Consider the following 60,948-nt stretch of genomic DNA (forward strand, 5'->3'; position numbering starts at 1 on the left):
AGAGTTTGCTGGCGTCAGCCGATTCCACCGGCATGGTCATCATCTGGAGGCGGGAGCAGAAATGATTTGACCAACATGCTTCCACGGCGGTGCACATACAAAAGAACATTTCATGTGTCATTCCATAATCCGTCCAATCGCAAGTCTGTAGATTTGTTTTTCCCTCGAATGTAAACAGGCTACATTTTAATGGTTATCAGTTGCATTGCAATGAGGTTGAAATCCATCCATATCAACGTCTGTACTGTATGTTAGGGATGTTTTGGGATTTCTACGGGGGTGGGGCTGAGAAATGCTCACTTAACGCGGTGGTTCTCAAAGTGGGGTCCAGGGACCGACATGGGTCCTTGACAGGGTTCCAGGGGGGGCCCCATCTACATTTAGGAACCAAATGGACCCTTACGGGTCTGTTACTCTGAGAGTGTACTCTCTGAGTTATGGGCACCTAATTTATACAAAACTGGGGGTCCTTGAAATGAAAACGTTTGAGAACCACTGACGTTTGAGAACCACTGACTTCACTTTAACCACTTGAACCCTGGTGTCCCTTTTCTGCATGTCATAATACAGTAGGTCCCTCAGCAAGACGGTGAGGTTCAACTCACAAGTAACAAGGCAGCTGCAGCCAATAAGCAGTTCCAGAGATTCTAGGTGTGAGATGACTTTGCTTTGCATTTTTTTAGGTTGCTTTTCAGCGACTTGTTTTATTGTCAAAACGTGTTGCAACGCGGTATGTTGTGAGCTTAGAAATCGGCTAGAGGGGGGGGGGAAAGGAGAAAAAATAAGTACATTGTCCTGGGGGACTTTGGTCAGTGAAGTTCATAGGGTTTAAGTGGTTAAACTGTCTGCTAATTTGCTTTGCAACATGCAGGAATATAGTGCTACTAGCATGCATGAGCGTCATCTTTTATGGACATCACTGAAATCATTCGAAGAAGAGAATGAAAAACGCTGCTCAAACGCATTCCATCACAAGACACTGACGGACCTCTGACGTACATCTATTAACTATTTATGTAACTGTTTATTAAGCAGTGTAGTCGTAATAGACCGTCTTCTGTCCTTTTTATTCCTGCAGTTGTCTTTTAGGCAACCAGGTGTGTTTCATGTTTGCTGTAACATGCATGGCATTGAATTCCAGAACCAGTACTGGCATATCAGACTGGATGTCAATCAAAATAGAAAAAAGAAACAAAGTGTGTATGAATGTGGGATTGTTTTAGTGTGTTTAACTGTGTGTGTGTGAGTGTTATTCTAGTCATGTTGGTTGCACATTAATATATTTAACAAATGCACACACTGAATAAACTACTGTACCTTTATCTGCAGTCTTGTTCACTGAATGTTTTGGAATATACAGTAATAATATATACGATTTATATAGCGCTTTTCTTGTAGGTACCCAAAGTCGCTTTACATAACGGAAGTAAAAACAAATTTATTGGAAAAACTAGTTAAAAGGTTAAAAACTAGAATTCAAAAAGGACAAACAAGAAGGGTGTGAGTGGGGGGGGTTATATGATATCGGTATATCAAATCAAACTTTATTTGTATAGCACATTTCTAGCGACCGAGGTCGAACCAAAGTGCTTCACCTTACAGATGCATGCATAAAGTGAGTGGCAAAGTGAGTTAATGTCGTTTAATGCAATCAGATAGGACTTTCTGTTTGGATGTATGTGCTGTCGAGGCCAGAAAGTAGTTTTTGCCACTCAGTAGGCGTTCCCGCATTACTTCCAGGTATGATAATGATGTCACGTGCATACCCTCTATTGTCATTAAAATGTAATTAGTGAAAACTCTGAAGGTTATAATTAGTGTGGTTGCCCGAATGGGCAACCAGACTCTTGTAACTGTGACACTTTATTATTTCACTGGAGTAGTCTTTATTTTGACGCTTTATACCTCCCACACTGTACGCTGTACGCACTTGAGCCATATGTCAAATTGACCGGAAAAATCGGGAATCGTGTGCTTGTATTTTGTTAAGAGAAATGTTGTATAGTTTAATTGATATGAATTTATTAGTGAATTAAATTTCCCCATTGACATGAATGGGAAAAGGCAAAAATTCACATTCAAGTATTTGTTCCTCGGAGACTGTAATCACTATAGTTACAAAACCTTTAGGGATAATTCCACATGATCCCTAAAATTATTTAACCTTAAAATTTTATCGGTCGGCCTCATGGTGGCGCTATAACAGCCCACTTTACCTTTTGGCTTATAACTCTTGAACCATAGGTCGTAAAATAAAAAATATTTTTTCCCTGGATTCCTTGGGTCATGACGCATCTCCCCATATAGGCCACGCCCATTTCCGCCATGATAGATTTTCCGCCATTTTGAATTTTGTCCAAAACACACTTTTTGCTTTTCCTCCTACAGATTTTGTCCAAATCTCACAGAAATCGGCACACGTGATCTCTGGACCCATCCAATTAAAACTGAACTGCAGAATTTTGAAAGTGCGTATCGTTCGGCCGTAATCGTCTTCCGAAGTTAGTAGGAGGGGCCTATATCACAAAAAATGCCATAAATCACGAACGGAATGTCCAATCCATCCCACATTTCAATCACATGTCAAAGCAATTCCATTTTCATCCATAGGGGGCGCCGCAAATGCGAGAAATGTAACCGTTTGTCGCAAAAACATGAATTTCGGGGGTTAAATCCCCTCCGAATTACTTACGCATGATCTAAGGCGTGACTTGAAATTGTAATTGGCTGGCAATACTAGTGGGAGGGGCATATGTAAGCCACTGCGGCAACCACACTCTGCAATTTTTTTAAATTTGTGATGCCTTTGACAGATGTTTGTAGAAGTCGTTCAGTTATTGTTACATCATTTTGTAATTAACCTCTTAAGTCCTACATAATATATACACTTAGTCGCACAACAATGTTCAATTGTAAAAATGGCTGATCTACAAACTCACAACACAGCATTGTGAGGCTGTTTTTGAACATTTGTAAAGGATAATTTCACATGTTTCAAGTGATTAAAGGATGGATGGCTTTGCTGGCATTTAATGTGAATCACCACCAGCCCAGGTGAAATGTATGCATAGTTCTTGTGAGGCTGGAATCTATTTTACAGTATGGCTCTAGATGCGGAACATAGAAATGTTATGTCAGATTTTCACATTCAGAACCGTGTTAATCAGACCAGTGTGTGTCCATGTGGAAACCTCGTATGAATCTGATCTCAGGTCAGAATGGGTTAATCAGACCAGTGTGTGTCCATGTGGAAACCTCGTATGAATCTGATCTCAGGTCAGAATGGGTTAAATACTACTGAAGTTTCACTTGTAAGTTTGGGTAAGAAACTGTTTTTTTTTTTGCAGAGACTTTTTGTCTAATCACGTGGTCTGGTTCTTTATTTTCTTTACTTTATACGATAAAGCGTCCAGTACAGGAGTTATGTACAATTTGTCAATTTGCAGGTATTTAGAACAAAATTATAGACTCAAAATCTATACATGCTGCAAGTGCTCCGTCTTCCAATAAATAAGGTTTATCAAGTAGAAATACATGTTTGGTTATGGTGACATACATTTTGTGCGTTGTACATTTACATGACATTGGCAGTTATAAATAAAATTGATATAAATTAACATGTTTTGAGTAGCCTACTGAGTTATTTCACCGAGCTGGTCAGTTCAGGTGAAGAAGTTTAAATGGTTTAATGTTTGAAATTATGTTAATTAATTTATTATTAGCCAAATTTGTTTGATACATATCAAGTAGTGTCTAATGGGGGTCTAATGGGGGCTCAACAAATGTGGATTTGGGAACAACTGCAGACTGCAGTACAGTATTATTAACAGATCCCTGATTGATCTAAAACGAATCCACAAATCACCAACAACACAGCAATAAGGCATTAAAACGTTTCCTTTGGAAAGTCAGAAAGTGACGTGCAAAATAAAAAATAAAATCTGCCAATTTATACACACTATGTTACACGTATACCGACGGTAGGATACCGTGTCTTTTAGGGGCGTTTCTGTGGTCAAGATAGGGCTTTTTTTTGGTACTGTAGCCTACCTGTCAGTTCTGCTGCTGGAGTCGGGTCTTCATGTAGGCTATAGCCTATGTGGTCTTCAATGTATAGCCTATGTGGCGTGAACACTAAATCCAGGCTAAAATCGCGAGATAGTCAGCAAGTCATTAATTACAGAAGTATTTCACATTCGCTGTAATAAAGGAACTAAAAGGTGAACTAAAAGGTGATCATGAAGCAGAGGGAAACACAAAAGTCAGTTGGCAGCGCCACAGCCCAGCGACACCCACGTTGTGGCCAGAAATGTCACTCCGTTTGTAAGCTAAAGGATCCCACATAATGTAGGTTTGTAATAATGTTGTTTTTTGATGAATTGAACAATGTGGACTTTTGATGAATTGAACAATGTGGACCCTCTAAAACAAGTGTAATGCTTAATTGGGTCGTCCACTCACAGTTAACAGTCTTTGTATTGAGTTTGTGCTTGAAATGTACTGTAATTCTACAAACTATTAATAAAATATTTAAATCAATCAATCAAACCAGAGCTAGACTACACCATGATATATTGGGCGCGTTCGGAAATGCGCCCTGAACGCACTGGTGTGCTCTCTTGTCGTTCGTTTATTCAGTGCACTCAGTGCGTTGTCGTTCGAAAATCCAGTGCGCAGCGCACCGGGTGTGCCGAGTGCACGCACTGAGCAACCCTACCCTGAGGGTAGGGTTGCTCAGTGTGAATGGTGTGTTGTAACTGGTCGTTCGTAAATAAGGCACACTGAACGCACTCTGTGACGTCACCGCCCACCACACTCAACAAACTGACCACATTCCCGGTGCGCATAGCCGAACGCGCCCATTATTAGGAGTACAATAACTTTGCATTGTGAATAAAAAGGTATAGCCACAGTGGTGTTGCAGTGTAATGTAATTCTGAAGGTTTAATCACAGGGCTGTCTGCTATGTACTATGATTAAACGTGCATTCTGGTATTGTGAATCAATGATTGAGAAAAACATCAGAGGGGTTTGAACCCGTGAAGTTATATAAAGTTTAATTCAAAGTCGGGTGTCTAAACCGCTAGACCACTGAGGACGCTGCCAGGAAGGGGACTCATGTCTGTATTGACTATTTATAAGCCGTGACGTAACCCGCTTCCGGGTCTTACTCAAGAAAGCTCCACGTCCTCGCGGGCGTGGCCTCACGTCATACCCGGAAGGAAGTGCCGCCCCCCCTCAAATCAAGAAAGCTCCACGTCCTCGCGGGCGTGGCCTCACGTCATACCCGGAAGGAAGTGCCGCCCCCCCCTCAAATCAAGAAAGCTCCACGTCCTCGCGGGCGTGGCCTCACGTCATACCCGGAAGGAAGTGCCGCCCCCCCTCAAATCAAGAAAGCTCCACGTCCTCGCGGGCGTGGCCTCACGTCATACCCGGAAGGAAGTGCCGCCCCCCCTCAAATACGGAAGAGACGCGTGGAGGGGGTTTTGCTCAGTGTTGTTTTGCCACGTCACCATGTCGGTCGTCGTCGTGTCCGCAGCAAGCAGGTACGTTCAATGTTATTTAATACTTAACGTTGTTGTTGTTCAAACATCTGTGATCACTTTATATGTTAACTTGTTGTGATGTTTATATATTATGTTCGTGCCACTCTGTAAAACCGTGTTCCAGTAGCCCAATGGTTACTCTCGGCGCCTAGTAGACAACAGGGCCCGGGTTCGAGTCCCCATCGAGGACTGAGAGTTAGCTTCATTCTTACCAAACTAGCACAATTGTTTTAGCTTTTCTCGTCGAGGTCCATTATTCATTCAGTATTTGAGCCTAAAAATGGTGGTCCCGTGGCTCAGATACGGAATGAATAAAGGACCTCGACTTGATGCAAACAAACAGTGTTGTGTTTGTTAAGAAGAAAATAAACTCGGTCATCAACTGGGAAGTGAACCCGGGCCCGGATATTCACATACCATCGGCTTAACCATTCGGCTACTGGATCATGGTTTTATAAAGTAGTAGTAGTAACATATATGAACACAACACAGTAGGAACAAAGCATTCTGGGATGCACGCTAGTTCGTTAGCTAGCTAGCGTGCTGCCGTCGTGAACGTGCACAATGATAGTCAACGGACCAGCGCGTTCATGTGTTTGGGGCCAGGCTGCAATACCTTCATTCGGCCACTATGTCCATTTCGCCTCAGGGTTTCCTCTGGGTGCCTTCTCTATTCATAATATACTCTATGCTCACAATGGTGGTCCGTGGCTGAATAAATAATCGACTAGATGTGAACAGAGTAGTGTTTAGATGGTTCTGTTATGACTGCATGCTGTAGTGTTTAGTAGCCGCAATTTGCAACTCTAGATTTTTTTACAATGGGTTGAATCTAGAGTTGCAATCCCCTCCATCCATTTCCTATTCATTATTTTCGGTTTCTGATCTGCTGGTCTTAAATGACGTTAAACTCACCAACATTGCAGCTGTAGTCCAAGCTTGAATTATCCTCTTTCAATCTGCCGAGCTTGTTTTTCATAAAAATCCCCCGTAGACATGTTATGAGTTACTTTCTGTCCAAAATATTCCAAGAGTTCACAATCCGAGCCGCCATATTGTATTTTTGCAACGTGCCGTAAAACAAGATGTGAGGGGGAGTGCTTGTTTAATAGAAGGCTGTGCGTGATGGGGCGTCACACTGCGTCTGCCTCTTCTTTGGGTGTCTTACCTGCGCAGGTAAGATTCTATTAAACAAGCGCTCCCCCTCACATCTTGTTTTACGGCACGTTGCAAAAATACAATATGGCGGCTCGGATTGTGAACTCTTGGAATATTTTGGACAGAAAGTAACTCATAAGTTGTCTACGGTGGATTTTTATGAAAAACAAGCTCGGCAGATTGAAAGAGGATAATTCAAGCTTGGACTACAGCTGCAATGTTGGTGAGTTTAACGTCATTTAAGACCAGCAGATCAGAAACCGAAAATAATGAATAGGAAATGGATGGAGGGGATTGCAACTCTAGATTCAACCCATTGTAAAAAAATCTAGAGTTGCAAATTGCGGCTATAGTGTTTAGATGGTTCTGTTATGACTGAATGTTGTAGTATTTAGATGGTTCTGTTATGACTTCCCCTCTGCATGTTGTAGTGTTTAGATGGTTCTGTTATGACTTCTCCTCTGCATGCTGTAGTGTTTAGATGGTTCTGTTATGACTGCATGTCGTAGTATTACTATTTAGATGGTTCTGTTATGACTTCCCCTCTGCATGTTGTAGTATTTAGATGGTTCTGTTATGACTTCTCCTCTGCATGCTGTAGTATTTAGATGGTTCTGTTATGACTTCTCCTCTGCATGCTGTAGTATTTAGATGGTTCTGTTATGACTGCATGCTGTAGTGTTTAGATGGTTCTGTTATGACTGAATGTTGTAGTATTTAGATGGTTCTGTTATGACTTCCCCTCTGCATGTTGTAGTGTTTAGATGGTTCTGTTATGACTTCTCCTCTGCATGCTGTAGTGTTTAGATGGTTCTGTTATGACTGCATGTCGTAGTATTTAGATGGTTCTGTTATGACTTCCCCTCTGCATGTTGTAGTGTTTAGATGGTTCTGTTATGACTTCTCCTCTGCATGCTGTAGTATTTAGATGGTTCTGTTATGACTTCTCCTCTGCATGCTGTAGTATTTAGATGGTTCTGTTATGACTTCCCCTCTGCATGCTGTAGTGTTTAGATGGTTCTGTTATGACTTCTCCTCTGCATGCTGTAGTATTTAGATGGTTCTGTTATGACTTCTCTGCATGTTGTAGTATTTAGATGGTTCTGTTATGACTTCTCCTCTGCATGCTGTAGTGTTTAGATGGTTCTGTTATGACTTCTCCTCTGCATGCTGTAGTGTTTAGATGGTTCTGCTATGACTTCTCCTCTGCATGTTGTAGTGTTTAGATGGTTCTGTTATGACTTCTCCTCTGCATGCTGTAGTGTTTAGATGGTTCTGTTATGACTTCTCCTCTGCATGCTGTAGTGTTTAGATGGTTCTGTTATGACTTCTCCTCTGCATGTTGTAGTGTTTAGATGGTTCTGTTATGACTTCTCCTCTGCATGTTGTAGTGTTTAGATGGTTCTGTTATGACTTCTCCTCTGCATGCTGTAGTGTTTAGATGGTTCTGTTATGACTTCTCCTCTGCATGTTGTAGTGTTTAGAATGGGGGTGGGCAACTTTGACGATAGAGACTATATTTCCACAGTCCACTATATTTCCACTCTCACTCCAGAGGGCCACGTTGCATATTACTGTTGTAGCAAAAATAGCCGATGTACAAGCTCAAAACGCGTCGCAGTGCAACGCGTTTGGGGCTTATTGATCAGCTATTTTTTCCCCAAGACGGTGGATTGTGGCCCATGCCTTCCTGCTGTTATTTGTCATGTTGGTGTTCTCTATATCTTTTCGTCCTGGGCATGACGTTAAACTGTTCCGTTCGAGAGGACCGGCGACCCTCGAATGTAAACAGCCACGAAAGGAAACTATGTGTGTGTGAGGTGTTCTCTATCATTTCATTCCAGTACTACTACTTTGGGTAGTGGCTGGACGTTTGTGTAGATATTGAAAAGGAGGGGGCGAGCAGGCTACCTTGTGGTAGGCCGTTCTTTTGGGCTTTCCATTTACTCCTCTGGTCATTTAACTGGACATAGAAGCGCCTGTTGTTGAGGAGGCTTTTCCTGACCATTGTGCGGTGTTGGACAGTGTCGTAGGCAGCAAAGAGATCTCTGAATGCTGCTCCAGTTATTTGTTTTCCCTCAAACCCATCCTCAATGTGTTGGTTGAGGTTGAGCTCTGTCCAGCACAGGAGCGGCCAGGACGGAAACCACCTTGGTCTTTAGTCAGCTTGGTGTCTATGAGTGGCAAGAGGCGTTGGAGTAGCAGCCTCTCTTCTAGGTGATGCAGAGGAGGGAAATGGGTCGGTAGCTCTTTGTGGATAATGGGTCTTTGCCAGGTTTAAGGATTGCAACCACTTTGGCCTTTTCCCAGACAGAAGGGATGGTTTTCTGTGCTATGCATGTGTTCAGCATCCCCACAAGCCAGGTCTTTGCGTTGGGTCCCAGGTGCTGTAACATTTCTGCCAGTAGGTCATCAATCCCTGCTGCTTTTCCGGGTTTCAACTTTCCCATTGCAGTTTCAAGTTCTTCTAGGTCGAAGGGTTTGGTTTGAGGGCTGGCTGATTGTGGTTGGTCTGATACCACTGTGCGATGGTATTCTCCTGTGGGTCGGTGGCGGTCTTGGTCACAACTGGTGGCCAACAGTTGTAACCAACACCGCCACCGACTCACATAGAATACCATCGCACAGTGGTATCAGACCAACCACAATCAGCCAGCCCTCAAACCAAACCCTTCGACTTAGAAGAACGTGAAACTGCAATGGGAAAGTTGAAACCCGGAAAAGCAGCAGGGATTGATGGCATACTGGCAGAAATGATACAGCACCTGGGACCTAACGCAAGGACCTGGCTTGTGGGGATGCTGAACACATGCATAGCACAGAAAACCATCCCTTCTGTTTGGAAAAAGGCCGAAGTGGTTGCAATCCCTAAACCTGGCAAAGACCCATTATCCCCGAAGAGCTACCGACCCATTTCCCTCCTGCATCACCTACAAGCTCTATGAGAGGCACTAACATTTCTGAACAGACTATATTTACATCAATATGTCTGGGTCCCCACCTACTCACTCAGGGTTGACGTGTCACACCTGCAGTGATGGGAGGGGTACCAAAATGTGGTGTTTTGATTGGTTGATGGGGGCACTCCCTTAGTATAAAAGTGTATGTTTTGTGTACACATGACCTGATGAAGATCAAATAGATCGAAACGTTGTCAGTATTTCAATACAGAACGTTTTTTTTATACCTGTGAAGTGCGGGCTCCATCCAATACCTACACCAGTTGTGATGCAACAGAGTTTGCTGTGACCGTTGTGAATTATGGGTGGTGTGGTTTTTGCCAAGACGGTGGATTGTGGCTCATGCCTTCCTGCTGTTATTTGTCATGTTGGTGTTCTCTATATCTTTTCGTCCTGGGCATGACGTTAAACTGTTCCGTTCGAGAGTACCAGCGACCCTCGAATGTAAACGGCCACGAAAGGAAATTATGTGTGTGTGAGGTGTTCTCTATGGGTTGGGTTTCAGGTGGTTGTATTGTAGTAGCTTGACATTTCTTGGAGGGCACTTTCAAGGACAGACTCAATCTTCTGGAAGTCTGCTTGTTGGGTCGTAATGCAGAGGTTGTCGGCGTAGATGAAATGCTGGCATTAGGCATTGGGTAGTGGCTGGTCGTTTGTGTAGATATTGAAAAGGAGGGGGGCGAGCACACTACCTTGTGGGAGGCCGTTCTTTTGGGCTTTCCATTTACTCCTCTGGTCATTTAACTAGACATAGAAGCGCCTGTTGTTGAGGAGGCTTTTCCTGACCATTGTGCGGTGTTGGACAGTGTCGTAGGCAGCAGAGAGATCTCTGAATGCTGCTCCAGTTATTTGTTTCCCCTCAAACCCATCCTCAATGTGTTGGGTGAGGTTGAGCTCTGTCCAGCACAGGAGCGGCTGCGACGGAAACCAGCTTGGTCTTTAGTCAGCTTGGTATCTATGAGTGGCAACGAGGCGTTGGAGTAGCAGCTTCTCATATAGCCTTGTAGGTGATGCAGAGGGAAATGGGTCGGTAGCTCTTTGTGGATAATGGGTCTTTGCCAGGTTTAAGGATTGCAACCACTTTGGCCTTTTCCCAGACAGAAGGGATGGTTTTCTGTGCTATGCATGTGTTCAGCATCCCCACAAGCCAGGTCTTTGTGTTGGGTCCCAGGTGCTGTAACATTTCTGCCAGTAGGTCATCAATCTCTGCTGCTTTTCCGGGTTTCAACTTTCCCATTGCAGTTTCAAGTTCTTCTAGGTCGAAGGGTTTGGTTTGAGGGCTGGCTGATTGTGCTTGGTCTGATACCACTGTGCAATGGTATTCTCCTGTGGGTCGGTGGCGGTCTTGGTCACAACTGGTGGCCAACAGTTGTAACCAACACCGCCACCGACTCACATAGAATACCATCGCACAGTGGTATCAGACCAACCACAATCAGCCAGCCCTCAAACCAAACCCTTCGACTTAGAAGAACGTGAAACTGCAATGGGAAAGTTGAAACCCGGAAAAGCAGCAGGGATTGATGGCATACTGGCAGAAATGATACAGCACCTGGGACCTAACGCAAGGACCTGGCTTGTGGGGATGCTGAACACATGCATAGCACAGAAAACCATCCCTTCTGTTTGGAAAAAGGCCGAAGTGGTTGCAATCCCTAAACCTGGCAAAGACCCATTATCCCCGAAGAGCTACCGACCCATTTCCCTCCTGCATCACCTACAAGCTCTATGAGAGGCACTAACATTTCTGAACAGACTATATTTACATCAATATGTCTGGGTCCCCACCTACTCACTCAGGGTTGACGTGTCACACCTGCAGTGATGGGAGGGGCACCAAAATGTGGTGTTTTGATTGGTTGATGGGGGCACTCCCTTAGTATAAAAGTGTATGTTTTGTGTACACATGACCTGATGAAGATCAAATAGATCGAAACGTTGTCAGTATTTCAATACAGAACGTTTTTTTTATACCTGTGAAGTGCGGGCTCCATCCAATACCTACACCAGTTGTGATGCAACAGAGTTTGCTGTGACCGTTGTGAATTATGGGTGGTGTGGTTTTTGCCAAGACGGTGGATTGGGGCTCATGCCTTCCTGCTGTTATTTGTCATGTTGGTGTTCTCTATATCTTTTCGTCCTGGGCATGACGTTAAACTGTTCCGTTCGAGAGTACCAGCGACCCTCGAATGTAAACAGCCACGAAAGGAAATTATGTGTGTGTGAGGTGTTCTCTATGGGTTGGGTTTCAGGTGGTTGTATTGTAGTAGCTTGACATTTCTTGGAGGGCACTTTCAAGGACAGACTCAATCTTCTGGAAGTCTGCTTGTTGGGTCGTAATGCAGAGGTTGTCAGCGTAGATGAAATGCTGGCATTAGGCATTGGGTAGTGGCTGGTCGTTTGTGTAGATATTGAAAAGGAGGGGGGCGAGCACGCTACCTTGTGGGAGGCCGTTCTTTTGGGCTTTCCATTTACTCCTCTGGTCATTTAACTGGACATAGAAGCGCCTGTTGTTGAGGAGGCTTTTCCTGACCATTGTGCGGTGTTGGACAGTGTCGTAGGCAGCAGAGAGATCTCTGAATGCTGCTCCATTTATTTGTTTCCCCTCAAACCCATCCTCAATGTGTTGGGTGAGTTTGAGCTCTGTCCAGCACAGGAGCGGCTGGGACGGAAACCAGCTTGGTCTTTAGTCAGCTTGGTATCTATGAGTGGCAACGAGGCGTTGGAGTAGCAGCTTCTCATATAGCCTTGTAGGTGATGCAGAGGGAAATGGGTCGGTAGCTCTTTGTGGATAATGGGTCTTTGCCAGGTTTAAGGATTGCAACCACTTTGGCCTTTTCCCAGACAGAAGGGATGGTTTTCTGTGCTATGCATGTGTTCAGCATCCCCACAAGCCAGGTCTTTGTGTTGGGTCCCAGGTGCTGTAACATTTCTGCCAGTAGGTCATCAATCTCTGCTGCTTTTCCGGGTTTCAACTTTCCCATTGCAGTTTCAAGTTCTTCTAGGTCGAAGGGTTTGGTTTGAGGGCTGGCTGATTGTGCTTGGTCTGATACCACTGTGCAATGGTATTCTCCTGTGGGTCGGTGGCGGTCTTGGTCACAACTGGTGGCCAACAGTTGTAACCAACACCGCCACCGACTCACATAGAATACCATCGCACAGTGGTATCAGACCAACCACAATCAGCCAGCCCTCAAACCAAACCCTTCGACTTAGAAGAACGTGAAACTGCAATGGGAAAGTTGAAACCCGGAAAAGCAGCAGGGATTGATGGCATACTGGCAGAAATGATACAGCACCTGGGACCTAACGCAAGGACCTGGCTTGTGGGGATGCTGAACACATGCATAGCACAGAAAACCATCCCTTCTGTTTGGAAAAAGGCAGAAGTGGTTGCAATCCCTAAACCTGGCAAAGACCCATTATCCCCGAAGAGCTACTGACCCATTTCCCTCCTGCATCACCTACAAGCTCTATGAGAGGCACTAACATTTCTGAACAGACTATATTTACATCAATATGTCTGGGTCCCCACCTACTCACTCAGGGTTGACGTGTCACACCTGCAGTGATGGGAGGGGCACCAAAATGTGGTGTTTTGATTGGTTGATGGGGGCACTCCCTTAGTATAAAAGTGTATGTTTTGTGTACACATGACCTGATGAAGATCAAATAGATCGAAACGTTGTCAGTATTTCAATACAGAACGTTTTTTTTATACCTGTGATGTGCGGGCTCCATCCAATACCTACACCAGTTGTGTTGCAACATAGTTTGCTGTGACTGTTGTGAATTATGGGTGGTGTGGTCTTTGCCAAGACGGTGGATTGTGGCTCATGCCTTCCTGCTGTTATTTGTCATGTTGGTGTTCTCTATATCTTTTCGTCCTGGGCATGACGTTAAACTGTTCCGTTCGAGAGGACCGGCGACCCTCAAATGTAAACAGGAGTAGCAGCCTCTCTTGTAGGTGATGCAGAGGAGGGAAATGGGTCGGTAGCTCTTTGGGGATGATGGGTCTTTGCCAGGTTTGGGGATTGCAACCACTTTGGCCTTTCTCCAGACAGAAGGGATGGTTTTCTGTGCCATGCATGTATTCAGCATCCCTACGAGCCAGGTGTTTGCGTTAGGTTCCAGGTGCTGTATAATTTCTGCCAGTATGTCATCAATCCCTGCTGCTTTTCCGGGTTTCAACTTTCCCATTGCGGTTTCGAGTTCTTCTAGGTCGAAGGGTTTGGTTTGAGGGCTGGCTGATTGTGGTTGGTCTGATGCCACTGTGCAATGGTAATCTCCTGTGTGTCGGCGGCGGTGTTGGTTACGACTGTTGGCCACCAGTTGTGATGCAACAGAGTTCGCTGTGACCGTTGTGAATTATGGGTGGCTCCCTGAGGTCCTTGATCCCCATGGGGTCCAACAGTGGCCATTGAAGCGTGCACACACACATGCACACATGGACCTTTAAATGAACAACAACACAAAAACTAAGGCGCTGGTGTCGGACTTCTGGTTTACCGGAACGGGGTTCAACTGCCTGCAGTGCCCTGCTCAATGTGTTGTATTTCATTCATTGGTCCATGGTCTCAGGTCATTGAGCGGCGCGCTATAGTGCGCGATTCTTCATCTCCATCCAATAACTACACCAGTTGTGACGCAATAGAGTTTGCTGTGACCGTTGTGAATTATGGGTGGTGTGGTCTTTGCCAAGACGGTGGATTGTGGCCCATGCCTTCCTGCTGTTATTTGTCATGTTGGTGTTCTCTATATCTTTTCGTCCTGGGCATGACGTTAAACTGTTCCGTTCGAGAGGACCGGCGACCCTCGAATGTAAACAGCCACAAAAGGAAACTATGTGTGTGTGAGGTGTTCTCTATCATTTAATTCCAGACTTTCCTTCGTTCATTCCCAACTTCACTGTCTATCTCCTGTGTTCTCCATTCATCTTGAGCGATACACAGTCGTCTGATGTGCGGGGGGAGGTGCCGGCTAGCGCATAAAGGCACGGGACAGGTGTTGTCTTGACGCATCCCGTGTTGATGCGACAGGTGTCATTTAGGGCTGTGTCGACCAATTTGGTGTGACGTGATCGGCTCCAGCTTGAGCAGGCATACTCTGCTGTAGAGAAAGACAGGGCCATGGCAGTTGCACAGATTTCACTAGTTTTCACAGGATGTTATTGTGGGTGTTGACCGTGGCTTTTGTGTTCTCCAGGTGTTTTTTGAAGAAGAGTGTCCTGTCCAGTGTAACTCCAAGATACATGGGGTGGGTATGGTTGGAGAGTTTGTGACCATCCCAAGTGACGCTCAGTTCTTTTTTCGCGTCTCGGTTCCTCAGGTGGAAGCTGCATAGTTGGGTTTGTGTGTCTTTCTTTTTCTGTCTTTCTTTCTTAGGACGGAGATCAAGGTAGACGCCGTTGGAAGGCTCAACACAAGCCGGTGCCCCTAGAGATCCATCCCAAAGCTTCCCTCAGGGAGCCCAGCATGCCAGCTAGCCAGCAAGCCTGCCCAGTCAGCGAACGCAGCCAGTCAGCTCCGCCAGTCAGCCAGTGTAGATAGTCAGGCTGCCAAGCCAGAGCATATCAGCCCTTGCAGTCAGCCACTGCAGCCATGCCAGCCTTGCTCAGTCAGCTCAGCCAGGCCTCTCTCGAGGCCTGGCTCTCTGTCTGCCTGGCCCGGTCTGCCCCGCCCTGCCTTGCAGCAACAGAACCAGCCTTTCTGGCAAGCCAGCCAGCTCAGAATGCGAGCTGAGCAAGCCAGTGCAGCAACAAGCCCAGACTAGGTTACTGCAGCCTTACTGTGCAGCCACAGCCACTCAGCGGAGATCAGCAGGAGCTGGCCAGGCTCCAACCCTTGCAGCGCAGCCTTAGGCCGGATAGTCCCCCTGCCTGCACTTTGTTGCCTTCCTGGCCTGTCTGCCTGCCTAGGCGCCTCGGTCTTCCTGTCTGTCTGCCTTGGCCTGCCTGTCTGAAACTGGTTAAGACTAACTGCGTGCTTGCCAGCTGCGCTGGCTTGCTGAGCTCGTATTCTGAGCTGGCTGGCTTGCTAGCAAGGCTGGTTCTGTTGCTGCAGGGCAGGGCAGACCGGGCCAGGCAGACAGAGAGCCAGGCCTCGAGAGAGGCCTGGCTGAGCTGACTGAGCAAGGCTGGTATGGCTGCAATGGCGGACTGCAAGGGCTGATATGCTCTGGCTTGTCAGCCTGACTTTCTACACTGGCTGACTGGCGGAGCTGGCTGGCTGCGTTGGCTGACTGGGCGGGCTTGCTGGCTAGCTGGCTTGCTGGACTCCCTGAGGGAAGCTTTGGGATGGATCTCTAGGGGCATCGGCTTGTGTTGAGCCTTCCAACGGCGTCTACCTTGATCTTCATCCTAAGAAAGACAGACAGAAAAAGAAAGACACACACAAAGTCAACTATGCAGCTTCCACATGAGGAAGGCAGGCAGGAAGGCAGGCAGGCACGCAGGCAGGCACAAGCTGCCTGCGTGCTTGCTTCGCCCTCCAGTTGCTGCTCCAGTTATTTGTTTTCCCTCAAACCCATCCTCAATGTGTTGGGTGAGGTTGAGCTCTGTCCAGCACAGGACGGGACGGAAACCACCTTGGTCTTTAGTCAGCTTGGTGTCTATGAGTGGTATGAGGCGTTGGAGTAGCAGCCTCTCTTGTAGGTGATGCAGAGGAGGGAAATGGGTCGGTAGCTCTTTGAGGATGATGGGTCTTTGCCAGGTTTGGGGATTGCAACCACTTTGACCTTTCTCCAGACAGAAGGGATGGTTTTCTGTGCCATGCATGTGTTCAGCATCCCCACGAGCCAGGTCTTTGCGTTAGGTTCCAGGTGCTGTATAATTTTTGCCAGTATGTCATCAATCCCTGCTGCTTTTCCGGGTTTCGAGTTCTTCTAGGTCGAATGGTTTGGTTTGAGGGCTGGCTGATTGTGGTTGGTCTGATACCACTGTGCGATGGTATTCTCCTGTGGGTCGGCGGCGGTGTTGGTTACGACTGTTGGCCACCAGTTGTGATGCAACAGAGTTTGCTGTGACCGTTGTGAATTATGGGTGGCTCCCTGAGGTCCTTGATCGCCATTGGGTCCAACAGTGGTCATTGAAGCGTGCACACACACATGCACCTACACACGCACAGGCGCACATGCGTATGCACACCTGGACCTTTAAATGAACAACAACACAAAAACTAAGGCACTGGTGTCGGACTTCTGGTTTACCGGAACGGGGTTCAACTCCCTGCAGTGCCCTGCTCAATGTGTTGTATTTCATTCATTGGTCCATGGTCTCAGGTCATTGAGCGGCGCGCTATAGTGCGCGATTCTTCATCATTGTTGAGGATTTTTTAAAGGTGAAAATCAAGGAAAAGCAAAAGGCTATAGTCCATGGTCACGGACCGCATACTGGTCAAGGTCATTTATACTGGTGAAGATCATTTACTAGTCTTATAAAGGTCATTTATACTGGTCAAGGTCATTTACTAGTCTCATGAAGGTCATGTATACTGGTCACAGTCATATACTGGTCACGGTCATTTCTACAAGTGAAGGTCATTTATACTGGTCAAGGTCATTTGTACTTGTCAAGGTCATTTATACTGGTCAAGGTCATTTACTAGTCTTATTGAAGGTAATTTATACTGCTCAAGGTCATTGATATTGGTCAAGGTCATTAAGTGGCACGCTATAGTGCACAATTCTTCATCATTGTTGAGGATTTGAAAAAAGGTTAAATCGCAGAAAAGCAAAAGGCTAAAGTCCATGGTCACGGAGGGCATACTATAGTATGTTGTTTTTCTTTTTTTGGTGGTGTGCGGGCTCCATCCAATAACTACACCTGTTGTGATGCAATAGAGTTTGCTGTGACCGTTGTGAATTATGGGTGGTGTGGTCTTTGCCAAGACGGTGGATTGTGGCCCATGCCTTCCTGCTGTTATTTGTCATGTTGGTGTTCTCTATATCTTTTCGTCCTGGGCATGACGTTAAACTGTTCCGTTCGAGAGGACCGGCAACCCTCGAATGTAAACAGCCACGAAAGGAAACTATGTGTGTGTGAGGTGTTCTCTATCATTTAATTCCAGACTTTCCTTCGTTCATTCCCAACTTCACTGTCTATCTCCTGTGTTCTCCATTCATCTTGAGCGATACACAGTTGTCTGATGTGCGGGGGGAGGTGCCGGCTAGTGCATAAAGGCACGGGACAGGTGTTGTCTTGACGCATCCCGTGTTGATGCGACAGGTGTCATTTAGGGCTGTGTCGACCAATTTGGTGTGACGTGATCGGCTCCAGCTTGAGCAGGCATACTCTGCTGTAGAGAAAGACAGGGCCATGGCAGTTGCACGGATTGTTTGTGGGTCTGCGCCCCTCTTGGAGTTCACTAGTTTTCACAGGATGTTATTGTGGGTGTTGACCGTGGCTTTTGTGTTCTCCAGGTGTTTTTTGAAGAAGAGGGTCCTGTCCAGTGTAACTCCAAGATACATGGGGTGGGTATGGTTGGAGAGTTTGTGACCATCCCAAGTGACGCTCAGTTCTTTTTTCGCGTCTCGGTTCCTCAGGTGGAAGCTGCATAGTTGGGTTTGTGCGTGTCTTTCTTTTTCTGTCTTTCTTTCTTAGGACGGACATCAAGGTAGACGCCGTTGGAAGGCTCAACACAAGCCGATGCCCCTAGAGATCCATCCCAAAGCTTCCCTCAGGGAGCTCAGCAAGCCAGCTAGCCAGCCCAGTCAGCGAACGCAGCCAGTCAGCTCCGCCAGTCAGCCAGTGTAGAAAGTCAGGCTGCCAAGCCAGAGCATATCAGCCCTTGCAGTCAGCCACTGCAGCCATACTAGCCTTGCTCAGTCAGCTCAGCCAGGCCTCTCTCGAGGCCTGGCTCTCTGTCTGCCTGGCCCAGTCTGCTCCGCCCTGCCTTGCAGCAACAGAACCAGCCTTTCTGGCAAGCCAGCCAGCTCAGAATGCGAGCTGAGCAAGCCAGAGGTTGGGTGAGGTTGAGCTCTGTCCAGCACAGGAGCGGCCGGGACGGAAACCAGCTTGGTCTTTAGTCAGCTTGGTGTCTATGAGTGGCATGAGGCGTTGGAGTAGCAGCCTCTCTTGTAGGTGATGCAGAGGAGGGAAATGGGTCGGTAGCTCTTTGGGGATGATGGGTCTTTGCCAGGTTTGGGGATTGCAACCACTTTGGCCTTTCTCCAGACAGAAGGGATGGTTTTCTGTGCCATGCATGTGTTCAGCATCCCCACGAGCCAGGTCTTTGCGTTAGGTCCCAGGTGCTCAACTTTCCCATTGCAGTTTCGAGTTCTTCTAGGTCGAAGGGTTTGGTTTGAGGGCTGGCTGATTGTGGTTGGTCTGATACCACTGTGCGATGGTATTCTCCTGTGGGTCGGCGGCGGTGTTGGTTATGACTGTTGGCCACCAGTTGTGACGCAACAGAGTTCGCTGTGATCGTTGTGAATTATGGGTGGCTCCCTGAGGTCCTTGATCCCCATGGGGTCCAACAGTGGTCATTGAAGCGTGCACACACGCACGCACACACACATGCACCTACACACGCACGGGCGCACATGTGCATGCACACGCTAACCAAATGTAACTCTGAGAGTGTAACACATGTAACCAAATGGACCCTTACAGCTCTAACTCTGAGAGTATATATGGTGGCCGACGGGCACGTACAGGTCTAGTGTAACCAAATGGACCATTTGGTCCATGTCTGTAAGTCTGAGAGTGTAACACATGTAACCAAATGGACCCTTACAGGTCTGTCATTCTGAGAGTGTAACACATGTAACCAAATTGACCCTTACAGGTCCAACACTGGTTATCGAAGCATGTACACACGCACGCACGTGTAACCAAATGGATCCTTACAGATCCAACACTGTTTTTTGTTAATCATCGAATGAAATGTGGGAGGTCGGCAAAAGAGAAAGTTTAAAAAATCAAAGCAAAGGTAATTCGAAAATGTTATTTTTGTGCTTTTGTGTTTCTCTTCTTTATACATTACTTTACTGTTTGAAATGTAAAATTTACATTTCAACGAAAGGACCTGTAAAGGACAACACAAAACCTAAGGCACTGGTGTCGTACTTCTGGTTTACCGGAACGGGGTTCAACTCCCTGCAGTGCCCTGCTCAATGTGTTGTATTTACATGGTTCATTGAACGGGGTTCAACTCCCTGCAGTGCCCTGCTCAATGTGTTGTATTTACATGGTTCATTGAACGGGGTTCAACTCCCTGCAGTGCCCTGCTCAATGTGTTGTATTTACATGGTTCATTGAACGGGGTTCAACTCCCTGCAGTGCCCTGCTCAATGTGTTGTATTTACATGGTTCATTGGTCCATGGTCTCAGAGGTCATTGAGCGGCGCGCTATAGTGCGCGATTCTTCATCATTGTTGAGGATTTTAAAAAAGGTGAAAATCGCGGAAAAGTGAAGGGCTATAGTCTATGGTGTCGGACTGCATACTGGTCAAGGTAATTTATACTGGTCAAGGTAATTTACACTGATCAAGTTCATTTATACTGGTCAAGGTCATTTATACTGATCAAGGTCATTTATACTGGTGAAGGTCATTTATACTGATCAAGGTCATTTATACTGGTGAAGGTCATTTATACATGTCAAGGTCATTAATCCATGGTCTCGGAGGTCATACAATAGTATGTCGTTTTTTTTCGATTTCGGAGGATTTGAAAAAAAAAAGGTGAAAATCGCGGAAAAGAGAAAGGCTATAGTCCATGGTCACGGACCGCATACTGGTCAAGGTCATTTATACTGGTCAAGGTCATTTATACTGGTCAAGGTCATATATACTGGTGAAGGTCATATATACTGGTGAAGGTCATTTACTAATCTTATGAAGGTCATTTATACTGCTCAAGGTCAGTGATTGATTGATTGATTGTCGAATTACAGTACATTTCAAGCACAAACTCAATAATAAAAAGTTCCAGCATGTGTCTCCACAGTAAGCTGAATAACAAAGTGTGAATGTAGTTTCTAGGTGAAAGTGATTTTTAAATTTCCCCATTGACATGAATGGGAAAAGGCAAAAATTCACATTCAAGTATTTGTTCCTCGGAGACTGTAATCACTATAGTTACAAAACTTTTAGGGATAATTCAACATTATCCCTAAAATTATTTAACCCTAAAATTTTATCGGTCGGCCTCATGGTGGCGCTATAACAGCCCACTTTACCTTTTGGCTTATAACTCTTGAACCGTAGGTCGTAAAATAAAAAATATTTTTTCCCTGGATTCCTTGGGTCATGACGCATCTCCCCATATAGGCCACGCCCATTTCCGCCATGATAGATTTTCCGCCATTTTGAATTTTGTCCAAAACACACTTTTTGCTTTTCCTCCTACAGATTTTGTCCAAATCTCACAGAAATCGGCACACGTGATCTCTGGACCCATCCAATTAAAACTGAACTGCAGAATTTTGAAAGTGCGTATCGTTCGGCCGTAATCGTCTTCCGAAGTTAGTAGGAGGGGCCTATATCACAAAAAATGCCATAAATCACGAACGGAATGTCCAATCCATCCCACATTTCAATCACATGTCCGGGGTGGTTCAATCAACCAAGTTCTAAAAGCAATTCCATTTTCATCCATAGGGGGCGCCGCAAATGCGAGAAATGTAACCGTTTGTCGCAAAAACATGAATTTCGGGGGTTAAATCCCCTCCGAATTACTTACGCATGATCTAAGGCGTGACTTGAAATTGTAATTGGCTGGCAATACTAGTGGGAGGGGCATATGTAAGCCACTGCGGCAACCACACTCTGCAATTTTTTTAAATTGCGAATTTTCTAGTGTTAATACTGTTATACTGAATTGCAACTCTCGTCCTTTTTGACCGCTCCGATCACCCGTAGCACGGTACAGCAGCGAGCAATCTGCGGCTGCGCACACGAACAGACAACTCAGGAAGGAGGAAGTCCGAGCAGAACGCTTCAGTCACTTTCAGTGAACAGAGTTGTGTTTTATTTGCCTTTAACTGTGTGGTCGAAAAACGTTGAAGAAAGCTTTGTTAACTATACATTAACGAGAATATCTGTATGATAGTCTAATGAAACTGCTGCTGGGAGAGGAAATGAACCAAACTGAAGATATTATCCTCGAGGAGGAGGAGGACACGAGTCCTCGAGGAGATGATGGCAGCAACAAAAAGAACAGCATCATCAGCAGACAACAGTGTGTGTATCCAGGTATGTATGTGTTCGGCCCAGGGCCCCAGGCTCGCCTGGGTTGTCCTCGTTGTGACATTTGAGTGTGTTAAAATAAAATCTAAGTCACAGTTGGTGACTGACTAGGGTGGGTGATTGATTGAAGTATTTATTAACAGTTTGCAGAATGGGTACATTTCACATGAAAGCAGCACTTTGAACTCAATACAATTACAAAGACTGTTACTGTGGACGACACTGATAAAACATTACACTTGTTTGCAACAGGGGCCACCATTCTCAATTCATCAGAACATTTAGAGACGTACAAATATATACACTTCTATATCTATCTAAAAACAGGAAAGGAGGTAAAAAGGGAAAAGAAACATTATACAGTAAGGGAGTGGGGATTCAGATTTTACGGGGGCCAGTTTCGAATTGCAGCCGTCCGTAGGTGGCAGGTACCCTTTTTGAAGGAGTCAAGGGATTTGCATATCTTAATGGCTGTTGGTAGGGCGTTCCACATTTTGGTGGCATAGGAGCGAAATGAATTTAGTCCCTTGTTTGTGCCGAATCTGGGTTGCACATCTTTGTTGAGCTCCTTCTGGTGTTTTGGGTGTGGACTTCGTTGTATTTAGACACGTACATGGATATCATAATCTGATCATGGTGGTGTAGCTGCTGTAGTGAATCTTGTGGACCAGACCCATTGCAAGAAGATGCTGTACTCTGTACAACCCTAAGCCATTCCAGCCTGTCAAAGTGGGCAGGGGTGAGGTGCGTTCGGGGAGTGAGGCCAAGTAGTAGCCTGACCAGTTTGTTTTAAGGACCTTTGTGGTGCTGTGGAACCAAGAGGTGCATGCCATGCATAGTCGAAGAAACCTTGTTGTACTCCTGTTGGGGTCTTCAAGGTGTTTTTGTTGACCAGTGAGGAGATCCTGTATAGGAATCTTGTTCTTTGGTTGACTTTGTTCATTAAGATTTGCATCCAGGATGGAACCTAGGTAGGTAATTTCATCTTTTTATGTGATAATATTGTAACCCACTCTAACCAAGAAGCCGTCTGCCTTGCTGAGATTACTATTTGATCCAAAGAGAATGGATTCCATTTTTCCCAGGTGTAAAGATGGTTTCAGCGAGCCAGGTGCAGATTCTACCAGTTGTGCATAGTCATCTGCAAACAGGAATAAGTTGCAGTCACAAGCTGATGTCATGTCATGTGACAATATTATCACACAAAAAGATACATTACCTACCGCTAGGTTCCATCCTGGAGGCAAATCTTTCCGGTCAACAGAAACACCTTGAAGACCCTAACAGGAGCCCTCGTACAAGGTTTCTTCGACTATGCATGCACGTCCTCTTGGTAGTGCCACAGTACCTCAAAGGCCCTTAAAACAAGGCTCCAACCGAAAGCTTGGTGTAAATGTCTCATAAAGGAGGTCAAATGGAGTCTGACCTGGAAAGCTGGGCATAGGAGGGACTAGCGCCCCTCAAAAAATGACAAAAATAATAATACTTGTTTTGAGTGATTGGCTTAGAATTAGATATTTATCTTGTCTGTTTGAAGGGTGAGGGGGGCAGGCTAGTTAGAGAATTTAGCTAAGGGCAGGTCAATTTGAATTTGGGTGAAGCCATGATTTTAGGTCAGATTTAAATGAGGAATTTAAAAGTTTCAGGACTGGGTAGACTGTGTAGCATTCCACTGGCAGTCTGGCACTGTGTAGTTGCCGCATAGTAGATTGCATTCTTACCCTTGTCACTTGAATTTAGGGGTGGGGGTGGGGGGCAAGGTCAGGGAAACTCTCTGGTGGAGGTGCAGCCACTAGTGCTAAATTAATTGTGAAACATGACCCATCCTAACACCAGGTAAAAAATAATAATTCAGGAAACAAATTTTTACCCAATAAAACCGGGATAAGCATCTTTTGTCATTAGGTTTTTCCGTTGGCTATTCAAAAATAGTAGATATTCAAGCTCACAGCACGTCACTTCGTGCCGTGTGTACGTCTGATATGGTTTGTGTGAGAACTACCTGATTTAGAACACATTTTACATTAAGGGTCAAGGATTAAGGCTTCCTGTTTTTTCTTTTATTTTTATATTATATTTTTACAACATGGTCGCTCTCTTATCTCCAGGAGAACATCTGCTCCAGTTCAGCTATACGTTCTGGTTCAGCAGAAGAACCCCCAGCCGACCTGCCAGCACCCAGAGCTATGAGCAGAACATCAGGCAGATCGGAACCGTGGCGTCTGTGGAGCAGTTCTGGAGGCTGTACAGTCACCTGGTGAGGCCCGGGGACCTGCCAGGACACAGTGACTTCCATCTGTTCAAAGGTACAATGTAGTATGTACAAACGAGTCCATATCTAGACTCAGTGGTTCTCAACCTGTGGGTCTCTGGACCTCCACGAGCTGTGAGCTTGTAGATCTTTCTTTTTCATTTATCTTTGGAGCCGAGTCAAACTAAATTTAATCCCTCAACTCTACAATACCTGCGTGCTTGTAAGGTTGGGGGTCCCCAGTTATGATTATTTTGGGAGGTCGCAACCCTAAAACGTTTAGAACCACTGATCTGTTGTAGATTATATCAGTGAGTGTTATTGTTTAATGTTTAATGCAATATTGGTTATTGTCTGGGGTTTTGGCTGAAGTGGACTGCTGAATGCTTCTGTGAATGTTTATTCAGTTTTGTTTCGTGTGGGGTTTTTTTTCAGTTGATGAGTTAATGATTTATATATTTTCTTTTAGCTTTTTCATTTTATGATATTGACAGAACTGAGGGAAAGAAAATAAATAAATACAGATATCCCCCAAGAAAACAAAAGAGAAAACAAAAACAAATGCAAAACAAGCACATGATATCACTTACAAACAAACAAATCTAAAACTAAACTTATAAGAAAAATAAATGAAAGTCCACAACACAATTTGACAGGATAAATCTACAATATATTTATGTGCCACACCTACATGCCTGGTCTCCTCGACTATTAATGCCCAAAGATGGTTGAGACGTGTTGATGTATTTGTATGTTGTACTTGTTACTGGAGAAAAGTAATAAAGCACAAATCGAAAAATGCAATATTGGTTATTGTGTTTAACCACAGCCAACGAAAGAACTAGAATTGGAAGGGACGAAACGTTAACTGAAAAACTAGGCTTTAAAATAGATTAGTTTGTGTTTTCAAAACAAACAAACCACCGAAAATAGCAACACCATAAACTTTTAGATTGTCTCTTTTCGCTGTGTACAACAAAGTATATAGGGCTTATAAGTGGTTAACATTGTTTGAATTTGTGTCTTTAAAGAGGGGATCAAACCCATGTGGGAGGATGATGCTAATCGTAGTGGAGGTAAATGGATCATTCGTCTCCGTAAAGGCCTGGCGAGTCGCTTCTGGGAGAACATCATCCTAGCCATGCTGGGAGAACAGTTTATGGTGGGAGAGGAGATCTGTGGAGTGGTGGTGTCCATACGCTTTCAGGAGGACATTCTGTCCATCTGGAACAAGACGGCCAACGACCAGATGACCACGTCCAGAATCCGAGACACTTTAAGGCGAGTCCTCAACCTTCCCCCGAACACCATCATGGAGTACAAGACGCACAACGACAGTCTGAAGGATCATTCCAGCTTCCGGAACACGAAGATCACCCTTTGAGGAGAGTGAGACTGTGTGAGTTGTATTGTGATTCCTGACTTGACAAGTTTGGTGATTTGGGGTGAAGGAAGAAACACGTTTTTCTACTGGGGATCATGTCACATTATGTACAGTATGGATGGGGCATTTTTTAAAGTGGGCTTAATATTGCCAGTGATGCTTTTTGTGATCGATTTGCATTTATTTGCTTACAGTCCCATTCTACAGTACTCAGACTAATCATCTCTGTTGTATGTACATGTAATTGTATTTTTGTCCCCCAAAAACGCCCCTAAAGGAGCTATACAGTACTTTTTTATTTTCCCTATCTTTGCCCTAATTTATTAAAACTACCAGGGTGCTCAAAAACACATTGACCTTAACAAATACATGATTTTGGGTGGGTGGGGTGATCTGCATGATAGAATGTTTTTCTTCTGAGGTACTGGCTAGCAGAGCCGAGACACCTTAACCGCTTTCATTCTGGTGACATCTTAAAAGAAATGTAAAGATTAAAGAAACATATTTTTTTTCAAAAATCTAATTCAAATGGCTAAGTTTATAAAATAGGGCTAAAATGGTTACAGATCTCCCCTGCTGCCGCTTTACCCTTCTTCAGAGCATGGTTACACATACGCATCAGAAGTGCCAGTTCAATTACATTCTATGGGAGCGAAGGAGTGGATTTCCCCTTGCGGTTGCGTTTTGACACGTCACGTTCAAGGCGTGGAGTTCAATATTGGTGAATATTGACCAGGCATCAACCAATAAGAAAGAAACGTGGTTGACCCCACTTGGCACATATTTGACTTATAGTTTTCTTTCAGTGAACCAACCAAGCGGACAAACTAAACACCAGAAAACAAACAAACAAACAACAACAACATGGGCATTTGAAATGTTTGGTGCCTCAGCATGCGTTGTGGCCCCTTCAGACTGTGACTGCCCTAAACCAGTGTTTCTCAAGTCTTCCCAACTAGGCAACTGAACTATATTGTCTATTAAAGGTCTGTATCTCTGAGAGTACAAATGGACCCTTGTGGGGTCCATGTCCATTTGATTCCATTTGTACACTTTCAGAGTTATGGTGGTCGGTAGCCGTAGCCGTAGAAATTAAGAAGTTTGAGAATCACTGCACACAGAAAACATCATTCTTTTTTGATGGATGACGAGCCAGCTGCATGCAGTGTTTGGATTTGATTGTGTATGCATTTTTAGTTTTTCTCTGAATGCTGTCCAGAATATTCCTAGTGTTGATGACCCTATGGTAACTGGAACCATTGCGCACGATGCTGAGATGAAACTGTGTAACCCCATGTGTGTTGTATTAATTGCTGTGCTACAATGTTTTCTTTCCTTCACTCAGTTGATTGCTTTTTATTCTGTGTTCTTTGTTTTTTAAGGCTTTCAAAATGTATAAATGTTGTGGGGAAAGATGTAACCAGGTGGACCAATTACTAGTGCTCTGATAAACCAGGTGTTGGCACAGAGTTTAAGCAAATGAATCTTAACGTCCCTATTCTATCTAGTCATGTCACAATAGGCATTCATTCAGAGGAAGCTCATAACACATCTCGGTGCATTGTGAGCTTGTATGTAGGTTGAGTAGTTTTAGCTGAGATCTGTGTAGAGGGACAAAGGAAGGGGACCCGCTCATAAAGTATAGGGTTTAAGTGGTTACAAAGGCATGCTTATCTGCTACGCCATGATCCTAGTGTACACAGTAAAATCCTCATTCCTCAACTCTAAGATAAATGAGCATACAAATGTAACCAAATGGACCTGTAGAGGGTCCATTTGGTTACACTTTAATTTCAAATGGATAAATTAGCACAATTTACTGTGTATGGCATTGGTCTGTGATGGTTGGTTTTAAAGATGATCTGCTGGATCTAGGCCATTGTGTACGTAATGTCTAAGAATTGTAATTGCCGGATGCAATGTATTTATTGAATAACGTTTGCGATGTTGGATGTTTAATTATGGGATAGCGAATTAATTGAAAGATGGTTGTTTACTGCCTTGGTTCTGGTATGATAGGCTCTCATAAGAAAGCAGTAGAAATAAAATTAAGCTTTTAATTGAATTAGTCTGTTTCCATGTCTCACCCTTGATTAAAAGAACATGTGCAGTGTTTAAAGAATGAACTTACCTCTACAAAAATGTGTCGGTTACAGGTTTTTACCCAATGATTTAATAAATGTGTATACCATCCCCCAAGGCTGTCTCCCAAATCACTCTGATTTTGAAACTTTCACCCAAAGATACATCTTAATACAGGAAATAACTCAACTGTGAAGAGGCGCAGTGAAGCCTCATCTCGCCTGAAGAACTAATCTCCAATTGAGAGGGGCAGCAACAGGATGTTATCACCAGTGCTATGGTGGTCCAAGCCATTGAATTAAGTACTAGTACACACTAATTGTTAAAATTCTCCGTTGTCCCAATATGTGCATTTAATTTTTCTAATAAAATGTATGTAAATAAGTTAAAGTTTTCTAGGTCTATGGATTTATTCATAATTTCACTCATTTCATTGTATCAATCAAGCCCTATTTGGACAGGGTCTGTAATATTGGGGTATGGCTGGAAATGTAATGTTGACTAGTGTAATTTGGTGACTTTGCTATTGAAATTTGGGATTATTACACTGAAACTTCACCATTTTCCCCAAACTGCACACACTTTCAAAATATCATTCTTATCTGTAAAACCACTCAACCAGTTAACTTTCCCGTCAAAATCAAACTTTGCTTTCAGACAACATGAAAACATACACAACTGTTCATTACACAGGGATTGGTTCAAAACACTGCAACACAACAAAATGTTAAAAATAGGTTTTGAATGTGGGACTTCCAGGAATACTTAAAACTGTACTGTAAATACCTCTTACAATAGTGCATAGTACTGCATTATGTTCTTTTGGTTACATTAAAAACTTTGAAATGCCACACAAAATATTTAAGGAAGGAAATATCCAAAAGCTAGCAGTATTTACCAATGCAGCAAATGTTTAAGTTGCATCAGGTTTCTCATGTAGTCTCAGGTCTGAGCTATATTCGACTGTTGGATAAGGCCCCCGCGTGATATGAGCCGTTCTATTTTTTATACATTTCTTCTTATGTCATTGTGTAATGCGGTGTTATGTAAACTGGCTTTTTTATGGTATGACTGCCACATGCGTGGGTTGTCACGTTTATGTTTGTGAGCGGATCATAATGGCAATTCGTACTGCTGTTTTATCTGTGTTTTATCCTTGGATCTTTTCATTTTCCTCTCCTTTTCAAATACACCCCAACATATTCTTGCATATCAATTTGGTCTTATGGACTGATCTGGCCTATTTCCTACTAGATGATGATCATTGGGTACTACTGTCATACATCCACCCACTGTAGTTTCACCAAAGTACTAATCTCTCCCTAAAATCATTTTCTCCCTATTCCTTTAGTATCTTTTGTTAATGGAAATAATGGTCTTTTTAGTAATATGTCCATTTTAAAGATTCAATGTTGGCAATGTATATCTCTCTGGGTCGATCTAGGACGAGCCCTCCAGCGGAGTATCCAGTCATCTGGATAATTCATACATCTCGACAGTACTTTCCGCCTCCACATCTTTCTTTAGTACGTCTACGTAGGTGGCTGTAGGACGCCCTCGTGATCAATGCCTGTGCGTTCGGTCCCATAGTACATTCGTCCAACACGTTCCAGTTGATTTTGAGTTGTTTAGTAACAGTGGCTGCATGTGGCTCTCAGACTCCATGTGGCCAGTCTATATTACATATCTATGACATATGACTGAGACATTCACTTCCACTTTTAGAGGTTCTAATTGGCTCTGAAAGAGGCTAGCTAGTTATGGTAGACAGTCAAACAGTTATAAGTTAACTGTATCAATGACGTCATCATACTGTACCTTTCTATTCCCAAGTTTCCACGCACCAACAGATCCTGTCATTGACATGTAGCCTTTGATTTTCAATTGGATTTGAACAGCATTTTTGTGATTTTCGTCCCAGAACAAAAATAAATAAATAATTGTATTGTCCAGAATAAAATTAAATCATTGTCATACACATTTCAACATTGTTTGATTTGGGACTGACAAAGGTACGAGGTGTTACATTTTCAGTTCCAATTGAAAATCTAATTATACTAAGAACCCCAGTCCCTCTTGCAGTGAGAAGTGTAAAAAAAACTTTTTTCTCCAACAAACTAGTTGCACTAGATGTTGATTTCCCACAGGACACCGGCATTTGAATCCAGCTGATTATACATACAGTATTCAGTCTGTTTCTAACAGCAAGTACTTCATGACTGGTTCTCAAGCTTATTATCCATGGACCACAACATTATTTAGAACAATCCTCATGCACTACCCCACCCGACCACTTGCACACATTATTAATATTACCATTAATTATCTTAAAACTGAATACCGTATTTAAGATCAGATTATACAGGATTATACTTCGTTGCGTGCCGATGTCGAGTACCAAAGATCAAGCTCACAACATGCCACAGCATTGATCTGCATGTAGATCCGCTATTTTTGGTGCACAGCACCATGCACAATGAAGTATACCATGCCCTTAAAGCCTCACTATAAAACCTTTTTTTATGAATACATTTTCAGTTTGTGAGTATGTTAATACATTATATCTTATGTACAATTGGGGTAGTTGTATTTGGTCTCCCTGCTCTTCTATTGAGACATTTATATCTTGTCAAAGGTCATGTCTCATCTAGACAGTAGACACAGGATCTGACACGAATTCTGACCTGATGGTCAGAAGCAGGCTCTATTAGCTCGATGGTAATGTGTTTTATGTCTGTGTATTTTATGAAACGGCTAGGGTTCAAATCTGGGGTAGAAGACGATTTTAGTGTGTCACTAAAGTGGTGTATTTCGATTAGACATTCAGCTTTCAGGAAGAAACCATAAATACACAGGGGGAAGACATATTTGAATATTATAACCACACCCAGGGGTCTATTTGACTTAGGGTTAGTAATGTCAACTCCATAAACATACTGTACAAAACAGAAAGTCATGGCAATCCATCTTTAAAGCTTTTTTCCCCCACACAAACATTTCTTAAATTTGATATGAAATATTATTTAACATATATTGTTTTATATATTTAACAAAGATACAATATCTTTTTAAATATTTTAGAAAACATTTTCCCATGACACACCTCTTGTGATACAGTTGTGGACTGTGGATCACTGGTTGAGAACCACTGTGGTAGACCAACCACGACGACACTGCAAATGCATCAAAAGTAGAGTCTTTATTGATGAGTGGATAAAAGCACCACCTGGGTTGAACTGTACACATACAGGAAATCATCTTGCAAAGAAATGCCAGACGCAGAAATCATGGACCTCGTGTCACGTCACTTTTTCAGGATATCGTTCCATATCAACATCTATACATGTTTTTAAATCCCAAAGTCTTGGATCTATGAAATACGGTGGAATGCATGCTAATACAGTATGCAGTGCAAGTGTCCACATTTAGAAAATTGCACAAATATGCATAATATGCCCGACACACAGGTCAGACATGTTCGCTTACAGAAATCTTAATTTGGAGGACTTAGTGTTGTCTGAGCCTATATCCCCATACACCAAAAATCTCCCAAGTCAAAGTCCAGCTCAGATATTTATTGTGTATGCCCAGTAAACCCAAACACACAGATAGTGGCATCTAAGCTCATGGCAGCGTGCCCAATAACATTCATATTTCGTTCATTATGCTGTACGAGCCACTTCATTTGTTAAATGTTGTAACCACTTGAACCCTATATGACTATATGTGTTCCATTTCTGGGGTGAACATTCAGCAAAGATAGCACATCTGCAAGCTTGCACGTTTTGAGCTTGTAGATCGGCTATTGAAATACTAGCAGAGCTAGTGTAGAGCACCAGGGGGACCCCGGTCAACTAAGTATAGGGTTTAAGTGGTTAATCTGAGGAAACTTTAATCATACTTTAGAAGTATTCCCTAGAACTTCATTGTGTTTATTAGTATTTTCTTTTTTTATTATTATTATTATGATTATTATATCACATACAGTAATACATCACCATTCAGGTCAGACTAAACTCCCTCGGCAGAGTTGCACTTCTAATTATTTTGTTGTCTATCTCATTATCCATCTGTATTTCAAAGGAACGTGCATTGGCATCAAAATCAACACATTATCAGTTGAAGCAATCTCTTCAAAAAAGTAATTTCCATAAACTGCCTGCTCCATATGTCGTGATTTTAAGACAAGAAAATGAGGTTCGATTTGTCTAAATGTTACTTAAACCTGTTTTTATTATATCATAACCCCCTCCCTCCTTCCCGTCTCACACGCACGCACACAGTGCACACACACACACACACACACACACACACACACACACACACACACACACACACACACACACACACACACACAAGTACCGTAAATGCTCTATAAAAACATGAGCAGGAATATATTATCCTGTACAGTCTGTACAATATGAAATCAAGTCATATTTCAAAATAGTGTCATCTGCTTAACATGTATTCTTTACAAAGAAAGGAAAACAGGCAATATTTATGAAACAAATAAACCTGACACACCCCAAATGAAGTCCCAAAAAAATCAAGCATGTTAGGGGATTTGGGTTCACCACAGCTATTTAAATGTCTCCAAGAATATAGTGTCCATTTAGATTTTCTTTCTTTTTTTGTTCAGGCTACTTTGAATCGCTAGCTTGAACAAGGAGTCCAGCATAGTGTACTGTAAAGCCTAGTTCAGACCAAAGATTCATGACAAGACAAAACCGTTGTAAGCCAAATTCAGACTTTGTTGTACGGCGGTGTCGCATGACATAAATATTTTCGCCATGAGACACCATCATACAATGTGAGCATAAGTTAAGCATTAGACTCTAAGGGCTGTATTTTGCGTGTCTTAAGTACCAGGTCTTATTCCCTAACTTGAGTAAACTAAAGACCTGGAGGCGTGATCAATGCCATTTGGCTATTCTGAGTGGCCAAAGAGCATTGACCACGCCTCCAGGTCTTTAGTTTACTCAAGTTAGGGAATAAGACCTGGTACTTAAGACACGCAAAATACAGCCCTGAGACTCTTTCAGTTCTTTGAAAGTTTGTAACACCACATTCTCCACCAATTGTCCATGTCTCAACCCTAAGTGGTTCTGCTTCGTGTCATTCTCTGTAAGAGCTGCAGGGGGCGTCCTGCTGAAATAAGGCAACATTATTTTAAAATGGCATCAGTCATATTGAATTGGTGCAGTCGGTGATTGTTGTGATCTCGTCGTGATCTTTCATACATATTATTCATACAGTACATGAAAAAACAACCCCCTTAATGTCTTCTTAACATGTTACAAGGGTCCAACTTAAACCTTTTTGGACTCACCATAGACCAGAAAGGGTCACTTGTTTCATTAAAATATTAACATTCTCAATCAAATGGCACTGTGCCTGCATTTGTTGGCAACCTTTCATGACATGTTGTACAAAACAACAAAACAGACATTGAGACTTAATCAAGGTGCATTAAATTACCTCTACTCTCTAAATCTCCCTTCTAAGCATGAAACCCTTCGCTATCATTAGAAGCGTCAATGAATCATCCCGCATCTTCTCACATGATGCAGTAGGCCTCATCCTGGGGTAGGTGTTGTTTAGTCCTCCAGTACGTGGGCAGGTGGGCTCTCAGCACTTTCCTCAGCTCCTCATTGAGCAGGAGACAGAAGATGGGGTTGACTCCAGCCTGGGCGAAGCTCATCCACACTGTAATGGACAGGTACCTGTGAGGGATGTTGCAGCTCTTGACAAACACCCTCCAGAAGCAAGCCACTATGTATGGAGCCCAGAGCACCAGGAAGAGCAGGGTGATGGTGTAAAACATCCTGCCCAGCCTCCTCTCTGACCTCACCTCATCCATGCCCAGCAGCCGCCGGTGTTGGTTGTGTACATTTTGCCTGATGCCCAACAGAGTTGGTGGCATGGGACCACGGCCGAACCCTGCGATCCAGTTAGCCGCGGCCTGACCTGTGGCTCCGGGACCGTGGAAGGTCCAGTTCTGGCTGATAGCTGGCACGAGCTGCACAGGTTTCATCTTGCGGTGCCTGTATTCAAACAACAGCAGCTTGGCATAGAAGCCGTGCGTGGCCAGCACCACCACGGCCAGCATTAGCATGAACCCCAGGGTGTCATTGGTCTTCAGGTAGCGGTGTTCAAAGATGCACTGGTCCTCATCACGGATAAACTTGTACGTCCCCACATTGAAGACGGGCGGGAAAGCCATTGCGACAGCCAGAGTCCATACCATGCAAATAATGGCAGCGCAGGTCCAAATGGTCATGCGCTTGGCGTAGAACCGGTGGTGGGCAATGGCCAGGTATCGTGTAACGGCCACACAGAACAACATGAAGGCAGCGTGAAAACAAAACAACACGGCCATGAAAGCCACCACCTTGCAGCTCAGTGCGCTGTACGTCCAGGCCGAGCTGTTGTGGACGGACACCAGGACAAAGGGGAAACAGGCAGCGGAGCGGACCGCGTCGGCCAGGCACAGGTCCAGAAGGAAGAAGTAGGGGGCTTTGTGGAGCGCCCGGTCTCGTAGGACGAGCAGGGAGACCAGGAGGTTGCCTGCCAGGCTGACACAGATGATCAAACCCAGAAAGGCCAGCTTGAAGTAGGCAGACACGTCCGTGGCAGAGATTCCTCCATTATTGTTGTTACCGCTGCCAGTGCTGCCACCTCTTGCCAGTCCACTCTGTGAGGCGAGCACAGCCAGCAGGCTACCAGGGCCATCGATAGCAAAGGTCTGGTTGGCCATCCTGCCACTTCCACCAGAGCTGCGTTTAGGGGACCTTTATCAGCACCTTGGATCCACCACGGCTCTCTCTTCTTACACGGAGGGGCTGTGAGGACCTACTCTACATGACAGACTCATCTTTTCCCTTTATCCAGAATGTCACCACCTGTGAATGTAAACACACACACACAAAGGATGAAGGCTAATGTCCAATTTATGCGCCATCGTACAACGGTGTCGCACACCGAAAATAGCAGCTCTATAAGCTCACAATGCATCACATCCGCAAAGCGTTGTGAAGTTATCGACCTAATGACCTAATAATAAATTAGGCTTAATCATCGCCGTCACAAAACAAAAGGTACGTTCCTTGTTAAGAAACAAAAAAAAGCATGGCTGTCAAAGTGGAGTGTTATGCGTTTCTCTACGGCTGGGCTTAGATCAGAAGCTCATGCCAGCTCCTTGGCTCTCTCAGTAATTACCTTGCCCGTTGCTAAGATACACCAGCTCACATACTTTGTGCAAGTGTGGGTGTTTGAGTGAATACATGGGGGTGTTCAGAGGGACGGAGCAGACAGAACACAAGCAACGCTAGACACAGATAGGTCCAATAAACACTGATGTAAATGAGCAAAGCACATGTCATGATTTCCCTGTGCTGCTCTGTGTGAATGAATGAGAGTCAGATAAGTAATCTGTAGGGTTAACACAGAATACATTAATTTATGTCATGATTCCGTGCCAGGCAGGTGGCCGGTTTGGTTTAACTTTGCATATTAAGTGCCAGACACTTCAATCAGCAAGGGGTGGAAATTATTTTAGTGATTAACATTAGCATAGCCTGATTCCAATGTACTAGCAAGGAATCTCAAGTCACCATTGTTTAAGAGAGATTTCACCAGAATGTCTTACATTTCAGTAATTTGCAGTGAATACAAACTGTTTAACATTATACATTTACTTGATAGACATGAGGTATTCAAAATGAATGAGATCTAAAAGGACGTATTGTCTGCTGCTATAGGCCATGCAACACATTTTGATTTGATGTAGGCCTATGCCTTATATGTGTTTTGCCTGAGCAGCAGACTTTAATCACATTGACAAAAACAGCATTTCAAATGTTTTTATGTCTGGCCTGTATGACTGCTAGGCCTGAGCCATAGCCTCAAGTGACAAACAACTGGAACAGGTGTCAAAATAAGCGCTACTCTGTGTGTATGATGTCTGTGTCACTGTGTGACAACCTACCTTTCATCCTTGCATGTAATCTTCTTTATCTTGCCACAGATGATGCGAGTCGCTTTGTTCGACTGTTTGTTAAATGAAGATGAAAAACATCATGGAGCCTCATGCTCGTTGCTGTGCTGTCAAACAACACCTGTTATGCAGAAAATAGAAATCCTTCGCAAGGAAATCAAATTGAGTTACAATTAACAAATATAATACATTTACGGGCCATCAAATAATCAACAGCTGACCAAAAACAAACAACCAAAAAAAATCCAGGATGGGGATGCTATGGTTGATCCACTGTTAAGATAGACGAACATTCACTCCCACCCTTTTACAGTTTCGGAGACCGAATGATGTGTTGAATTTGTCTCCATCCATGTAATATCACCCCGAGAACATGGATTTTATGGTGCTACGTCGAAGATGTATTTCCAAAAAGACTAGATAGATAAAAAGAAACCCCATCTTCTGTTCGTATATCCAAATGATGTCAGATTTTCAATGCTTATAATAACCCACCCACAAACGTTTTGGGGAGAAAAAAAAACATCGCGCATCCCATCAATGGACATAGTCTTGGCATGTAGAGAGACCAATGGCCCTCGAACAATTAGTCCATGGAGACAAAAGCCTCGATGCATTTCTTTTTTCCATGTTGGAGTCTAAAGGTATTATAAATATTATTTACCCCAAACAGTAGGCTAATGTGCAGTCTTTGTTTTGCTGTCCAGCGAAGGTAGACTCAATAGTCCATAATAAAAGCCGTCATCATGAAAAAATACAATTTCAACAAATCCTGTATTGGCACTCGCAATTCACATCGCACTCGTCTCAAAACCGCGACAAACCATTATTTGGCATATATGGTAGGCCTATATGAGCGAATTATTTCGGAATAATACCAATTATGGCTGCTTGCAAGGAGGCAGCTCGCATATTCGCGGATTCTGTCGGTTCTGTTCGGAACACCGAGGAGAGAGAGGGGGGGGGGGAGGCGGGGGTGTCAGCCATAATAACATAAAAGTGATGCTTTGTTCTAAACCTCAGTCTCAACTGATAGACACCGTCATCATCATACATGACAAGTTGACGCGACATTACAAAAAAATAATTAAGGTTCAGTTCAGTATAGGCCTACTTGAATGCTTCTAGATAAGATGCTACAGTGCTCCGTTTGATGGAATGAATTTAGGCAATTAACTTTGAATTTCAGAGCTATAACACTGCAGACATTGAGGTCGATTCTTCAAATTCAGCATTTGTCATCCATCATGATGATCCATCCTAATAGGTTATAGGCTAGGATCCAATTTCCCCCTGCAAATGTCTAACGCAGTATTCAGATGACTTGGATGAAATTGGCAACCCAACAGAATTTTTATTTTATGTTTATTAAAGAGCTGGAGAGACTGGAAGACCCCTGTTTAATAGCCTATTGAAAAATCAGTGTCCTTCCCTGTGTAATGGGTGGATAAAAGTGGGTCATTATTACTCATTAACCACTTAAACCCTACCTTTGGGGTCCCCCGGGGGTCTATAGGCCTACAGTATAGTTGGTCCCCTCCTTTTCCCCCTCTTCACCAAAAATAGTCGATCTACATATGTTGTACTGTACTCAAGCATTGTGAGGAGTTATCAGTTATGCCTCGATCAATAAGGGTGCAGGCTATTTTTGCTGAATGTTCGACTGTAATGTCATGACCAGAAGTAGGCCATCCGTACAGTAATGAGGTCAAAACGTATCACAGTATATAATCAGAAATAGCCTGTCCTATGTTATCAATGTGATATGTATGTTATCAGTCAACTGGATGGCTTAAGGGGGCTTCCCTGGAATTGTCAGCCCCTGAGCCTGGTCTGTTTACAATGGCCGCTCTGCCCCCTGTAGCAGGACACCATTGACTTCACTGCAATGTGTGACCTTTGGCAGCTGTCTGAGGCTCATGTTGCTCTATGTATTTCCACCTTAATTTCAACCTGACATACACTGATGCCGGTGGACAAACTATAGACAGACAGTGGGATTTAAAACCACTTAAATGGGGGACAAGGCTGATTTAGTAGTTTGGCTTCCAGTTCAGGTTAAACAATACCGCAGGTCTTTGTATGCTATATGCACATGTTTATAACATAAAAACTGCTAAAAGAAGTTGTAAAAAAGAAAAGAAGATACATTTCAGGCTGCATAAGTTTGACCTTACTTTATGGTACACAAGGTAATTGATAGAAGGTGTCCTACCTTCTATCAATTTCCATTTCGTTGTCAGGCTGTCAATGATGGACAGTCTCACTGTGGCGAATAGGTTTAGGTGTGTCAATGTGTGTTGGCTTTGGGCACACCTACATCTGCAGATGCTTTTCTTAGACTGCCATGTTTTTAATCTGCTGTAGTTTTTAATCAACAGAGAAAGCTTGGAGATCTAAATCTAACATCTTCACCTAAATGATATTGCATGCAGTAAACAGGGATGGTACCTTTGAAAGTAAGGACTGTAATGTTTTTTTTTGCCATGTTTGCACAATATTTTTCTAGAATGTCCTCACTTCCCTTGTATCATCATCGTGCATGCAGTGGTTGCGAAGCACATTTCTCAAAGTGTGTAGTTAAAGGAAGACTGCAAAATGAAGACAAGTAGATCTGCAGAATGTTAGACTTTGTATTTTATGGCAATGCACTGCAAAAACTATACATCACGTGACGTCCCACGTCAATCAATGTGTGAGGTTGCTACACAAGCTGCAGGTTGGATCTGCTGTACATTTGTGAAACATCTAGTTTACAATGTTAACAAGAACAGGCACTCGGGTCCAGCTATACTACAACACAGTTTATTGAATATAAGTGTCAGTACACATGACTTCTCTAATGTTGATATCTACAGTATAGAGCATCATACAAGTCTTTTATTTGTTTTTGTAATTCTCCTGCAGGACATGTTCACAGTGTTGGGACAACTGATGTTCAGGAGGCAGAGAACCACACCTGTTCAGGACGACTCCCTGCATGCCATTCACAGGCGTAATTGGCCCAACCCAAACATCCCAGAAGCCATTGTGCTTTTAGAATCCCTCTCCACCACCCCCTTTCATCTAGTTTTGCACCTACATGTATTCCTCTGCCCTCTCCTCATCTTCCTCTCTATCCCCCCCCTCTCTCTCTCTGTGTCTCTCTCAAGATGCCTAGGTGTCTCCATCCACCATCTAAGTATAGCCTCCATACCCAGGCTTTTATCGTTTGCATTAATCTCAGTGATGTTGTGACGACAGGGTCAGCAACCCTCACAGAACATCCTCAATCCACCTCTCACTGCTTTCAGTAAACAACGCTGCATCCTTGCTGATGGTGTGGTTCTCTGACTAGTGAACTAAACAAATATATATCAGTTATTAGAGGTTACTAGCAGAACCATGTGTGTGTGTGTGTGTGTGTGTGTGTGTGTGTGTGTGTGTGTGTGTGCCGTGCGCGTGTGTGCGTGTGTAAACAAACGTTTTTTTTTAATAGTAAATCTATTTTGAAAAAATCTCCTACGAGGAGTTAAGAATGAACTCAAGTGCACTTGAGTGCTGATTGTTATTTTGTATTTTACTCCAGTAGAATTTAATTTCCAATATTACATAAACAATACAGCAATTGCAAAACAACTGCAACAGTATTTGTTATATTACTGCACTGAACAAATGCTTTTGTTGGCCTATTATCTTCATCATAATAGTTTTTAAATAATAAGAATAATTTGGCAATGCATAAAGTAACTCCTACTACTGGTATTCACAATAATGTTCGGATGTTCCATATCATATTGTCTATCCATGAACATATATATATTTACACACTCACACAAGCACACACAGAAATTGCGTCAGCAGTTAATGTGCTTCTAACTTATTTGCTCATTTTTGGAATCATGAAAAGGCACTTAAATGGAAGAACAGAGTTTAGGTCAATGTAGGAAAACTGTAACATAATCGCTAGTATAGCGAGTAAGCCGGCAGCGCCCAGGAATACAATAGATGGTATCCAATTCCTCCACCTCCGACCACACACAGGTTGGAGGTTTAATGGCTTGGCAGCTTCTGACATGGTGATTGGTAGGTTCTCTGGTAATATTTCTGGTGAATCCTGATGAGAGTCTTCCTTCTCTCTTTCAGCTTCACTTTCTAGACTCTCTGCAGCAGAAAAGAAGATGGTGGACGGAGTCTTTTCCTCGTGCCATGCAGCCCTGTGTCGCAGGGCTACCTCGTCCTTCCCCACAGAAACATCATGGAGGAATGGAGGAACCTCAGAAATGCACCCTGGGTGGGATACGTGTTGTTCCTCATCACTCTCCAGGTTCATCACATCGTCTGGCTGCAAACCCTCATATTGTTCTTCTGACTCCAGGACCGTACTGACCTCTGAGGTCAGAGAAGGCTTGGGTGTTTCCGTAGGTTTTCTGCTTTGGGTCACAGTGGATGGCTCTTCATCTGTGGTTTGTGGTGTTGTGGATGACGCACAGGGTGGCCGTTCATCGAGTGTCACATTGGCAGTGAGCAGTGTGTCAGCATCTGATGGTAAGAGAGTGTCTCCCAAAGCTAAGGAGATGTTGAGTGCTTCCATTGATTCTGTCTGTGGGCCACTGTCTTCCGTCCTTAAGAGCTGAGCATCAGACTCAACATCCACATCTAACATCTGCTCCTGAGGAGGTTGGGACATGAACTGAGCATCAGTCTCAACATCCACATGATCTAACATCTGCTCCTGAGGAGGTTGGGACATGAACTGAGCATCAGTCTCAACATCCACATGATCTAACATCTGCTCCTGAGGAGGTTGGGACATGAACTGAGCATCAGTCTCAACATCCACATGATCTAACATCTGCTCCTGAGGAGGTTGGGACATGAACTGATCATCAAACTCAACATCCACATGATCTAACATCTGCTCCTGAGGAGGTTGGGACATGAACTGAGCATCAGTCTCAACATCCACATGATCTAACATCTGCTCCTGAGGAGGTTGGGACATGAACTGAGCATCAGTCTCAACATCCACATGATCTAACATCTGCTCCCGAGGAGGTTGGGACATGTCTGTTTGGAGGCTATCTTTAGTCTCGCACTCACAGAGGTCTGATCCTGAACGATCCTCTGAAGAATGTAATGTAGAATCCGGAGGCCTGTCTTCTGTGACAGGATCTTTAACCACTTGCTTGAGACTTTCGATCGTTTCCATGAAAACATGTTCTGCATCCACCTTTACATCCTCTGAGGCCGAAGGAAACAAGCTCCATTCGGCCGTGTTTTGATCTAAATGTGTGTAGGCTGGGATCTCGGTGACAGACGGGTTGGCAACAATGTCTGGTTGAGGGTTAGTGAGTGTGGAGAGCCCTATCTTCTCCTCTGTGGCTGAATGGGTGCTACATTCATCTAGGTGTACTGGGTCAGAGGTTGAAACAGGGAGCGGTGTGCAGAGATGAGTGTCTGTGAGTTGCTCCGAGGTTTCGTTAACTAATTCACTTTGGGGTTTGTGCAAATTCCCTGGCTCATTTGGCTGAATGGGTTTGCTGGCTTGGTATATGATGGACGACTTGTCATCAGAAGGATGCTGTGACGTGGTTTCAGAAGACACACAAGGTGATTTTTGTTCACCTAAGGAGACAGTGGTAGTGGACGACGGTGTATCATCAACTGATGGAGGCTCTGGGTGGTGTGGGAGTCGGGAACTAGATGAGGTGTCTGTCTGTGAAAAGAATAAGGTCAGAGCCATGAGAGTATCAACACAAAGAGGAAAGGTTATTTTATATGCCGAAAGTACATGCAGACAAAGAAAAAGCATTGTAATGCATCGTAATGCTTTTTCTGTGAGGTTCATGCCAACAATGTAATTATGAAGAGATACAAACCACTAGAGAACTGAACTGAGAATGTCTGATTTTTAAATCAGAAATTCAGCATACTGATAAATCAACTTTATCCTTTTTTTTCTCCCGCCCCCCAACTTTCATCTTTTTATTGAATTTCTGATTTCCAGTTTGATGTGATATACATGGCACTGAACCAAACATTTTTTTTGCCAAAATGATGGTGCCTGTACTACAATAATCCTAGTTTCTGCATGAGCTGTGCAACACAAAAACCACTCTCTCCCTAATTATATTTCATATTTGTGACGATGTAAATGTTTCACCAAAACGTGATTTGCCACTCAAATCATAAAAATCAATTATAACAATAGATTGTATATGATGTTAGGCCTAAAGCTACAATCCAAATCCAAGTTTAGCCTTCCTTTCCCAGCAGATGATCTAGTGCATATATGTCAAACTCAAGGCCCGGGGGCCAAATCAGGCCCGTGAATGAATTATCTTTGGCCCGCGGGATGATATTTAATTTGTCACGTATCGAGGGCCCACAAGCGCAAGCATGTGTCTTCTCTTCACTATTGATCAGCAGTGAAAGTATATACTATATACTTGTGGTCAACTTTCAGCTACCCCTCTCCCCAAAAATGCCCTGTGTGTTGAATCACAGTCCGGCCCTCGACTTGTACCAATTTATTTATTTTGGCACACTGTGTATTTGAGTTTGACATCCCTGATCTAGTGCATCTAATGTTCAAACTGGTGCACCATCAACTTCAAATAATTTTATTGACATTGACAACCACTAGGTTATACTACTGCAGATGTATTAGCTATATTTCATTGACATATTCTACCATAAGGATTTGGTAGATAACATTGTATTAATTTAAATAAGTCCTGGATTGTAGCTTTAACCATGCCAACATTTTGTTTGAGACTCGAGTCGATGAAATAGACATCACATATAGACATTAAGTGAAACACAAACAATATGAACAAAACATCAACCTTTGCAATAAAACCTCCAACTATAATCAAATAAAAGTAACTCCTTCCACTTTGATTAGGTTATATTAGGGAGAGGGACTGACTCCTCTACAACTAGGGGCCGATTCATACTCATACTATTTTACCGCTGTTTCGGCGCTGTAGTGCCGAGTAGCGCCGAGTAGCACCGAAGAGCCGACTTTAGGACGGTACCCCCCCCCCCCCCCCCGTCACATTGTAGGCTCCGACCCGACTTTTATTCGGTTCTAGAATAGGAGTATGAATCGGCCCTAACAACAACAATGAAACAAACAAAAATTAGAATGAACGCGTTGTTAGCTTGGAAGTTCTTGGCGGCAAGCGACAATTTATCTGAAGTACAAATGAGTCACTTGAATATCATAATATCGTGAAATCAAATTAAATAGGACCACAATTATGAGTAATTAACCACTTGAACCATAGTGTCTATCCTGGGTCGAACATTCTGGGAAATAGCACATCCCCAAGCTCACAACACATCGTGTTGCAATGTGTTTGTAGATTGGATATATCTTAGTGTATAGCGAAAACAGGAGGAGGCCTATTATAGAGCCCTGGGGGACTCAGAGCAACTAAGTATATACGGTTTAAGTGGTTAAGTAAATGGTGAAAGTGACAAGAATACTGGGCATGCCACTGTAATTATATGAATAATATGAAAGTCATGCAGTCAACGGTGCAGCCAGACATTACCTAAGTTGTTGCTGAAGCTTCAATGAGCTGTGAACAATATAACCAATCAAGCCAATGACAGGTAAACAAATGGACGATTAGATTGTTTTCCCTATTATAAAGATGTATTATTATTATTATTATTATTATTATTATGCTGCATAATTAGTCTTTATTAGACATATGATTTTCATAAAGGTATATTACACTCAGCATGTATGACGGTTAAAATGTATTGTACCGCATGCAAATTAAAATTACCGGTACTTTGAAATCATCCAACTAGCAATTTACTGAAGGTGGTTCCTCTGCTGGCAGGTAAGCCATTCATTTCTTGAGTAGAATGAGAGTTTGTAGTCCTAAAACTCTTAAAAGAAAACCTGAATGCAAAAAATCTGTTAGAAATCTCCCTGTAGGCCTAGGATGACAGGAATAGACTTGAATAATTAATGAAAGAATTGTCCTCATTCAGGGTCATCCTTTTCATTTAGGTTTTAATGGCAGTCAAACATTTTGGCATTTCACATTTCTGTGAATTTTTTATCTCGTCAGTTCTGATGACAGACACAGTAAACAAACTGTGTGCTATCTATCTCATGAATTGCCATCTTGGTTGTGTTTGTTGTGTGTACATATATGTGTCATTACACATACTGCGGACAAGTGCTATCGCAGGTTTAATTTTCTGTACATTCTGTATTTTATGTACAGACTTTGTACCGGAGGCTCTGTACAAAAATGGAAGCAACAATCAATTACATTTGTTGTTCCTCATCAAAACTGTCCATGGTACATTAATGACAGAATGCGGAATCCAGGAGTGCATCACCATGTGTCTGTTTTGTTCTTATTGACCTACCCTAGAAATACAAAGTTTGTGTACAGTTGGATTATGCTATAGCTTTTATGCCTCATTCAGGTGTAACTCACGGGGGTCCGAACACGAAGACACTTGGCTCATTCACTATTAATGTTCTCCCCTGTCATCCTAAAAAAGAAAAACGTGCTCCCTGTAGCACTCATGGCAAACATGAAAAGCACATCTGTATTGGTCCATCATATTATACCTTTACCTCTATGTCAATCTCGGGTGGTGGTACAAAGATTGGGCAGATGGTCTTAGTCCTGAAATCATCTGAACTGGATGGCCCTGGGAGATCTGTAAATTTAAAGTACAAAATATTTTGGAATGATAGTTTGTGCAGTGCAGTGCAGTACAGAACTACATTTGTAATATATTTCCATTTACAAATATAAAATTGTATGAAAGAAACACCATGCAACACCATCATATTTGATTACATTTAATGTTATATTAGAAGTCATTTTGTACCTTCATCATCCCCGTTGCGGTTTATCTCAAAATTGAAATCGTCAGTGCTGAAAAAGAAGTAACATTCTTATTAGAATATCTTATAGAAGGAAAAGAACACTCATTGGGCTAAAAATGGCCATAGCCACATGCCCAAATGTGCTGACATCACATTTGTGATGACGGCTATGGCCATTTTTAGCAAAACTAATGCTTGGAAAGGATTCAGCATCATGAAAACCCCCTAGTTTAATAATTATTAATTATTATTTACAATTTGTTGTTAATAAAAAAAAATCTAGTTTTATGTTGTATTTAATTGTTATTATAATTATTACTATATTTTTAAATTTTTTGTCAATGGTGGTGCTGGGGTCTGGGAGTAGGATTTTAAAAATTAGGCAAGGGGGCAAGCCAATGATTGTAGTTGACAAAGAATTTGAATTATGTTTTATGTACAATTTTGTATTCCTGTACCTGTCCCTTTCATCTTAAAATGAAATAAAAATGTATATGTATGTATGTTGATGGTATGGTCACATATTATGCCAATTATGAAAATTGCTCAATATATGCAAGTTAGCATCCGGCAGTTTCTAGATGCTGGGGTCCCATAGTAACCTGACGCTTTTTGGATCTGGCAGCGTCAGGTTAGTCCCATAGTCCATACTCAACATTTCTAACATAGAAATTTGGGTACTCAACATGCCTGGGTTCACATTCTGGCACGTTGCCTATTTAAAGGTTGGGCATAAAGTCTCACAAACAGCTGGTATTTAAGAAGCCTAATAGCACAATAATAACACTGGTGCAGTAGAGTGAATATAATTCCCACAGGTGATAAACATTCATAAATAGGAGTGTCGGGTGGTTCGGGCTGACCTAGGGCGTGGGTAGAATCTAATAAAAAATTGGCTGAGCGTGGAATGTGATGATGTATGATGATAAGAGCTGCGCCCCTCACTTCACACAAGGGTGATTTTTATTTTCAGTCATCAATGTTTATATAGCTCATTGTGTCTATTGTGTAGCTTTTTTCTTTTGGGGCTTGACCCCGTCTTAGCTATTTTTCAATAGAAGTGCAGATAGACCAACTACAACCTCTCTCAAGCCTCTCTGACTTACATACTTACATACAAATCTTATTTTATTAACATACCCTATCATACAGATTGAGCGAAATAACGTTTTATTCACTAAAAAAAGTCACAGACCTTAACACCTGTGTAATTTCCTCGTTTATAATAAGCATTTAGTTTCTAGCATGAGGCCTTGAATTGATACTGGGAGAAGACATGTAATAATCAGAAATAAAACACAGGATTGTCTAGAAATGCCTTTCACACATACTTCATTAATGTAAGACGGAAGAAGCGTTGGCAGTTATACTCCAAAAGGTTGCCAACCGAACTCAAGACCAAGATGATGATCAGCATGTGATAAGAGATACATACGTAAATAGATCTCTGAATAGTCACCAACCATGGTCCTGAGGTTCGCAGGGCGTATTGCACTTTCAGTTTCAGGGTACATTGTGTACAGTGCAGCAGTGGCTCTAACCTTTTGAGTGACACAAGCACGATCCTCTAACTGTTAGAGGGTCGTGCTTGTGGCACTCAAAAGTCAGCGAACAACTGTGGTTGAACTGGGAAGCTCTGAGGTGTGAGTGTGTCACTATGTCTGTAACAGTGTGAAGGAAAGCGTTGCTGAAAAAGAGCATTAATGCTCAACAAACCTTACCTGGATAAATAATAATAATAATAATAAACCATGTGGATCTCAGGATCCATGTGTGAATTACATGGCTCCAATGTAGATCTCAGACTTAATGGCCAGCGTGTGACTTCAGTCATAGATGACATATCTATGATTTAGGTTATGACTCCAAATATGGGCAAGTTTTCAGCCTGATCAGAGCCCGACTTACTTCCATTATTAGGTTTAATAATTAAGGTAGGGTAAAAGGTATATAACATACACATTTTTCACATACTATGTGAACATTTTGTAAAGGTACAGGCAGTGTTCTCAAGAAATGTTGCACAATGTCGCTGGTTTTCAAGGTTAGTTATGTCTTGTCTACCAGAAATGTACATACATACCTGTGTATACTGACAAGACATTGGCTAAATGAATACAATTTAGGCTAACCACCAAAGAGGATTTTCTTCTGGGTATATGACTATGGCCTCATTTTATTGATGTTTCCTTAAACCATCGACCGTACATTATGTAATTACATCTGCTGCTATTTTTACAGTCTCATCCCACTGTTATCTTTACCACACACATTACAGTATGTATGCAGCATGCATGTTATGTATGTTTCACACTGCCATGTTGATATGTTTCTATGATAGTAGTGTCTACTAGTGTGTTTAGGGTCTGTGCTCCCCCATCGCCAATATTTCAATCAATGGCTCACCCTTAGCAACCCATCTAGCTCCTCTGTTGTTTATGAAGACCCAAAGAAGACCCAGATCAACTAAATCAGTTTGTATTCTGGACGCTCAAAGATCCGGTCCTTTTATAGGTCTTCAAGCTTGGGGGTTTAGTTTGAACCCTCTAGTCTATTCATCATGTGAGTTGACTTGACACACCCAAACAGTAGATTATGCTTTTAAAATCTTCCTCTCAGTTTAACCACTTAAAACCTATGTAATTGGTTGACCGATCGGAATCCCCCAGAAGTCTATACTAGGGTCGCCTCCTTTTTCCTCTCTACACTACGTATCTTTGCAGAAAATATCCGATCTACAAGCTCAAAACATGGCACTTTGCAACACGTTGTGTGAGCTTGTAGATCGGGGTTTTCCCCTGAATGTTCGCCCCCGAATAGGGACACTTTAGTATACTATAGTTTGTGTGGTTAATGCCCTATCATGGGAGTGAGCAAAGGTCAGTATACTGACCTGACAAAGATCTGTCAAGATCGAAACGTTGTTTATTTATTCAATAAAGTAATTATTTACCAAAAGAATGGTGTGCGGGCCCTACCTCCTTCCATAATTGCCTTATTGGCCCTGCACCCACTGTCGAGGTGCGTGTAAATAGGTATGCTCTGACTTTGTCAAACTATTCCATTGAAATTGGACTGGTCTGACTGATGTCAGCTTTAGTTTCTCTATGTCCAGGGATGGAAAAGGTCAAGGGTAGAATAAGTCTTTGGTGCATGAAAATGACACCTGCCCTTTTCCTATTTCTGCTCCCCCCCTCCACACAGGCACACACACACACACACACACACACACACACACACACACACACACACACACACACACACACACACACACACACACACACACACACACACCACTGGATGACTGGTATTCTGGGAGGGGTGTGTACTTGCTCCCTTGCAAAATCTGAAGACTCAAGATATCCTATCCTATATGTTATCTCTCTAGTCACAACAGACTGCTCTTTGACATTTTAAACGTATGACCTCTTACTCCATAAATTACCTCCAGACTGAACCACAGTCAAAATCAAGCTGGACACCCAGTATGTGGCTTATTATAGGCCCTTAAAGCCCTCAACAAAACGCTGTCTTCTATCCATTCCTGGCAGCTCTGTATCTTACAGTAGCTTTAATGTTTGGGGCCTTAAGTCTAGGCTTATTGTTTGGTGGTGTCAGAAATCATATAATACTTAACAAGAAAAGCAGAACACACCATGAATAGAACTGTGTCCAGTAAACTGCAGATGTGGCCTAGCTGTAATCATCACGGGAGCAACAGGCTTACAACAGAAAGATACCTTCCCCATCTTATATTTTCCGATTGATGAAAAGGATAGATATTTGGTGACAAGCCTGTAAAATATGTCTGCTCTTAACAGGCTATCCATCATTATAACTTCTGCTTTTTAAGGCCTAATTTTATTGTTATTATCCTTCAACCATGCACCTTATCTATGATATATTACATCTACTGCTATTTTTAACAGCCTTGCCCCCTGCCATCTTAACAACAACCTTGCACAGTATGTACGTACACAGTAGGCCATACATGCTTGCAGCCTTGCACCTATTATTTATTTCACACCCCCTTATTTATATCTGACCTGTTTTAGGTTTCTGTCTCTCTATTTCTTTCCACCTTTCTTGAAACGGCAGTGATGAGATGTGAGAGAATTTCACCCACTTTTGTTTGAATACACCTAAACCTGACACCTGTGTGTGATGTGAAAATAAAGTTGCAGTTGCAGGACAGGACAGAATATTTACCTGTAGTCTTTTGGTGGCTTCAAGATGCCTCTTACTTCTCGCAGGTCAGACTTATCGTGAGACGAAATGTCATCATAAGACAGGAGAAGAGTCACTACATAATTGCAATTAGAGTTATTAGCCCAGTAATCACCTTCAGAGGTTTCATAACGAACCACAAACTCAATGCGGGAGCCGTGCGTGTTATACGGTGGTGCAAAAGACATCTTGAAAGAAAACTTATCAGTGTTAGCTTCGTGAGAACCCTGGACATAATCAGCTGGGTAATCAAAATAAGAAGCCCAATTATCCATGGTTGATCTAATGTAAACCGCTTTGTTGAAAGAAACGTTAAGGACACGGATGATCCCGGTGAAGGCAAGTGGATCGTCTTCATCCGGAGACAACAGCTCAACTTCCACCTTGTTCTTCATCACTGCCTTTTCCAGGTCGGCACTGGACTTAGCCATATATTCTGGCTTCACATTATAAATCGGCTCTTGTTGTAGTTTTCGGTACCGAGATTCCTCCTTTTCCCACTTCGCCTCGGCGTCCTCGTCATCCGAATCAAACTGATAAAATTCCTTTACCTCGACCAGATCTCCACCTGTTGTATCGGCGAAGGACACGCTCCTCTTGATCAGTCCAGCCTGCTGGATCCGCATGTACTCAATGGTCTCATCGTAGATGGACGCGCCGCGCCTTCTAGGTATCGGGGATGATCTCGGTATCAAACGGATGTTCTCCTGCTCCTCGCTGTCATCTTCATCCGAGTTTCCTTCCTCGGCTGCCCTGCCGTCTCTCACCGTCTTAAATAGACCCTCTTGGCTTGGGATGACTAAGAAAGACATATTTGCGCAGCGGTTCTTTCTCGGTGAAGCTGTGGCAATTGATGTGTCGTGCTGGTGCCGGGTGCGTGCGCTCAGAATAGTAGGCTCTTCACCCACCGTACACCAGGCAGTCAGTTAAAGAACGTGCGTGCGGCGTTGCTTGTCACCCATGGGCGCTACGCCGCTACCTCCAGTACCTTGACGTTGACGCCGGCCAGTCGTTGTGATCCTCTGTCAGTCCCTCTGCTCTACATACATGACCTTAGTACGCACGTTACGCACCGCATTTTGGGCTGCAGACTGACTGTGCTACCTCTAATTTTAGCACTGACCCGCACGGCACGCTGCCTGTGGGCTGTGGCCCAAATGTGTCGTTTAAAGTTGGTATAACCCTTACCCCGGCCCCCATGTGTGTAGTTTGGTTCGGGCAGAAGGCTACACGCCCACTGCTCCACTATTTTATTATACGGGATGTTATATCACATTGTTGACGTTAGCCTGCAGTGTATCAGCAGCCACCATTAGTCTCAGAATAATGTTGGCATTTATCTCATTGATCATTCGATCATTTAGATTTAATGCAATCAATGCACATTATTTTACCATTATTAGACCTTTTTCCACGGCAACCATATTGACATAAATTGCCTGCCTATACAGCTCTAATATTGTTATTACTTCCTTAAGTTTCTTCACAATCACAGATGTTATACTAGCATACCCGGCCGCGTAGTCCTACTAATTGGGCTCAAATGGAACAGCTTAATTAATTAGTAATTAAACTATATAGGTAAAATGAACAACTATGAAATAACTATTAGGCATTAATCCTGTAGTATATTCCTATTTACAGCAATCCCAACAGCCAAGACATGAAGCGCAATCTAATATTTCTCTCTCTCTCTCTGGCCACGGCCATGGTAGCCTATTATAGTGGGCAGAGGGCATGTAACAGGCACTCTCCCATTTCCCTTCGGAGGTTACTTGAGTTGATGGTGCACTGCATATTATGTTCACATTTAGTTGTGAATAAAGGTGTTGCTGACTTGCTGTGTCTCTCACTCAAACAGTCACTATGAGAAATGAAGCAAAATGTATGCCGAGAAAAATAATGAATGATTGGTGGAGAGAGTTTGCGCGGTCTGCTTTAACCAATCGGAGAAATATTTAAGCTCACTATACGGTCCTGCACTGGTCTAGATTCCATAGCCCAGAGGGACAGTTATAGTTGCGTTATTATTGGATGGTTGGTTACCAGGGCATAAAGCTACTTTCTGGACCCACCAGTAGGCCGCCCTATACTGTATCTTTGAACAGATTCACAGTTTGTGAGAGCCAACTCGATTTTATTATGGAGGACATGCATGATTAATACTAGGCCTACCAACTTAACACTAACCGAAAAAACTACAAAAACAGAGCAACTTGGGATACAGACAGTAATGGCACAATTCGAAAACAGAGCAACTTGGGATACAGACAGTAATGACACGATTCACAAATATTCAATTTTTTCATGCATCAATTTAACGGCACTGAAAGTGAAACTGTGAAACCCTATAGGCCTATAGAAAGAGGACGTGACCATCTTGATGCCCATTGAATTCAATGGAAGGAGGGGGGTATCTTCACCAAATAGATGATCTAAAATCAGCCCGAAACCCATCCCGTGGCCGTGTGGCTATTTCACTTAGATCTATTTTCCCAAAATATTTGCCACTGTGTTCACTGTTTTTTGTTCAAAGAAGTGTTAAATAGCTCTATATTAGGATAGTAATCATTGTAATGTTAGTTCAGTATTAAACAAGGCAAGGGTCTCCGCTTCAGCTCACAGCTCTATAAGTGATCAGAAAATGTATTTTCAGGTCGGGACTCTGGATAGTGGATACCAATCAGGAGAGAGAACTCACCCAAGATTATAGCAGCATAATACAGGATAAATAATTGAAATATGATTGTATGAAACAAAATAACAGACCAAATTGGAACAGGTAAAATAGAAGCATAAATGGGTTCTCTCTCTGGATTGGATGAAAAAAAATGTTTTCTTTTCACCCCTGTAACACCGTGGTGTGCAGCAATAGTAAACCCCTTTAAAATGACAATCACTTGTAATATCACTTTATTTGTCTTTACTAAAGTTTATACACTGTCGTTCGTCAATGAATCCTCGACAACGAACTAGCCAATCAGAACGCGTCTATTCGGGCTATGGGATACTAACTCTACCAATAGCAAACTGAGGGAGAGCGCAAAATATAAACAAACGGGGATTGTAAACAGCGTCTTACTGCAGTTGCCAATTTCGTCACATTATTTATTATTTTTTTGCAAAGTGTTCCTCGCTGGGATTTAAACTGATAAATTAGATTCATCTTTGAATCGAAGAACACACAGTGAGTAACATTAGCTGTGAGATAGCGCCGCTAGCCTAGCGGTGCTAACGTAAGCCACAGCTTGCTAAGTGGCTAAGCTAGGCCTCGCAAAACAAGGACTTCCTGTTCTATCTAAATTAAATGGCGTAAATCCAAATTTGACTTGAGGAAACAGTTGCAATAATCAACTAGTTGGTGCGCTGTGGGTCGACAGTATTCTTAAATAGTACGTGTACTGTTTTAGTGGCGCTAACTGGTTACCTAGCTGGTTAGCTTATTTTGGGACTAGCATGAGTAAAGTGACGGACTGCAAGCGGTCCGCAGATTCTGCGTCCAGGAAACGACGCCAGTCCTCCGAGCAAGATGAGAGCGCTTCCAATACCCCTCGCAAGTTGACCAAAGTCGGCAACGCGAGGAACGAGACCCCCTCCACGTCTTCACAGAGCCAAAAGAACGGCGACGCCGGAAAACCAGAAGAACCTGCAGGGAAGCAGGCTGCGGAGCATCGCGAGGAAGAAGCGGGAGATGTGAAAACAGCCACGGGCAAAGAGAACAGCAGCAGCAACGGTGCCTCAACTTCAACTACCAACAGTTCAGTGAGGCAGGATGGTCCTGAGTCAGTGAGGCAGGATGGTCCTGAGTCAGTGAGGCAGGATGGTCCTGAGTCAGTGAGGCAGGATGGTCCTGAGTCAGTGAGGCAGGATGGTCCTGAGTCAGTGTCCGTGAGGCAGGATGGTCCTGAGTCAGTGAGGCAGGATGGTCCTGATGATGGCCCCAGCAGCAGGGTGACGCCGGCAGTGAAAGCCCAGGGCTCGGATGCTGCAAAAGCGGATGCAGAGGGAGAACATTGTCCGGCCTCAACCTCCCTTGACCACCAGTCTGACTCAGCAGCCATCGCGGCTGCAGAAGCACTCGCCAGCCTCACAGGTGGAAAGGGGAAGGCAGGTGAAGAGACTCCTTGCTCGTCTGAAAGAGCTGGACGGGACAGACCGGGGGGCAAAGTGAAGCGCTCAAACGAATCCTCCAAGGGAAGCTCTAAAACCCAGGCAGCCGCAGCAGATAGCTCCACATCAATTCACAGTATTGAACGAGAGGCTGCAGAAGACATTGGTGATGGAGACGATGGAGATGATTCTATACCTGGATCGTCCTCCACGCCGAGCTCCTCTTTTCCATCTGATAATGAAACCAACGACGGCTCAGAGTGTGCTATCGTCTCTGTTAAAATGGCCCCAGAGATCAGGCAGTCGGTGGCTCTTCTAGCCCAGGTACAGATGAGGCTGGAGGCGCTCGATAAAAAGAGTGCCAGACTTCACCAGCGGCTGGATTTGAAGATGAGTCGTCAGCAACGTCCACATCTGGACCAACGCAGCTCCATCACACAGTCCATTCCTGGCTTCTGGGTCACAGCCGTATCCTTAAATGTTCAATTAAATCTCCTGGTTACTCAAACCTTATTCTCCACATCTGTAGTATTAGGCTTCACACGCTATCTCATATATCTTGTCTATTTTCTCTCGCCGCTTAGTGTTGGTGTCATAATGAAACAGAAATACCATGTTTGTTGCACCTTTATTTTGATTTTACTTTACCCATTTATTTCCCTTAACTCGGATCCAACAGCTGTTGAACCACCCACATCTCTCGGCTCACATCGATGAGACCGATGAAGACGCTCTCAGCTACATGACCGACCTTGAGGTTAATAATTAAACCATTTAAAGGACCATGAAACACTAGGCTGATTTATAATATTTTGTATTTTTTTTATTTATTAATAATTTGATAAGCCTGCCATGTTTCTAAAGTCAGCTAGAAAACAAACATCTTGGCCTAGAGTTTCATCAGCTATATGTATTGTCAAATTGCGAAAATAGCTGAGCCCAAAAATGTACGGTGACGCCAGGTTGAAAATTTTTACTTTTTCATTTTTCCCCCATGAATGTTTTTTTTAATCTCAGATCGAGTCGTTCAAGGGCACCAAAGTGGGACATAGGATCCGTTTCCACTTCAAACGGAATCCGTATTTTCAGAACAACATCATCATGAAGGAGGTTCACCTCGGCATGGGAGGTGAGGGTTTATGCGTGGTCTACAGTCTCATAGGGCATTTACACCTCAGCCAAATACAGGTCATGTTCTACTTGGCAAAAGGTAACCTCGCCTCATCAGACTTTTCACCTCGGATGAAAGCCTGGTATTTGTTCCAAACTGGCCCGTGTGACGGACCAGGCCACGGATATTAAAAATATATACTGTATGGCGTCTATATCGTATATAATGGTTGAGTCCCACGGCCGCTTTTAACATTTGTCCGGTTAAATATAATCACTGTGTAAAGCAGTTGAAAGGAGGATTTTCAACGTCCATGAATCGTAATCCAGGATTCAGGAGAGCTGTCCTTGGTGGATCGTCTGCCATCCAAATTTCGGATTTAATTTGTGCCTTTGTACCGCGACGCTTCTGACGAAAGGTAAACGGTGTGTGCTTGTGCCAATGATACTAAAGTGTGTGGCAAACTCAGACTCTTAAAGTGAACGTGTATGGTGGCACTGGGAACTTCATAAATGCTAGCTGGCAATAAAATAATTAATATAAATGTGTCTTATGCAACAAATTTGATGTAATTACATTATTTTAACAATATTTATTTTTCATAATTTTAAGGGTTTTCAGTGGCTCCTAAATAAAAGCTTTGCTAATATCAACATTGGGTCCTCAGTTCAGTCCTATGTGAGAGACAAAAACTACAATCTGCCTGAATATTTATATATATACCCCAATTATGAGCCATAGGAACTCGCTCAAAGTATTGGGTGGTTAAACATCTCAATTGTTTTGTGTGTCTCAGGACCTCCTGTGTCGTTCTCGAACCCGATCCTGTGGCACCGTGGTCAGAACCTGACAGGCAACAATGAGCCCAGGAAGTCATCGCGTGGTGTCTACCAGACGTTCTTCAGCTGGTTCAGTGACCACAGCAATCCGGGCCGAGATGATATAGCACAGGTCAGCCTGACTGCATCCAGTTGCACGTGGTCTTATACGTCGATCTCATAGCCATAATAAAATCAATGTAAACATGTTACTGTGTAAGGCAGATAAAATCAACAATCAGAAATCAGATCAGACATCACATGTAGATCAGGCCATCGTGTGTCTTTTCCAGTCTACCGAAACATCTTGTAAAGAGCATGTTCATCCAAATAACTGACTACCGTGTCAATGTTTAGATCCTGAAGGATGATCTGTGGAGAGATCCTCTCAGATACTACCTGACTCCACTGTGGGAACCCAGGGAGAACGGCAGGTAAGGTTCTTTCAACTTGAAATTATAGAATCTGTTGCATGTGATCTACGGTAACTGCAAACAACCACTCTATTAGGATATACACAGGGTACCTGCAGGTGTTTTAATTCTCTCCAGGTTGCCCTGATTGAGCTAAGGCTTGTTTTTAAATGCAAGCAAAACAAAATTCATTTAAATTCAATTCTAGTCTAACTTTATTTTATGTTTGTCTCTTCAGCAGCAGCAGTGGGACCAGAGCACCTGACAACAGTAGCAGAGATGAGTGTGTGGTGATCTCAGACTCTGATGATGACGAGGAGCAGGATGAGGCTGATGAGGGCCACAGCCGGGAGGAGGAAGAGGACGGGGAAGATGAGGGGGAAGAGAGGGGACAAGACTCAGGTTAGCAGGCGTTGATGCTCCTATCTTAGATTCGATTTATATTTTATTCGTGTAATCCAACGGTACATTTTTAATATTGTCCTTGTCTAATTAAAATCAGGAAATTAAGGAAAATGGCCTCTTAACTGGTTCAGTCCACCCGACGTGCCCACACATCATAAGCAATCCAATCGACAGGTTGCAATGACGTGTGTACACGTCCTAGCGCATCTTCAATGATATAAAACGAGAGAAGAATTTTTTTTTTTTTTTTTTTGAGTTGGACTCCAAGGCCACCGTATGCTTCGCTCTTCGTTCATGCGTGGTCCGGTCACTTCCTAGTTTACCACTGCAGAAAGAATGCCTCGTCTCTCCTAATCTAGGCCGATAATATTGAAACGAGAGAAAAGTAAGCAAGCAAAAAAAAATCTCTGTTCTTTTCCGGAACAGAAGGGGGGGAGGGCTTTACAGAGTAAAAGTGGCCATGTCTTCCTGGCACCCCAGAGCTTCTATTTTGACGGAATTCCGGCGCTGGTTGTGTTAAAGCGACAACCTGGAAATTGTTTGAATTAATACATTGTTATTTTAAACAATGTGTTAATAAAATATAACTACGGTAGAAAGGTGCAATTTCCCGATGGTGGCCGGACCAGGACCCGAGGAATAATGTGATAGGAATTTGGAATATTGTCAAAGGCCATGCGACGTGCGATTCAAATGTTTGCTGATCGGATCTTGCGTTCGGTTGGAGGTAGTCTCCCGACTCTGGTCGTGTCGGACAGGCCACCTGCCGGTTGATGATCACAGTAATGTTATGTGATGCAGACTGCACCGTATAGGACGGTAGATGCAGTGCCATCTTTATTGTAGTTTAGACATCGCTGTACCTCTCCCCGTTAGGAGGGACATAAAACGTACAGATTGTAGCTTTGGTGGCAGCTGTTGTCAGATAATTCAATGTGTGTGGAATTCAGTGTTTGTTTGCAGTCTGCATCATGCGCTATGGCCTGTCATGTAAATGTCTGAGTAAACTGAATAGTCAGGTAATATGTCCTCCTCAGATGAAAGCCCAGAGGACGATGAGGCCGGACAGATTATGACTGATGGTAAGTTCACTAGTTGCCATGTTCTGTATTGAAATGGCATCAGATTGATCGTGGTCGACTTCTGCAGCAGGTTGTTGCGTGTAAGAGTCAAATCACCCCGCTGGACTGTTTAAACAGCTGGAGGATGCAGAACCTTGGGTGTGAAAACAATGTTTAGATAACGTGAACCTTAACCTTAGTCGTGACTGGTTGAAGTGGTGACATGAGGCTACTAACAAAACGAAACAAAAAGTGTGTGTGTGTGTGTGTGTGTGTGCGCGCGCGTGTGCGTGTGCATGCGTGCGTTAATGGCTCCACAGCGTTGCACAATGATGCGCACACTAGGAATGCCTAGTGTTAATGTTAACTGTATTATATCTTGTGCAGGACAAACCCTGATATTTCATTTTTATTTGTTTAACATTTTTATATATTTTTTATATTAGTATAACCCATTTAGTTAACTTTCATGTGTGTGATTACTTAGTCAGATGATAGGTGTTGAAAGTGAAAGTGGCGGTTTGTCTCTGTCTGCACTTACTGGCTGCTCACCGAATGGTTGTGAGTTTCACTTCCATGTTATCATGAGAGTAGGGGGGGGGGGGGAGAAAGGTCCAAAGTTTACCTGACGACAACTCATTTGAACTCGGTGCTTACACGTTCATTGAGTGCAAGCTTTATTTACTTTACAACAACCTGTTGACGATCGCTACTCATTTCCTGTTTGTGTCTGGCTCAAGGCCAGGTGTATTGAGTTAGAGTAGGACACGTATAGCACACCATGAATTAATTAATTAAAGTAGAATATGTGCATGCATATCCAATGGTATATTATTAGTTTAGCACTTTGAGATTTGTTAGCACTTTGAGATTTGTTTCAAATGTAAAGTGCGTTATAAATAAAATTTATTATTATTTAGTTGTTTTGAGTTTATTAGTTAATGGGGAAAATCCAACCCTATTCCGCTCTGATTAGGAGTGAAGTGATGCAGTTATGCCATTGTGCGTGTGTGCGTGCTGGGTGGAGATAAACTCACAAACCGCTGGACAGATCAATGCCAAATGTCTTGAAACTTGATTAACTTGTTGATGTTATAAGTCGTCTGGTTTCTTCTCCTCAGGCTCTGATGACAGAGAGGATGAAGATGAGGAAGATGAGAAGGATGAAGACGTGTACGTTGAAGAACTAGATGAGTCAATGGACCACAAAACCAGAGACCCCAATGACGATGAGGAGGATGTCGAAGTTGACGAAGAAGACGATAGCAAAGATTGAACATTTCTCCCCAAATTTACCTGTTTTTATGCATCAAAGCTCAGTAGTTTTCATTTTGTTTTTTTAATTGCAAGAAATGCTTAACATGAAAAAAATATCAGGGTTAATGATAATAATAATAATAATAATAAGCCAGAGCATCAATAATGTCACCTTTTTTATACATTTTCACTTGGTCAGGTTCACAAGCTTATTTACTCCATGTCTATCTGATGTGTAACATGCTTAAGCCTGAATTATACGCAGTTGCACACAGGTGTCACACACAGAAAATAGGTCTACAAGCTCACAACACAACACGCTGTGAGCTTGTAGATTTTATATTTTGCAGTGCGTAACACACTTGCGCGCAACTAAGAATAAGTCAGGCTTTACCCCACTGCCTTTGTGGGCATCAAATGTTCACAACGTGTCGAGCCTTGCCTTCGCTTTATCAGCGGACATTTCATCGTAAAACCTTTGTATTTTGTGTGTTCCATAATTGATTGTGACACGGTGAAGCGTGTTGCCGTTAAACTAATTTGAGATATCAACAGTACGTTTAAAATGCACTAAGTACTGAACCAAAACGTGCTCTCAGGGATGAACGTAGTGGTTGTCCTATATGGAAAACAAACTTTGTATTGATTTTGAAATGTAGTTTTTCTCCCCCCCACCCCCCCACCAACAGTAACACTTGGCTGTTTGTAAGGTAGGCGTAACTCTACTGTGACGTTTGGTAGAAACAAGGTAAATGTTTGATGTACTACCTGTGTTTTGCCCATGTACATCCCACGTCTTGCTGCACACCAACGTTTACCAATATTTACACATTTCTAATGATGTATTATACTGTATCTATTTAAATGAGTCAGTTAGCCGGTATCTAATCAACACATTGACCTGTTTGTGTGGTTACCAGGATTTGGTGATATGGTCCCAGTATATGTAGCTGACGACTTTTAATTTGTTATATTTTTAACTGAATAATATGTTGAGTTTGCATTTCTGAACTTATTCTTTGACAGTCTGACGTCTCGTGCATAAAAAGGGAGAGGTCAGTGTACATGGCTGTGTATAGTTGAAATATTGCAATATTCCACCAAAAAAACAACTTTTGATTGACTGGTAAAATGCATAGGAACAGTATGGGGTGCACTGTAACAGAACTTAGCTACTTCCTTTTCTTAGCAATTGACATGTAAATAATTAAACCTAGGCTTTTGGATAAGGCTATAGTTAACTGAACAACCGTGAATACATTTCTCAAGTAATCTGGACTTTTACATAAGATACGGAATCAGAAAGTTCTATTTTGTGTGCTGAATTTTATAGAAACACTGTAGTTTAAAAAATAATAATTCATTGTTTGCATTGTTTTGTTTGCTTTTTAAGATAAAGAGATGAAGATGATGTCCACCTTTTGAATCGGTCTAATAAAATGGCAAGTTATTTAAATTTGTCACATTTGTAAATTAAATTAGCAGTTATGCACTGTAGGCGTTGGGCAATAGTCATGCTTCTAGTAAACTGCAGAGCTGTATCTCACTCAGCCCAGAAGATGGCAGTATAATGTAGATCTTTGTTACAAGCTGTACTGTGATTTCCGTGCATGTCCTAGCACTTCCCTAGGGCACTTAAAGCTTTCTTTACTCCTGTGACTGTCGGCAGTAGGGAGCAAATTATTACTTAAAATTACATTCAAACAACTGATACTCAAGCCTGTTTTACTACTGATAACAAATTAAGAATGAGGTCGTTACTGAAACAACATTGTTATTGCATAATAGCTTGGCTACAACATGTTTATCTTGGCTAATCACTGCCACAAAGAATGTGTAAAATGCCACAGATACAATTAGCCTGTAAGGTAAATGTCATTCTACATTTCATCTTTGATATGCCATGGGTGTGTCGCACGATACCACTTTAGACAGTTTGCATGCACTCTTAGCACTGCAAATAGCCCCAGGGAAGGCATTTTTGGACAGGCCCAGGCAAAGAAACAACGGTGTTGATGCAATGGTACACTTAAACCCTTGATTCCACATTTAATGCACAGCTATAAATATTCCACTAGCAAAAACCTGTCATGCTGTAGTCCCAGCAGCTCACAGGCATGCAGCGAAGGATGGGCATAGATACTATTAATACTGGAAATGGAAACGGTACATATACCCCTTCAAATGTTTGTCATGTCCGAAGTGGTATTATTCAGCCGACTGAGTCAATATTATAACCACGTTACAGCGACAACAAACATGCTTTTATGATTATGAATTATTAATTCAGGAGGTTCCTTTGATATTGATCATGACAAACCGTGTAAAAATTGCTGAGACAACAAAGCAAGCCAGACTGTCTCTGGGTGTGTTTGTGGTCTTAAGGCTTTCTGGCGTAATTCAGACCACTGCAATCTTTCTCTGCAATGTTCTATTGCTTAATTTATGTTTTGTTGTACAATGACGTTGTGTGCCGAAAATACCAGATCTACAAGCTTACCAACACATTGCATCAGGTTTAACCTTGACACATAGTGTCCCAAATTTGGGGAGCGCATTCGTCGGAAATAGCAGATGCGTACAGGCTCACAATGCATCACTTTGAGAGCTTGTAGATCTGCTATTCTCAGCATAAAGATTTGGTGTTGAGGGAATGAAGGAGAGTACCTAGTATAGAGCCCTGCATGGTTAGATTACATACCTGGGGGCCCCACTGCCCAGGGGCCCTTGGGCTGGGGCATTCAGAAAGTCTGTACATTGGGGCTTAGTGAAATGAAATCATAAGCTTCCCAATGAATACAATTTCATTTTAGTTTTAGTCATATTTTAGTTATCTAAAATGTTTTACTTTTAGTCTAGTTTTTTAGTCGACTAAATATAAGATTTTAGTCGAATAAATCTACAGTTGATTTTGTTGACAAAAATGTATTTTGGTGGGCGTTGACATGGTGACACGTAATGCCTGAATTTAACTACAATCTATCTCAAACCCTCACCCTAACCCTAACCTCCCACGGGGCAGCACACCTAAACCTAACCTTAACCAATGACTAGTCTAAACTAAGTATGCACCCCATTTACACCTACTTGGTTTCAATCTGAAAATTTCCAGCATAACTAGTACAT

General features: G+C 43.0%; 5 protein-coding genes across 9 annotated transcripts in view; 3 read left to right on the plus strand and 2 right to left on the minus strand.

Moving 5' to 3' along the window:
* wdr13 (WD repeat domain 13) overlaps window positions 1-764 on the plus strand; it is a 7,968-nt gene extending 7,204 nt beyond the window's left edge. The window contains exon 10 of the mRNA XM_083768943.1: window positions 1-764. This exon is cut by the window's left edge and continues 120 nt beyond it. Within this exon, the coding sequence (XP_083625069.1) occupies window positions 1-65 (65 nt within the window). The 3' untranslated portion in view covers window positions 66-764.
* Window positions 765-21,587: 20,823 nt separating this feature from the next.
* LOC310861493 (eukaryotic translation initiation factor 4E type 2-like) lies at window positions 21,588-27,936 on the plus strand. The gene is made up of 3 exons (XM_083768955.1): window positions 21,588-21,859; window positions 23,962-24,159; window positions 25,136-27,936. The coding sequence occupies exons 1-3, from the start codon at window positions 21,721-21,723 to the stop codon at window positions 25,486-25,488; spliced, it is 690 nt and encodes a 229-aa protein (XP_083625081.1). The 5' UTR covers window positions 21,588-21,720; the 3' UTR covers window positions 25,489-27,936.
* Window positions 27,937-33,127: 5,191 nt separating this feature from the next.
* On the minus strand, window positions 33,128-36,382 carry LOC310861487 (putative G-protein coupled receptor 173; the record flags this gene model as incomplete). Of its 2 annotated transcripts, XM_083768948.1 has the most annotated exons (3): window positions 36,231-36,382; window positions 35,558-35,710; window positions 33,128-34,472 (listed from the first exon to the last, which is right to left on the minus strand). In XM_083768948.1, the coding sequence occupies exon 3, from the start codon at window positions 34,325-34,327 to the stop codon at window positions 33,128-33,130; it is 1,200 nt and encodes a 399-aa protein (XP_083625074.1). In that variant the 5' UTR covers window positions 34,328-34,472; window positions 35,558-35,710; window positions 36,231-36,382. The 2 variants fall into 2 exon arrangements, with proteins under 2 accessions (XP_083625074.1, XP_083625075.1); XM_083768949.1 differs by lacking the exon at window positions 36,231-36,382 and having other exon boundaries at window positions 35,558-36,089.
* Window positions 36,383-38,195: 1,813 nt separating this feature from the next.
* On the minus strand, window positions 38,196-49,673 carry LOC310861464 (protein phosphatase 1 regulatory subunit 3A). 3 transcript variants are annotated; one of them, XM_083768909.1, is made up of 5 exons: window positions 48,630-49,673; window positions 44,423-44,469; window positions 44,163-44,248; window positions 43,111-43,137; window positions 41,127-41,264 (listed from the first exon to the last, which is right to left on the minus strand). In XM_083768909.1, the coding sequence occupies exons 1-4, from the start codon at window positions 49,457-49,459 to the stop codon at window positions 43,111-43,113; spliced, it is 990 nt and encodes a 329-aa protein (XP_083625035.1). In that variant the 5' UTR covers window positions 49,460-49,673; the 3' UTR covers window positions 41,127-41,264. The 3 variants fall into 3 exon arrangements, with proteins under 3 accessions (XP_083625034.1, XP_083625033.1, XP_083625035.1); XM_083768908.1 differs by lacking the exon at window positions 43,111-43,137 and having other exon boundaries at window positions 38,196-41,264; XM_083768907.1 differs by lacking the exon at window positions 43,111-43,137 and having other exon boundaries at window positions 38,196-41,264; window positions 44,157-44,248.
* A 1,985-nt stretch (window positions 49,674-51,658) lies between these two features.
* On the plus strand, window positions 51,659-59,278 carry tspy (testis specific protein Y-linked). Of its 2 annotated transcripts, XM_083768925.1 has the most exons (8): window positions 51,659-53,225; window positions 53,437-53,514; window positions 53,775-53,886; window positions 54,665-54,819; window positions 55,044-55,120; window positions 55,338-55,501; window positions 56,542-56,586; window positions 57,687-59,278. In XM_083768925.1, exons 1-8 carry the CDS (start codon window positions 52,104-52,106, stop codon window positions 57,839-57,841), a joined length of 1,908 nt encoding a protein of 635 aa, XP_083625051.1. In that variant the 5' UTR covers window positions 51,659-52,103; the 3' UTR covers window positions 57,842-59,278. The 2 variants fall into 2 exon arrangements, with proteins under 2 accessions (XP_083625051.1, XP_083625052.1); XM_083768926.1 differs by lacking the exon at window positions 56,542-56,586.
* Window positions 59,279-60,948: the final 1,670 nt, after the last annotated feature.

This window comes from Protomyctophum parallelum, assembly GCF_964188405.1.
Source record: "Protomyctophum parallelum genome assembly, chromosome: 7".
NCBI classification, from domain to species: domain Eukaryota; kingdom Metazoa; phylum Chordata; class Actinopteri; order Myctophiformes; family Myctophidae; genus Protomyctophum; species Protomyctophum parallelum.

Coding starts and splice junctions, on each gene's coding strand:
- LOC310861493 (XM_083768955.1), top strand. CDS start 21,721: ATGAAACTGCTGCTGGGAGAGGAAATGAACCAAACTGAAGATATTATC. Junction 21,860..23,961: donor ACAACAGTGTGTGTATCCAG/GTATGTATGTGT, acceptor TCTTATCTCCAG/GAGAACATCTGCTCCAGTTC. Junction 24,160..25,135: donor TGACTTCCATCTGTTCAAAG/GTACAATGTAGT, acceptor GTGTCTTTAAAG/AGGGGATCAAACCCATGTGG.
- LOC310861464 (XM_083768907.1), bottom strand. CDS start 49,459: ATGTCTTTCTTAGTCATCCCAAGCCAAGAGGGTCTATTTAAGACGGTG. Junction 44,470..48,629: donor AAGCCACCAAAAGACTACAG/GTAAATATTCTG, acceptor CTTCTTTTTCAG/CACTGACGATTTCAATTTTG. Junction 41,265..44,156: donor AGATTGACATAGAGGTAAAG/GTATAATATGAT, acceptor TTCTTTTCACAG/ACAGACACCTCATCTAGTTC.
- tspy (XM_083768925.1), top strand. CDS start 52,104: ATGAGTAAAGTGACGGACTGCAAGCGGTCCGCAGATTCTGCGTCCAGG. Junction 54,820..55,043: donor GCCGAGATGATATAGCACAG/GTCAGCCTGACT, acceptor GTCAATGTTTAG/ATCCTGAAGGATGATCTGTG. Junction 55,502..56,541: donor AGAGAGGGGACAAGACTCAG/GTTAGCAGGCGT, acceptor TGTCCTCCTCAG/ATGAAAGCCCAGAGGACGAT.